At 39.1% G+C, this 72,089-nt stretch overlaps 1 protein-coding gene and 2 non-coding genes across 3 annotated transcripts; 2 read left to right on the top strand and 1 right to left on the bottom strand.

Moving 5' to 3' along the window:
* Window positions 1-7,286: 7,286 nt before the first annotated feature.
* On the bottom strand, window positions 7,287-9,268 carry LOC126925665 (general odorant-binding protein 56d-like). The gene is made up of 5 exons (XM_050741463.1): window positions 9,118-9,268; window positions 8,497-8,572; window positions 8,332-8,423; window positions 7,606-7,714; window positions 7,287-7,485 (listed from the first exon to the last, which is right to left on the bottom strand). Exons 1-5 carry the CDS (start codon window positions 9,163-9,165, stop codon window positions 7,400-7,402), a joined length of 411 nt encoding a protein of 136 aa, XP_050597420.1. The 5' UTR covers window positions 9,166-9,268; the 3' UTR covers window positions 7,287-7,399.
* Window positions 9,269-33,435: 24,167 nt separating this feature from the next.
* LOC126925966 (U2 spliceosomal RNA) lies at window positions 33,436-33,627 on the top strand. Its single transcript, XR_007714201.1, has one exon. It is a non-coding gene; the product is annotated as a U2 spliceosomal RNA (small nuclear RNA).
* A 33,932-nt stretch (window positions 33,628-67,559) lies between these two features.
* LOC126925962 (U2 spliceosomal RNA) lies at window positions 67,560-67,751 on the top strand. The gene has a single exon (XR_007714197.1). It is a non-coding gene; the product is annotated as a U2 spliceosomal RNA (small nuclear RNA).
* Window positions 67,752-72,089: the final 4,338 nt, after the last annotated feature.

Here is a 72,089-nt window from a genome sequence, read left to right on the forward strand (position 1 = left end):
GTACAATCACCACTTCAGCAATATATTTTCTTCCTGACACTCCATTTCTAAAGAAGACTTTGATAATCCTTGAGCATCCTTGATGCTCTGGGCAATAGATTCATAGCTGGAGGAGACTATAATGCCAAATATACCCAATGGGGCAGCGGACTTATCACAGTAAGAGGCAAAAACCTCTTTGTTACGACCGTTCGCGGAGAGACGCGGTGGCTAGGAAAACGAGTCAGCGAGAGGCGTAACTTCTCGCTACGATTCTGTTAATCGACGCCGCGAAATAATCGTTCCCTTGTTTCGGTTGAGATAACAGAGGTGGTTCAACTGAATGTAACACTGTATTAACAGGTTAATATAAAATAATATAATTAACGATAATGTGGCGAATGTATTACAGAAAATTGACTCAATACTTTACGATATCTCTCGATGTAATCAGTTTGAATTTGCTCGTCAGACCTCTCGATATGTAACGTTCGACTCGTCAGAGGGTACTGCTCGTCTTTCGATGATTCTTTGTCTCATTTTGAAGACGACCCCCACTATGCTCGGGTCACGCCACCGTTCGCGCCTATGATCACGTATGTTCGTTCTTGTGTGGAAAACGTAACGGACAAAATTCGACGTTTCGAGAGCTCGCTGCTTGGCGACAACTATGCGCTCGTCGATACATTGTATATGATCCGGCGGTCAGATAAGACGATCTGCCTGCGACACTGTAGGGCCGCGAGCGACGGTTAGAAAATACAGCCAGTGGTAAGCCTCGTGGCGTAACATACTCCCCCCGTTGAGAGGGTACCGATCAAGTGATATGGTGTGATGTTGTGAGGATCTCGTGTCAGACTTCGTTGCTGTTGATTATTTCGGAGTCATCTGGAATCATTCTGCTCGGTAGTAGTACCATCCGCTTGATGCTCCGATCCAGGGTGCTCGTTGCCGTTCGAACGGTAGCCGACCGTATGATGCCGTCTGCGCCGGGTTGGACCTTGATGATTCTGCCCAATGGCCATTGCATTGGGGGAACGTTGTCTTCTCTGAGAATGACGATGGTGCCTTCTCGTATATCGTGACTGCTCTTGCTCCATTTGTTTCGGATGTTCAGCTCGTTCAGGTACTCTCAATGCCAGCGGCACCAGAAATGTTGTTTGACCTTTCGAATGTGTTGCCAGCTGGAGAGACGATTGGGTGGAGTGTCCCTGAAATCTCGTTCTCAAAAACTTGTTAATGCATCTCCGATGAGGAAGTGACCGGGAGTAAGGAGAAGAAGATCATTTAGGTCAGATGATATTGGAGTCAGAGGACGGGAGTTGAGGACAGACTCGATTTCAATGATCAGTGTGTTCAAGTTTTCGAATGTTAAGAGCTCGTTACCTGCGACACGTCTGAGATGTCGTTTGAAGGACTTCACTGCAGCCTCCCACAACCCGCCGAAGTGAGGTGAGTTGGGAGGAATGAAGCGCCATTCGATCCGTCGGTCGGCTAAAAAGGACTGAACCTTTACCTTATGATCGTCGGACTGCAGGAGGTTTCGGAGCTCATTGTTCTCTTCGTAATTCGAGAGGCGGTAGGATTGATTTTGACGGAATATAGGATCGAATCGTCAAAGGAATTCCAAACAACACCCAGAGTTTTGAAGGTTTGCGATTCGCCTAGTAGCAGCTTATCGTTTATGTCCTGCTCGGAAAGTCCTCGTAGCAGTTCCCGGTCGTTCGATGCCCATTTTCGAATGTTTAAGCCGGCTAGTTTAAGCAATTTTGTGAGCTCCGTTCTCAGTGATCGTGCCTCGTCCTTCGTATCAACTCCTGTGAGAACATCGTCGACGTAGAAGTCTCGCTGTAAGACCATCGCCGCTCGTGGGTATCGACGTCCCTCATCGTCTGCCAGTTGTTTGAGGCACCGAATGGCTAGATAAGGGGCCGCTGACAGCCCGAATGTCACTGTGTTAAGTTGATAGATGTCAACTTCTCCATCAGAGTTGCGCCACAAAATTCGTTGGAATTTCCGATCCTCTGGACGCACAGGAAATTGTCGATACATCTTTTCGACATCGCCTGTAATGACGTATTGATGAGAACGAAATCTTAAAAGAATGAAAAATAAGTCGTCTTGTAGTTTCGGTCCCGTATGAAGTACGTCGTTTAATGAAACTCCGGTGGTGGTTGGTGCAGATCCGTCAAACACAACTCGTAGTTTTGTAGTTTGGCTGGATTCTTTGATCACGCCTTGATGTGGCAGAAGATATCCGTCGTCCGTGCAGTGGTCCGTGGTAATCTTCGTCATGTGTCCTAATCCCAAGTATTCTTGTATTACAGCGTGATAGTCGGCTTCGAATCGTTTGTCTCGTTGGAATCGACGGCAGAGGGATTTGAGTCGCTTCATTGCCATGGCCTTCGAGGATCCAAGCGAAGGAGTTGTTTCGTTGAATGGGAGAGCGACAACGTATCGCCCGTCGTTGGTGCGTTGAACGTGATTTCGAAAGTGCTCCTTGCACTGTCGTTCCGCTTCCGAAATGTGTGCATTGAGCGGTCCTTCGTTGATTTCCCAAAAACGGGCGAGGTCCGCCTGTAAAGCCGTCGTGGACGCGTGAAATGCGTATGCTAATGATTGCGAGGTTGGGCTCCCCCCGATGACCCATCCGAATCGCGTTTTTTGCAGACGCAAGTCGGGCCCGTTTGCTTGACTGATATCAAGTTGGCCGACACAGAGTGATGCTAGTGTTGGTCCGGCGCTCAACAATATTTCGATCGGAGCAGGTCTATGGAATCTTGGATCGGCTAGTTGGAGATTCCTAGGTATCTGTATCGTTGAGCGATCTACGGGTTGATTTGGGACCCAAGACGAGATAGTCGGTATGATTAGAAACGTCAAGGTGCGTTCGTATGTGCCGTCAATGGAGGTGATCGTGACCGTGATGTAGCGTTTCGAGGTCATCGATAACGTGTTGAGTGTTCCGATTGGGACCGAACATTTCCGTTGGTTGAGTTTTAATGAATTAGCGAGCTTTTCGGTGATAAAGTTCATGCTAGAGCCGGTGTCTAGCAGAGCTCTACAACAGAATGGTTGAATTACATTGTTCAAGATGTTGACCTGCGCCGTGACTAACAAATCGTGCTGCAATGGTTCAGAAGGAAGCGAGGTCAATGAGTCCGTTTTCTGTGGTTCGGTCCCTAGCAAAGTCGTCTGATGACGTCATTGTTTTCCTTGTCGTTTAGGACTGGACGTTATAGTTGATCCCGACGCTGCCGTTCGCGATAACCGAGATTCGCGTTTCGGAGATGTTCGCGGAGACGTTCGGGGAGACGTTCGGGGAGACGTGGATGCGCGTCTCGAACGATGTGACGAACGCGGGGTCGGTGAACTAGGCGAAGATCGACCGTTGGATGATCGGTCGCTCGACGATCGACCGCTCGATGTTCGGCTGACACGTGTTCGTGATTTGCTATGACCATGGTCTTGATGCAGATACGTGTGGTGTCGCTGTCTACAGATGCGACATGACCCGGCGGAGCGTTGAGTAAGAGCGTGTCCCCTGCCTAAACAATTGGTACAGAGCGACGCCCTTTTGGCGATTTCCAGGCGTTCTTTGGGCGACTTCGCTTTGAAGACATCACAATTCCATAATTCGTGTTGTCCTTGGTAGTTCGGACACACCAACGTATTATGTGTAGTTGTGAATGCGTAACTTCGTGGCGCGTTCGGTCGCTGACGGTTGTGTTGATCGGACGCCCTTTTTATCACGGTTGATGCTGAACTCGTTCTATCGCGGTTCGTCCGTGTTTTCAGAAAATCTACCAAGTGCGTATATGACGGCATTTTCTTGTCCGGTAATGTGCGTTGCTATTTGCGAATGATGGCTGAGGGTAGCTTCGACGTGAATAGTTTTATAAGGACGACGTTTGAAGTGACTGGTTCAGTGAGTTTTTCTAACGCTTGGAGGTTTACCTTGACCGTCTCGAGAAAATCATCTATAGCTTCGGGTGTCTCTTTAGTTATTTTCGGATAGTCGAAAATCAAGTCCCAGTGATGCATGCAGATTTGACGGTGGCAGTCGAATTTTTCTTTAAGAACGTCAATGGCGATTGCATAATTTGATTCGGTGATGGCTAACGATTGTATACTTCGCGCAGCCCATCCAGTCAAGGCTGATCGGAGATGATAGAATTTTTATGTTAATTGTTCATTTTGATCTATCGTTGACGAGAAGGAATCGTAAAATAACTGCCAATCCTCGAGAATGCCATCAAATATAGGTATCCGAATCTCCGGTAGTTTAAGCGAAGCAGACTCGCGACCGGCGGCTAATTCGCCGTTTGTCGATTGTGACGGCGTAGTTCGTCGTATATTGTTTAATTGATTAGTTACTCGGAGTTCTAATTTTTCGTACTCGTCTGCTATTTCAAAGCCGCGCGCGGTCTCTTCCTCATCTATAATTATAATCTCGTTTTGAATGGCACGGAGTTCCATCTCATAGGTTTCCAGACGATTTTTAATTTGGATTAACTCGCTCTCTTGCGGACAGACTGATTGTTCGATTTCGTCCAGTTTTTTTGATGAGCGTGTAAAATGGCCGGCACAGTAGCCCCGGCGTCGACGCAAGGCGGCAAGTTCGTTTCCGGTTGCCATTATTTGTTATATAATTGAGAGTCAAATCGTTAGAACTTACTTCTGTTGACGATTGTCCACTTGCGGCAGGAGGCTGCGTGGTTGCGTTTCAACCACCCAATTATACCTCTTCAAAGGTGACGGCCCTTGACGTTACTGACCTCGCTGAGGTGGTAACGCTTCCGCTGCTGGTTGTGTTGGATTCACGTGGCACTGTATGGTAGTGGGTGTCACTGGCGTCCACTTTTCACTTGACACGTGATACGGCTTGGAAGACCGAATGATTCGACCGGTTACGTGTCCACACTTTTCTCATCCCTAAACCAGGAAATCCAATATATGAAACTAGCTCCTATCGCCCAATTAGTCTTCTACCTACTTTGTCAAAACTATTCGAAAAGATGCTAACGATTCGACTCCTTCCACTCCTAGAGGATTTGAAAACACTGCCAGATCATCAATTCGGAAGCAACATTTTAGGATAGAGCAAATTCATCGTCTAACTCATAAAATCTGCCAAGATTTGGAAAAGAAAAAATATTGCTCTGCGTATTCCTGGACATTCAGCGGCGTTCGACAAAGTGTGCCATGAAGGACTTTTGTTCAAATTAAAGAAAATCCTACCACACACCTGCTACTCCATCCTAAAGTCCTACCTAAACAATAGACAATTCATGGTTAAATACTTAGACGCCATAACCGCAACATTTCCAATAGAAGCTGACATACCCCAAGGCAGCGTTCTCGGACCCCTGCTGTTCTCCATCTACACTGCCGATTTACCAATTTCAACAGAGGTAACTATGGCAACATTTGTTGACGACACAGCGCTATTAGCTTCCCACGCAGACCCGATAATTGCTTCATCCACTCTCTAACGGTGTCTCGACTCTGTGGAAAAGTGGTTTCATAAATGGGGCTTCAGAATTAATGAAAACAAATCCACACATGTAACCTTCACGCTGCGAAAACAAACCTGCCCTCAGGTCACCATTAGCAATATAACAATTCCCAACAAGGACACAGTCAATCTCTAGGCATGACTCTGGACAGGAAATTAACATGGAAACAACACATCATAGACAAATCGTAGCAACTCAAGGATAAACTTAAAAAATTTTATTGGCTCACTGGCCGACGCTCCAACCTAAGCACGAAGAACAAAATTGCGCTCTATAAGACCGTAATAAAACCTGTTTGGACCAACGGAATCCAACTATGGGGAACAGCAAGTAATTCCAACATTGAAATACTTCAACGCTTCCAATCGAAAACACTAAGATCCCTAATAAATGCGCCCTGTATGTCACCAACGAAGCAATACATCGCCACCTCAAGATACTCACAGTCAAAGATGAAATATACAAGTCCAGAAGCAGATATAACACAAGAGTCAACAACCACCACAACCCATTAGTCGCCCAACTACTGGACACGACGGACCAGATCCGCTGACTAAAAAGAATATACCCTCTAGATTAAATCCTTAGTTTCTACTAGAACCAACAATATAAAACTATTACAATCCATGTCATTGTATCACGCCAAATTAAGTTACTGAAAATTCTCAACGAGAATTGATTGTAAATATTCTAATAAATAAAAAAAAAACTACACTAGGAAAGTCAATTTCTTCTTCTACAACACAAGAAGAGTCTACTCAACTGTTTCTCCGAGATTAGTTCAGTCAATACTCCGGCATCAAGTTGAAAACTGCCAAGTCATCAACATATCTACTCGTACTTGATCTCACCTACAGATCAGTCAACGTATCTCTATCGGGTCTTTATTCGTTAAACAATCGTCTACTATTTATTATCTATTTATATCTATTATATCTATTATATCCATTTAAATCACACGTAACGGTGTAAGTATTCATTGAAATAAGTTGTTGGAAATATAAATATTATAACACGTTAATCGCAGTGTTATACCACATCAGTCACCCTTATTATCCCAAAAGAAATAAGGGGATCGATCTGTTCGTGGTGTCGATTATTATAATCGTAACGGGAATTTACAACTCCCGTTGACGCGCTTCCTCGCGATCGTGTCTCCCCGCGACTGATCGAAAATACAGTAAGATAATACTTGTGTAATCTAACCGAAAGTAATGTCACTTTGATATTAAAATCTTGAAATTATATTAGAAATATAATCATAGGAAGTTTTATTTGCAACGAGTGAGAAATGTAATATATAATACAAGGGAATAGGAAAGAATAGTCTAATTTCCATGTTATTCAAATAAATACTTATTCATTTCGTTAAAAATATGTGTGTTAGAATTACAATTTACAATTTTCAAATACAAATATTTCAAAACATATAAGCATATAAATAGTATAATCTAACAACCATAAATGTAATATAAGATGGATTTTATATCTTATAGAACTTTGTGGCATGATTTATTGTGTTTATCGTGAAAAACAGGAAAGCTATACTTTTACCTATATTTCAATAAGATATCAACATTTAAATTATGGATCTAAATTTTAATTTCTGTTTTTCATTCCATTGTAACCATTTGCATAATTAGCAGAACGATTTATATTCTAACATAAATTTCGAAACAGAGATAAATAATTACATAAGACATAATAGTTGGAGACACGTGAGCAAAATGGAAAAACAACTTGCTGTTCTGAGTGAATAGATGAACAAAGGTTCAAGACCTCAAGTAATAACGTTAAAATATTATAATTTATTAATAAAAATCTACAAATATTTTGTGTTTTTTAAAATACGAAATGTGTTGAATTATGAATTAAATCATTTTCTTTCAACAGCTTAATTTTTAGTTACTTTCAAGTACGTTGAAGCTCTTGTTCTCTAAGAAACACTTCATCAAGTTACCAGCCTTCTTGCACTTGTTGAGACCAGCTGTAATGACAAAAAATAAGAATCATTAAATAATCCTATTCATATCGTAAATGCTTTACTAAAAGTTTTATTTAATATTTAAGATAGAGTCAACATTTTTAACAACGATGTCCTACTCACTGATGTGTTTGCAGTTAGAGACCACATTATCAACTTTATCCGCGGGCGATCCACCAGCTACCATCTTTTCCTTGGCAACGTCTTCCTTGATGTCTCCATCCTCGTCCATCTGTGCAACAGAAATAAAAATATTTTTCTTTTATTTTCTTCTATATATAAAGTGTCATACGAAAAGAATTTAGGATTTCAGATTATAACTCATAGAAAGGAATAAGAGACATTTAATCAATATAAAAGTCTTGAAATTGATTTCAAATTTTTCCATGTATTCACTTCCTTTCCATGCATTTATAATCTTTTTTAATTAAGGTGAAACAGTTTAAATCGAATTTTTCATGATAGCACGAGAAAATCTAATATTATTTCTTTCCATGAAAACATCTAAAAATTTGTCTCTATTCACCAGGTGATAAACAATGTAATCAACTTACGACGACAAATAATTTATATAAACTGTATATCTCGTGTAATACGAAAGGTGGAAAAATTACTAGGGACGGTATTTTTTTTTATGAACGAAAAAGCGATGAACTATTATATCTATCTGTCAGGCCAGAGATACGCTCTTGATATTTTTCTGCTCTTCACCGGAACGGTTGATTTTTAAATCTATGTTAGTAGCTGTTATAAGTCTCAGTCTTTTTGTTTTATGTAATTTGATTCAAAGAATATAAATATAGATACAAATATTTTTTATAAGTCTATTTACACAATTTTGTTACTTACGATTCCGATCTTCCTCAGCATACAGAAGGAGAAACAAGCAAGTTTTTCATCGTCCTGAGCAACATTGCCTTTCTTGGCATTTTCTACCACCTCTGAAAATCGAATAATATTGATTAAAGTTCTCTGTTCAATTGTTCGCAATTTGTTTCGTTGTTTGCTACTTACGTGGGTCAACACCACTCTCTGTGGTGCAAGCTGTCCTATATTCCTCCAATTTGGCTTTTTGATCCTCTGTGAGCGCCTGAAAATATTAGTATATATTGTAAAGATTTTGAAATAAATATTTAGCGAAATTTTATTAGTAGTTTAAATGATTAATGTTTTCAGTTTGTAAGTATAAAATACACATATGAATTCTTTCTTTTCTCTTTTTAATATGACAATCAACTTTTTAGAGCTATCAGTTCCTTCAACAAATTCAAAAAGAAGAAATTTTATACTTCAATTATTATATTTCTTTTATTCTTGATGTTAACAAAATTTTGTTTTTGCAATCATTGAGTTCTTTCTTATACATCGCCTTAGTCATATAACAACAAGTTTCGAAATTGTTGTTCAATTCAATTAAAAATCTTCTTAATCATTTTCAGGATGTAAGAGAGATAAGTCGCACGATTAAAATTAATAAAATCATTATACAACGACTACGATAAAGATATCTTTATTCAGAGAATTCAAAACAATAAAATTATATGTAAAAGAAAGAAATTTATTAAAAAGATTAAATAAATTGCAGTTAAAATGATAACAGAAAAGATGAGAAGAGTAAAAGATTTCAAAATTTACCAAAGCACCGACTAGGCAGAAGGCAAAGATGATAGCCGGCGAGCGCATCTTTCTTTAGGAGTTGTTGAGGAGCTCGAGTAAACACGATCTGTACGAGTGTTCACTAAGAACTGAATACGCAATAAATGTTTCTCGAGTTTTTATAGTTATAGCTACAATCATTGACGATGGCACGTCCCATGATTTCTCCCTCCATTGGGTGCTGGCAAATGCTGCTGTATTTCCCGTATGGAAGCTCATCGATATTTCGCCTCCGGTCATCTATCAGAATATAATAAAAGAGAGTACTTGTTAATATCTAAAAAAAGACAAAGATATATCGCGATAATTCGTTCCGTTCTTGAAACATTCAAGAGCAAAAAAGTGGTTATTCTTAGACAGAATGATAACGTGGATAAATAGAGATAGATCGATAAATTCTCGTCTTTTGAAGATTCGTGCATCTAAATTCATAAATATTAATGTTCAATACAGAAAAATCTACTTGAAATATCGTTAAAATTTATAAGTCCGATGGAATGCCAGTATATTATTAGTCTTGCTCAGATTGTATTATAAATTTGTAGTTAGACATAAAATTTTTAAGTGTGAACGTTTAATACTTGATTGATTAATACACTTGATGATACTTGATTAACATCATTTAGTTCGGACAATATATAATTTAGAATAATTTAATTTCTTTATCAATAGTATGTTGATATAAAAAATATATATAATATTCGTATATAAATTACATGTGCTCTTAGCAAAGAATATTATAATATCACACAATATGCTTGGAAAAACAACAAATCACTAAAAATGTTCTATCTCCAAAAGGAAGGTGATTCGGTGAAAAATATGAGTATATATCATTAATCAAAACATTCGCAAAAGCCCGTCTCAAAATCTACAAATCACAATACTTAATGAGCACAATCGACAGATTTCGTATATCAATTTCTTGTACAGCACAGCATCTTTGTGAATGACATTGCCGGATCTACCTGACACGAGATTTTTATTCTCTATCCGAAGTGAAGGTTACGCTGGAGTTCATAATGATCCTACGTATGAGGATTTGTTATATAATATTTAAATTTGTTAAATAATATTTAATAACACTTATATAAAATTTAAATAGACGAATGATCAAGATATTGGTGGTACATGAATTTTCATACTTCTCATTACAGTTAATCACATACATCACATTTTCATACAATGTGAGTCAATGATTTTATAAATTGAAACAAATGGAAAGGCAAGGTTAAGGTGTTAATAGAGAATATTTCACATTAATTCAATTCTAATTACGCTGACATGTAATTATATTGGGAATTGGATAGCTCTTGTTGCTATGCGACATTAAACTCGTAACTGATAAGGACGAAAGGAACTATGCACTGAATAACACCAAAAAGAATTTTTCTGTTTTGTTTTAGGATAATATTATATTATTTTTATGCAGGAGGACTCAAGCTGGAGAACGATAAGGCGAGTTCGACGCAATTTCTCGAGGGTCAGCTGCTGCACAGGAGAAATGATAAATGTAATGATACAGTATAAACTATTTCGTTCTCTCCAATTGGAAAATACAGAAATTACATTTACCATTCACGTCGAGATAACGAGACGAATTATAAACTTGCAATTACGTACGATAATAATGAAACATATACATATATAGCTGTGCTATAATTATAACTCCTCGATAATTTAATGGCCATTTATGAATTCCAGGTGGCATAATCTGGCTATGCTGCTATATTTTTAATACTTTTAATGCCTTATGACTGAGTAAGCACCGAGAAAACAGCGAATAATTAACGACCATACAGAATGTCATGGACATGCGTTTTAAATAGTTTCTTAAATCAGTTGCACTAAACTACAAACGACAAAATTCCAAATACGAATTTTACATTTATTACAATAATCTTAGAATTATTAGAAAATTATTATTATAAGAAGGTGATGAGAACCTTCAATTAAAAAATTGATACGAGGGAACTATATCGATAGTCTTATATAAAACGCTGTTCTATGAAGCAGGATGTCATCTCTATTTCTTCATCGAATCGATTAAAATAACGAAGAAGTGACTAAAAGGATAAAATGAGGAAAATAAATAATTATTGCGTGAAATAAAAACTAATAATAAATTTACATTTAAAGATTATGATAAAAAACTATTTCTTTCAGAATTTGTTTCTATAAGAATAACATGTTGCCTATAATTATGATAATGCCTATTGCAAGCTACGAATATTGGTACATATTTATTACAATTTAGAGAATTCAAATTTTTAATTGCGAAAGATTTTTATTTTATTAAAAAATTATGTATACATCAATTGTCGTTTTCTATATACAAAACATATTGATATTTAGTTTAGTTTTTTCTGGTAAAGTTTCCAATGAATAAAGTATTTTATCTAATGACACGAGCAAGGTTATCGCACGTGTGATTTATATATATTTTTTGATGTGAAGTCAATATAGATCAAAGTTTAATGTTTTTATCTTAATTATCATCGTTATTACTTTCCAACTTTCTATTGTTTTATGAATAATTTTTGTTCTTCATCTAATAGAATCTCCCTAATAGAATCTCTTTCGCCTCAACGAAAAATTAGTACCATAATTAATTTGTGATTTAATTACGAGATTAAGATTTTTATTTCGTCAAAGATTTTTTCCAGAATGTTCTGTTGCATTGTTCATAAAATAAATTTACGGGATATGAAAATGGAATTACTTTCAATAATAAAAGACAATACTGCCATCAATATTGAAGTTTTTAACTATTTGATGCATTAGGACGTCTATGCCCATACATGCACTAACACATTAAAAAAAGTTTAATCATTGCGTTACAGAATAATACATTAATCATGTGTAGTATGAAAGTATAATTGTAATACAATGTTTCCTAAGTGCTTTATAAAACATGAGAGATAAAACTAAGAAATTATTGCTTCGGTACGTAACCATTTCTTCTGTATACAAATGACTGATAAAAACTTTATCATCACTAATATTCATTCTTTTATATTTCACAGTACAAATGTATATTATCGAAAGTTGGCGAATATTAATTAACTTATTAACTTTTTAAACGAACGAAATATTATTATAGATTGAAATTTTTATAGAAAATCATCTTTAGTCAAAACTGGTTACTGACGGCATTGATGTATTAAGTATTAAGATAGGATACGCTTTCCATTTGAAAGCGTGCCACTTCGAATATATAAATAAAATTATATATTTAATACCAAATATATAAAATTATATAAATAAAATTTATGTGTATATATATTCTTTGAGATATGATTTTTGTGTCTAAGAAATAGCATGTGTTATTATGTTTTGATACTGTGTGTAGGAAAATTTCGTTAACATATGAACACCAACATATGTGTGTATAATTAGTATATATATGTCGGAGATGAAAGAACACCGAAACCCCTCCTTGGATTCGCGGGAATACCGTAATTTTGTAACTTAGCATAAACAAATGTTGCTCCGATTGTTCGAGATTTATGATCATGAGCTTGGGCTCGAAGCGACAATCAGTCGCCGAACGTAGCCGCGGTCAAAGGGATGAACGTTTTTATCTAACAAAGGCACAGAGTAACTCTATACCTCTCCTTAAAAGAAATAGCCGTAGCGACACGCGGCAGTAAATATTTCAAAGGTTTCTGTCCCGTGGCTCATCACACGCAGATTCTATCCTCCGGGTAAGATGATCTCCAGATGTCAATATACCTCCGCAGTATATGGTTAGCTAACGTGAGGACCCGCAATAAATCTTAAGATTTAGTCAAGCAAAGTCCTTCATATAGACAAGCAGTCTTTGTTGCAACTACGGGAAGATAGGAGAAACCTATCTTCCACGAACGATGCCCCCCATCAACAACCTCCCCTTAAGGGCGGCCAGCATCTCTTTCAAAACGTCGATATGGAGATCGACCAATTAGCAACAGCGTTAATTTTCCTCACCTTTGGAACGAAAGCTTTTTTTGACGAATCCGAGGATCTCATATCCTTAGACCCACCCATTATAGTTTTCCTCGACGACATCGTCGAGACGGAGAGTCATTCTTTCGTGCGATCTCATTGACGAGTGACAGTACTATCTTACAACCAGTGAATACCTCACGTCTAGTTAACAAAGAGTTAGACTTGAACTGTGCGAGAACATACGTTTATCATCCCGCGAATTTGTTTTGAACCTAAGTTCATTATCACTAGTGCTACGAGTGCCTAATCTTGTTAATAAGCCTGTGCTAATAAACTCTTCATTGTATCACGACAATGGCTAATTCTAATGAAAATTCATTAAACGCCCCTCTCCTTAATCCTGACTTCAACCCGACATATATATATATATATATGTCGGATTTCGTTAGAAATTTTAGGCGTGAAATAATTAATAAGTATAACAAAAGCTATTGACAATGTTCCTGGGCTCAATAACGAATCCACGGTCAACGGGTAAACTCTTTGTACAATGGAATACATTTTGTAGCACGCAAACACGACAACTCAGACGCTGGGTTACTTTCAGACTCACTCCAAGTCAATGACAGAAAACTCTCCAAGGAGATTGCAAAATAAAAGACAGATACAGTTACATATGTCAAATACATATCAATTGGGAATATCAACAAATTCCCAAGCGCCGTAACTAGGCAGTTCCACGTAAACCAGCATTGCTCCTGATCAAGACTTGATTGTTTATACAGCGAATCTTTCAACACTAGTACCTCCTCTGTAAGACATTTCGTTCATCCCGTGACCGTGGCTACGTTCGGCGACCAGTTATGTCACCTCGAGCCCAAGTATTGGGGAATCTTCCAAAAGAAAGGCCCGATGTCCCTACATCTCCGACATATATATGTCGGAGATGAAAGAACACCGGAACCTTCCCTTCGGAACTTTGGGAAGACCCCTAGTACTGTAATTTAGATTTCACCATAGCCGAATTAAGAAACTGTTGTCATTCGATTCGACTGTACTTATTTGAGATTTATGATAGTGAGCTCGGGCTCCAGGCGACAACCAGTCGCCGAACGTAGTCGCGGTCAAGGGATGAACGTTTTGTCTAACAAAGGCATGAAGTAACTCTATAGCTCTCCTTAAAAGAAATACTTAGGACGGGGCACGACGGTAAGCATTTCAACGATTTCTGTCCCGTGACTCGCCACACGCAGACTCTATTCTTTGAGTAAGATGATTACCAGATGTCGACGCGTCTCCACAGTACATGTTCAGCTAGCCCGAGGACCCGCTATAAATCTTAAGATTTGTTTAACTAAAGTCCTTCAAACCGACAAACAGTCCTCGTTCCAACTACAAGAAAATAGGAGAAATCTATTTTTCTCACAAACGACGCTTCCTCTTCTCGAACTCTCTCTTAAGGGCGGCTAGCACCCTTCCCTAACCACCAACATGGAAATTGACCAATTAACAGTAACGCCAATTTCCCTCACTTTCCGAACGAAGGCTTTTCTCCACAAATCCGATGATTTCGTGCCCTTAGGCACACCCATCATAGTTTTCCTCGACAGCGTTACCGTGATGGAGAACCACTCTCCCGTACGATCTCAAAGACGATTCAAGTAACTCTCAGATACGTAGTGATTGCCCCATGCATTAACATTGAGTACAACTTAGACGCTGAAGAAAAGTAGAGTTCATCATCCCCTTGACCGCGGATTCGTTAGTGAGCCTAGGATCATTGTCATTAGCTTATCGAGTATCTAATTATCGCGATTACTTGTCCAATTCCATCATAGTCATATTTGCTCTAGTAAATATCTCCTCTATTGCATAATGATCACGTCTAGCGCCAATAGGGATTCGTTTCACGCCCTTAACTCTAACTCAAATCTTAACGCCAACCCGACATATATATAGTATATATAGTATATATATTAGTATATATGTATAATTAGTACATATTAAAGCTACTCATAAGCTTATATTTTTCATATTTCTACATTATATATTACAAATATAGAAATTCGTTTGCTTTCTATATTTCCTCCCTTAAATAGTTCCATATAATATTTAATCTTTTGTACCCTTGCTTCCTTGAAACACTAAAATTTATACTGCAAATCAATAATTGTACGTATTTACGTCAATATTAAATTATAAAGCTCAGACCCAAATTTACGTCATATTAATCCTTAAAAGCTATCATCATAGGAAATCAATCCAAAATATATTTTTAATTTTTTTTATTTCAGACTCAATAAAGTTAAATGAATGCAATTAAATGTTTTATTGTTAAAAATAGAAAAATTATTGATTCCGGTTATTAATAACTTTATGATGATATTACGAGACGATAGTATTAAAACAAATTTCGTATGGGATGAAATTTTGTCCATGATAGCCTGAGTTTTAATATACAAGCTATGTCACACTAACTCCGTTACAAGGCGATATCTCTGCTCCTTTTAATGATTAATGCAATTGACGCAAAAATGTCAAGGAAAAATTGTTTGATTTGAAATGGTCAATATTATGGTAAACAAAAAGTTTTTCTCATGGTTATGTTTTTCAAGATTTCAAATTATCGATAGTTTTTTAAATGGGATCATATACTATTTAATACACTAATCGCTACAGCTCTAGATTCTCTATAAAAAAATTGTTAAATTGCTTATATCGAAAAACTATTAAAAAGTACAAATGTTTTAACTTTTATTTTGTAAAACTTATCGTATGAAGGAAGAGGAAAGACATAAGGCATTACTTTTGTATTTGTTTTTCTTGTCTTTGTGGTCGAAATATGCAAAATACATGCAGAAGAATTTATTTGTTGTAATGTAAACTATATATAACTATATGTTGCAACTGATTATTTTTAAATTATCGGTTATAAAATTGTGCTTCTTATCGATTAAACTTAATATGTTTTTTTTGTAATAACACTATATTACAAAATTACATTATTTTTTTATAATACAACTTAAAATTTATGCATGATTTGAAAAAAATAAAATATTTATATGAGTTATAAAATGTTTATGCGTGTGTTAATGTTGAAAAAAATGACGTCCACGATCACCCGGTGTATTTTCTATACAGGTTAATTCATAAATACCTGCTAATACTAATATGTAGATACACATTAATAAGTAAAAGATGTCATATGAAGAAATTGTTGGAAGTACTCTCGTCATTTCCTTTTTGCAATAAAAATATTCCTTCACAGAACTTTCACAAACCAATCGTGAGGGTCACCATGAGATGGATCTATAAGGTTTTTCTTTGTGGGATCATTTAAAATATATTGTGTGTTCAACGTGAGTAAACAATGTATAAGACCTGTGAGAAAAAATATGAAATAAACTTGAACCTATTCGAAGAATATCTTATACATTCGAGCAAGTACTAAGCTCAATGTTATACCGGCATATTCAGGCACGAGGCGAACTCATCAAACATTTTCTTTAAACATGTATAACTCGAAAAGTATAATATTTGAGTCATGTACATATTTGTAAGACGTTTTCTCATCTACCAAATATGCACATATGCAAATTTTATGGACATAAGCGAAACATATGCGATATACAAAATATGCAAAATAAAAATTATACTTTTAAAATCTCCTGCAGACAGAAAAATTTCTGTCCATATCACATAACCGTACCTATAAATTCTATAAAAATATATATTTACATAATAATCCACTGTTAAGTTATAAGAAAACATGACATAGACTATTTTGTTCGAAAACATTTGATTTCGATTAAGACATTTTTCCTATTTGTGATTACGTAATTATCTATCTCATTGTCTAATTTTTTTTGTGTTCAGTTAAATCATTCCAATTAATGTTTCGATTGACACCACACGAGTATTAGTAGGAGGTCAACACACTCGTCCATCAATTTAAGTAGAGTATCCGTTTCACGTGGATTCATTTTACACGAATGAAAATCGCAAAAATAAAATCAGTCAGCATAAAAGAAAAAATATTGCAACTGTGGGAGATGGTATATATGTTGGCCGTGATAGTAGTAGTTGCCGGTTGTAGATGTCGCTGCTGCTGGGATACTGCTAATTATTCTACTTTGATGCGTGGAAGAAAAACAGGATCACGGGCGCCGGGAATCGAACCCGGGTCCCGAACGTTCGAGAAACCTAGAGCGCTACTGTGTTTTTTTTTATTTTTGTTTATTAATTCCAGGTTTTTTACATATTTTTTTACATGATTTTTTTTCCAGAATAAACGCTGAATTCTAATTGTAGGGTGGTACAGGCAAATGTACCGATACGCGACGGTACGACATAGCCATGCATTATTACATTTTTTTTTTTCTTAAGATTATTATTGTGCCTTAAATTTAAGCCGCTGTTGCTCTGTGCTTATGTGCGATGTTTTAGTTTATGTCCTGAAAGCCTGGACGCAAAAACAGGACAGTTCGCTAGCCTATTAGGGGGGGGGGATGGGAGGGGATGGACTGGGAGGGGATGGACTGGGAGGGGAGGGGAGGGGTGGTCTATGGGATTAGTATAATATTTGTTTATCTATTTACATATTTACATATTTACACTTTTATTCGGTGAGCGTTGCCGTTCTGTGGCTCTTTATCTTGTTGTTTTTGTTATGCGTTCCATATCCACCAATATTTTTTTGTGTTTTTTCTGTGTTTGTCTTCTGTATCCTTTTGGGGGAGGGCCATGTTGTATCTCCATCTAGTGTCTGCAGTACGGCCTTCTAGGTTTTCCTTGTATTGTATTGTATTGTATAGATTTCATTCCTATTTTCCTTTGCATATGGTAAGTTATAGGGATGTTGTTTTGGTCTTGGAGGTAGTTTCTTTCGTCTAGGTATAGAAAGGCTTCGGGGGGGGATGTAGCCTGTTAACAGAGTGTTTTTGAAGTATGCGTCGTTTGGGTATAAGCAGCCGAAGATTAGGCTGTTTTCTTTGATCTGTGCGGCTTGCGCGAAGTGGTTTCTTGTTAGTTTTAGGATGTGACAGTCGATGCGGTGGATGTTGGCTAAGTCGTATATTTTTTTGTTTTTTACGTATTTTCTGTATCCGCTGTGTTCTGATCTGTAAATGCTCAGGCAAGCTCTGATGCATTTTCTTTCGAATATGCGAATTTTTTCCATTAATGAAGCTGGTATGTTGTACCATATTGGACAGCCGTAGGTTATAACAGGTCTTATTAGCGTTTAGTAGCACATGATTTTTACTTTGCTATTGAGATGTCTGGAGTAAAACAGTCTTTTTGTATTGCAGAATGCTTTGCTGGCTTTGGAGAGTTGGATTTCGATGTATTGCTTGTAGTTTAGTTTTTCATCTGTATTTACTCCTAGGTATTTTAAGCAATTTTTGTGTGGTATGAGGTCCTCTTCGTTTGCTTTTTCTTTTAGGTGGAATTCTTTACAGTATTCCCTTTCTATTGGACCGATTTTACTTGTCTTGGGCCTAAATAGTATGGTTTCACTTTTACTTCCATTGATTTTTAGTTTCCATGTGTAGTAATAATCGCTGATTTTATTAAAGAGTTCTTGCAGTTCTGTTCTTATCGTTTTGGTTTTGCGGCCTGTTACGTAGATGATTAGGTCATCCGCGAAGCGTTTATGTGTGGATGTGTTGAGGTTAAAGAGGTTTAGTAAGTCGTTATTGTAGATGCTGAAGAGTAGCGGGGAATTTACTGTTCCTTGTTGCAGGCCGTTCTCTATGGAGAATTCTTTGCTTGATGTGTACGAGCCGTCGGTCATTAAGAATGTTTTGTTTGTTATCATTGTTGAAGTGGTCACCACTTCTAGGAAAACTCCACATCTGGTCTTTTTAGCTTTCTCAAGCGCTGAAGCCATCGGCAGCACATAGACAAAAGAATAGCAGGGAGGCAGACCATAAACTGTAGACAGGCGACGTTGGCTTCGGGGTTTTCAGTCATAAAGTAACACTGCTAGCGTGCGGATCTGGACCAGCTCAAATTATATTCCTGTATTTCATTATTAAGTCAAATATATACTTTGTATCTTACACTTTATCCACGCGTTTTTCTCTCTTTATGTACCGAATAACCTCAACAATCATGTCCCAGACTATTTTAATTAGGTATTCAGGGAAGTTCTTTTTAATCATTTTATAAATGAGCCCTGGGATCCAGACTGTGTCGAAGGCTTTTTCGAGGTCTATTAGGCAGGCGGCTACTCGTTGATTTGCGTTAAATGCCCAGCAGATATCCGACGTAAGTTTGTTTATTGCGTGGATTGTGGAGTGTTTGTGGTGGAAGCCGAATTGATTTTCCGGGATTACCTTATTTTTTGAGCAGAAGGCTGCTAGGGGATTGTTTATGATCATTTCGTATACTTTGCTTATGTTGGGTAGGAGGCTTATAGGTCGTAGGTTTGCAGGTGATGAACCGTCTTTATTTTTTTTGTAATGGCTATGAGTTTGACTTTTTTCCATTCTTTGGGGAAGTTCGTGTTGTTTAGTGCGTTATTAAACAGTACTGTGTAGTACCATTTTATTTTGTTTGGTAAGCGTTTGAGCGAGATATTTGGGATGCCATCGAAGCCGGCGGATTTTTTGTTGTTTAGCGTGGAGAAGATTGTACTTAGTTGATTGAAGTTTGTAAAGTAGTTTATTTCTGGGTCAGGCTGTTTGGGGTCGTCCGATGTGTTTTCGTTTGAGAATGTGCAGACTGTTTTGTTTAGCGCTATGTCTTGTTCTATTTTATTTTTTAGTTTGTTTGTTTCGGCGATGATAATTCTGTTTAATTGTTCTCGGCCCATGTGTACGTTTTGTGTGTGAGTTTTGGCAAAGTGGGTGCCGATAATGTCTAGTTTTTCCGTTGTTTTTGATATTATGAAGTTGCCCTTTGTCTTTGTTGGTGTTGTGTATCTCGATGCCTGCTTCTTGGACGAGGGAGGCTTTTTCTGGTTGCAGTTTGAGGGGCGGAATGGAATTTTGTTCCTTTGGTCTGAAAATTTGATTTATATGCGGGAACATGCTAGCAGAGTCTTTTTTGGAGATATTTTTTATTTTGTTTGTCCAGTACTGATTTATAGAGTTTGCGAATTCTTGTTTTAGTTGTGATTTTATTTCGTGTAGCAGGTACTTTAGGAATTCTATGTCTTCTCTTTTGTCGTAAGAGTAGTTGTGTCTTAGGTTGTTTAATTTAGATAGTATGTAGCTTTTATCTCGTTGTAGTTTTTTTATTTTATAGTTTACATATGGCTCGCAGGAGTCTTTTTTTTAACGTCGGTACGGATTCTTGTAGGTCGATTTGTATATGTTTTTCTATTTCGTCTATGAACGAGTCGATTTGTCTACTTCACTACTGTGTCCATTGTTTAGTTAGTGTCGAGTAGCGGTATTTGTTGTCGAGTGCCGCTACACAACTAAAAACTAGTCCATATAAGTTTCACAAATACATATGACGACTTGACCGTGAACCTTCGAGCAGGACGGGCCTCTCAGCCCAAAAGGAATACCAGGCGTAGGTCCTAGCAGTGAGCGCGTCAATCCATACAGTATACAGTTAGAGAAAAAAAATGTGTAAAACAGTGTAAAAACAGTGCTAGTATTACCCCCACTACAAACAAAATAAAAATTGAAAAGGAAGAGAATGAAATTGAAATCAAGGAGGCGGAACCTGTCATAAGCCCAACAAAACAAGGAGTTAAAAGGAAGATTAAAAAGCAAAAGACAACCAAAGACAGTAGCAGCAGCATAAGACCTGCCGCACAAAAGCCGCGGAAATTCAACCCGCCACCAAACCTGGTAAGCAGGAATAAAAAGTATAACAGCCAAGAAAGTATAAACGAAGAAGAAAACGATACACAAGAAGCGTACTGCGAAAAAAACGAAAACATGAAGCAAAAACGAAGCCCCCAGTCAACGGCAATACCAACAAAAAATAGATTTGAAGTCCTACAAGCATAAGAACCCAACTTGCAAAACCAATAGTAACGAAAATAACGGAAACTCAAAACACGATTGTTGAAAGCATAAAAAAAACAAATGAAATATTAAGAAAAAAAGCAAACAGACAACCTACGTCCCTGGCCACATTACCAGAAACCAGAAACCAGAAACAAGAGCAAAGACGTACGGACAATCACCTCCCCCGCCGCACCAATGAAAAAAGCAACATCACAAGCGCAGCCCATACAAACAGACAAACACAAAAGCCCATCACCACCGACAACGCCACTGAAAGGACAGACACATAAGGGCCTACCCACCAGCCAGCCCGCTGAAGACCACGCGGACGCCCCCGCATCGGCAAAAGGAGCCAGGCGCCCCCCCCCCAATCAACATAACCCTTCAGAACCCGAAAGACACGATCGCCCTCATGGAAAATTCTCTCAAAATCAAGAATTTCCACATCAAAAGAATCTATACATGTAAGCACGTTCTATACCTACAGAGCTTAAAAGACTACTTCAAAGCAAAAGAAATACTGACCGCAGCCAACACAACATATTACACGTATACACCTAAATCGCAAAAACCCCACACTTACTTACTAAATTGGCTAGGTAATAGCTTCACAGAAACAGAAATACTGGAAGACCTAAAAGCCGTAAAAATAGAAGAAGGTCAATTTACAAAAGTGTCACGATTCACGACAAGAAAACCAAGGGAGAACAATATATTGCTCCCAATCTACATAATTCAAGTATCCCCTGATAGCAATAGTGGGAAACTGATAAAAATAAACCGGCTGAACTACCTCAAACTATCGTGGGAAAAAATAAAAAAGAACGACATTACTCAATGCTACAAATGTCACCGAATAGGCCACACAGCGCAAAACTGTAACCTAAATTACCGCTGTGTAAAACGCAATGAGTGGCACGGACCAGGCGAGTGTAAGATAAAAAAAGAAGACGCAGTATGCAAAGAAAAAATCTACTGCGTAAATTGCAAAAACTTCGGGCATCCCGCATTATACAAAGGATGCCCAAAACTCGCTGAACTACGTAAAAAGCTCAACGAAAAAATCATCAAAGCAAAAACAACAAAAACCGAACGGATCGCCCAAATAAGCCGTAAATACGTCCCCGAGCTAAAGTTCGCGGACGTAGTAAAACAAGGAACAAGCGTAAGCCAGGCAATCGAGAAACCTCCACAATTAACAAATATAGCTCCGCGCGTAAATCAAAACCCCAACCCAACGGTAAACATACCCCAACTAAGCATAATAAACGTCATTGAAGACTTCAAAAAAATCATACTAAAAGCACTAAACAATCAACAAACACAACTAAATGAGATGAAAAAAAGCATTAAAAACGCATGAAGAAAGAATCGACTCCAACTTCAGCATCATCGAAAATATAGACGACGAATAGTCAAAACCCACTCATCCACCAATTACAGCAAAAAGAAAATCAGATAAAAGTTAAACATCTGATAATAATTTCAATTAATACCAATTCTCTAATTTCAAACCAAAAAAGATACATCATGACCTCACTCATTCCTTCCCAAATAGACTAACGATCTGTCCTGTTTTTGCGACCAGGCTTTTGTCACGTAAAATAAAAAGCAGGAGGCTCGAACGCAAAGAAAAAATTAAGATAACAAAAAAAACGAGAGAATTTATTTCTGAATTTACACTGACTGCGATTTTGTTCTGAGCTCTAGCCGTGACTTTCCAAGACTGCAGCTCTTACAATTTGACTTTCGGTAACATCTGTTTCTTCTTTGTTTGTCATCCCTTAATATCCCCACTACCCTGTAGGCGTACGTGACCGTTGTCACACTTCTAGGACGTTCGGTGGAAGGACCGTTAGGATACAGATGACTCATTAGGCACTTCGGCGATATACATTGTCGCCAAGGCCGCCACATCTCTATCTCCATCATCGGTCCATCGGATTTGAAGTATGCCGGTCGTGACATACCCCCCAGTTTAGATTGATCTTGGTCCTCTAAGATCGTAGTAGAATTGGTTGGATTTGTTTATAAATCGTAATTCCTATCCTGTGAATTTAAGACAACTAACCAAGGGTATTGTTACTAGTGCTAGGGTCAGCATTATCCTGGAAAAAGTACGTTTTCAATCGGTTACCATGTATCTTTTTCTTAATATTGTCGATAGATATAATGTAGTAAGGAGTTTTCACATCATTGATTCTATAGGGTCCTAACCATTCAATGTCCAACTTATCTCTTTTATGGTCATTGTGAATTAAAACAAAGTCTCCTTTCCTAAACACGGTCTGAGTTTTAACAATCTTTCTTTCTTGGTCTCGCTTGTAGCGTTGCTTATTTTGAATAAGTGTTTTGTGAGCTGTTTCCCAATATTTATTTAACTGTTTTTGCCAAAGTGAGTACATATCGTCATAGGTAAATGTGGGGAATTTGGATATTGCGGAAGGTAGGTTCGCTTTTCGCCCAAAAGTCAATTCGAAGGGGGAGAATCCTGTTCCTTCGTGTTTTGCAGTGTTGTATCCTAAACAAATGAAATTAAGTACTTCGTCCCATTCTTTGTCATTGTCGTGTAACGCAGTACGAATTAAATCTTTAACCGAGGCATGTGTTCTTTCGAGGGATCCGTTACTCTGTGGGTGAAATGAAGTTGTTTTGACGTGTTTAATTTTAAAGGCCTCTTCAAATTTCGTCATTAAATCGCTAACAAAATTTTGTCCTTGATCTGTCAGAATCGTCTTTGGTGCCGAAAATATGTAAATATAGTGCTCAATGAGCGCGTTAATTATAGATTCAGTTCGTTGCGTTTTAAGGGGAACAAGGATCAGATATTTCGTAAGTTCGTCGTGAATTGAAAGTATATATTGATTTCCGCGTTTGGTTTTCGTCATCGGTCCTATGATGTCCATAGCGATTTTGTCGTTAGGGTGAAGTGGTGTGTCTGAGATCTGTGGGGACTCTTTGGGTCTGATACGTGTTAGTTTCTCCTTTTGACATGTGTCGCATGTCTTCACGAAGTTTTCTACTCTTTCAAAAAGGCCGGGGATTTTGAACTTATCCTTAATCCGTTGATACGTTTTCTGTATCCCTAAATGTCCTACGGTGTCGTTATGGTTTTCCTTTATTGCTTGTAGTATTTCGCTTTCGTCTAGTTTTAAGATGGGGTTGGGCGCATAAGTAATTTCCTTGTATGTGTCGTTGAAATATATTAGCATGAGTTTAATCTGTGTTTTCTCTAATTCAGTGAAATCGTTATTTCCTATGCCGATTTTTGTTGTATTTTTAAGAATTTTGTAAAGTTTTCTGATCCAAAGTGTCTCGTCGTATTCTCCTAAATCGTTTCGAGTTAATTGGTAAAATGTTTGATCATTCGGTTTAATTTCTAAGAGTTTCGGGTTTTCGTTGTTGTTTTTCCATTCGTTGAATGAATTAGTGTGGTCAATTAATAGGTCGAGATTAACTATTTCGTTGCGAGTTACCGCGTGAACCCTAGATAAGGCGTCTGCAGCTGTATTATCCTTACCCTTTGTGTATTCGATTTCATAGTTGTATTCTTCGAGTCTAAGTCTCCAACGAATCAGTCGACTAGAGGGGTCTTTGCAATTGTGTAGCCACTTAAGGGCTTGGTGGTCGGTTCGAATAATGAAGCGTCGTCCTAACAAGTATTGCCTAAGTCTTTTCACGGCCCATACGATGGCCAAGAGTTCCTTTTCTGTCGTGGTATAGTTTCGTTCGGGTGGGTTTAGTGTCCTTGAAATGTAACAGCAAGGATGACCGTCTTGTGACAGTATTGCTCCTAGTCCTTCGTTACTTGCGTCGGTGGTTAGGGTAAAGGTTTTGTTAAAGTCCGGATAAGCTAGTATTGGGGAATTACAAAGTTTGTCCTTTAAAGTATCAAAGCTAGTCTGGTGTTTGTCAGTCCAATGGAATGGTGTGTCCTTTTTTGTTAAGTCTGTAAGGCTTTTCGCGATTTTAGAAAAATTCCGAATAAATTTGCGGTAATAACCTGCTAAACCTAAGAATGATTTAACGTCCGTGGCATTGCGGGGTAATCGAAAGTTTTTTACAGCGTCTAATTTCTTGGAGTTTGGTTTAACTCCTTCGGCTGAAACTACGTGACCTAAGTATTCTAGTTCCGGTTTTACGAATTCGCACTTATCCGGTTGCAATTTAAGTCCTAATTCTCTGAGTCTCTGAAATACTATCGCGAGGTTTTCATTATGTTCTTGAATCGTTTTTCCGAATATCACTATGTTGTCCAAATAAACAAGGCAATATTTTCCTACAAGTCCAGTTAAGGCTCTGTCCATTAATCTTTGAAAAGTAGCGGGTGCGTTTTTAAGACCGAATGGCATTCGATTGAACTGAAAGTGGCCTTGCGGTGTCGAAAAAGCGGTATATTTTTTGGATTTCTCGTTCATTGAAATTTGATGAAATCCTGAGGATAAATCAAGCGCCGAAAAGAATTTCGCGTTTCCTAGTTGTGTCAAAATGTCGTCTATGTCAGGTAAAGGATAAGCGTCTTGTTCCGTGAGTTCATTTAGTTTCCTAAAATCAATGACTATCCTCCATTTCTGTTTTCCTGAGGCGTCTAATTTTTTCGGAACTACCCATACCGGAGAGTTATAAGGGGAATCTGATTCTTCTATAATATTTTTCTTTAACATGTCTCCTATTTGTCGCGAAATTTCGTCTCGATGACATTCCGGTGGTCTATACGATCGTGTGTTAATGATTTTATCTTTGGTTAATGAAATTGTGTGCTGGGTTAAATTAGTACAGGGCAAAAGGTCGGTTTCTAAATTAAAGATGTCAACGTAGTGGAGAATAATCTTTTCTATGGATTCGCGGATTGGCTTTTCAATGTGATCTGTTCTCACTAGGCTTTTTAGTTTTGATACGTTGGAAACATCATGGGAATTTTGAATATTATTAGAAATTTCAATGTTTTGCTCACCAGTGTTGATAAAACATACTTTAGTTGGTTTGCCTTCCAGATAGATTGTTTGAACTCTGTTTTCTCCAGGAGTTAATTGTATTGGTTTCTGAAATAAAATGGTTTTGTCATTTAGTCGGATTCTGTCATTGGATATTGAATAGTTATACTTCTCTAAACATGGTAGCCCAATGATTCCGTCTTCGATGATTGGGAAGTTGTCCGGTACTATGTGAAAGATGTGGTCTTGTCCAAAAATTCGTTTCGTTACGTATTCGTTCGTTTCGTATTTGTCTCGTCCCATAGAAAATTTTTGTCTAGGCCCTATTTGTATCGCGTTGACAGTTTTGTTACGTTTCACTAGGTTTATCCCTGCTCCTGTGTCGACCAGAAATACTCGCTCTGTGGTTCGGGTTGACAAAGGTATTGTGAGTAATCTTCCTGTGGTGATGTTGACTCGTATGTTTCGCGCGGTTCGTCTATACTCTGGTTCGATGTTACTTCTCGTGTTTCGTCCCTTTCTTGGACTGCTTGAATTCTTGCGGGTGGTCGGTCGTATTGGCTCGGTTGTAGAAAATTTTGGCATTTGTTGGCCATGTGTCCCAGCTTTCCGCATTTGAAACACTTCATTTGCGCGCGTTCAGCGGGTGGCCTATTCTCTACTCGATCAAATGTGGTAGGTTTCTGAGCTACTAGTGCGTTAGGCGATCTAGATAGTGTATTAGATCGTCTTACCTGCATTGATTGATTGTTGAGGCGATTACTAGCGGAAGGCAAGCGACTACTTGACCAATTGGCTTGCCGTTCTTCTCGTGAATAGCGTTCTAAGTCGGCTGCTTTCTTTTCAGCTTCTTCAAGATTCACGGGTTCAATGATTAATAATGTTCGGCCTATGTCGCACCTGAGTCCCTTTAGGTACACACGGACAATCTTCTTTGTAGTTTCTTCGATCATTAGCTTGCGTAGAAGTGGTTGTGGGTACTCGTTGGTTACTGCGTACAGTAAACGGTTGAGTATTCTTCTGAACCGAATATTAAAACTCTGCACTGATTCTTCTCGTCCCTGTCTCAACTCTTTTAATTGTTCCCGATATTCTTCCGAAGTCACTTGAGCTGCCACATTGTTCCTCAGTGCGTTGTACAGATCACTGTAGCACTCAATGGGGATGTTGCGGATACTTTGAGCTGCTTTTCCTACTATTTTTTCTACCTTTATTGCTTTTAGCAATAAATCTTGCTCCATGCAACGATCTTTCATACTGCTCACTTCTTTGATAAATTCTTCCACACCTACATCATCGTCTCCGTTGAGCATTGGAATACAACGTATTGCATCCTTAACTCGCAGAGTGGAAAGAGCGGGTGGAAAATAGCCTCTTTCTTCAACCTCGGGTTGTTCGGTGTCGATGTGCGCAGGTGGGATGCCTGGAATCGTTAACCCGGTCGGTTCGCGTGCCCTAACCGTACTCCCGGTGCGATTAATCGCCGTCGATTTACTTTCGTTGCTTTCGGTAATGATGGAACCAGAATCATCGGTCGCAAGGGATCCGAACCCAGTCCGTAGCTCTGCGACGGTTCTCCCAAGACTTCCGAATTCTGTTACCCAGTATCTATTTGTTTCGTCACTTTGCATAGACAAACGTAATATATCCTCTTGTAAACGGGCAATACTCTCTTGCTGTTTTTGAATGCTATCCGATATTGTTCGCAACGTTGGATCCGTTGAGGTAGAAGTTTGAGATTCGTTTGTCTTAGACATCTTCCTGCTTTCGGGCGAAGATGAGTCTTGGCTACTGAAGCTAGATTTTCTTTCACGGTAACGTACGAAGGAATCCAGTTTACCTTCCTTTGTCACTTCACTCGGTTCGTGATAGTTACTTCGTTGTTGCGGATGACCGTAGTCCCAAATAATTCTATCTTCCGTAGATGATGAATGTCTTTTGGTTTCCGAACAAACACTTTTCACTATCCTGGCAGGATCGCCAAAAATGTCACGTAAAATAAAAAGCAGGAGGCTCGAACGAAAAGAAAAAATTAAGATAACAAAAAAAACGAGAGAATTTATTTCTGAATTTACACTGACTGCGATTTTGTTCTGAGCTCCAGCCGTGACTTTCCAAGACTGAAGCTCTTACAATTTGACTTTCGGTAACATCTGTTTCTTCTTTGTTTGTCATCCCTTAATATCCCCACTACCCTGTAGGCGTACGTGACCGTTGTCACACTTCTAGGACGTTCGGTGGAAGGACCGTTAGGATACAGATGACTCATTAGGCACTTCGGCGATATACATTGTTGCCAAGGCCGCCACATCTCTATCTCCATCATCGGTCCATCGGATTTGAAGTATGCCGGTCGTGACACTTTCAGGACAGAAATGGAAATATTTTACATAAGCACAGCGCAACAGCGGCTTAAATTTAAGTTACAAAAGTAATCAAAAAAAAAAAAAAAAAAAAAAAAAAAAAATATTGCATGGCTATGTCGTACCGTCGCGTATCGGTACTTTTACCTGAACCATCCTACAACCAGAATTCAGCGTTTATTCTGAAAAACACAAATATGTAATCTGTAATCTGGTAATAATAAACAAATAAAAAAAACAAATACATATGGCCGCGTAAATTAAGATAGCGCATAAAAACTACCGCGACACATACATCACATACATAAATTAATATATATGTTGAGTTATCATTAGGGTTAGGAGCGTGTAACGAATATTCACTCGAATTAGCCATCGTTGTTATACAATAGAGATAATCCACGGTCAGCGGGGTATCAAATGTGCTTCCTTCCAAAGTTTAAGCCGTACTTGACTTACTTGTCCACAGTACAAGTGTTATGCCACGAGGCTTGCCACAGGCTGTATTTTCTAACCGTCGCTCGCGGCCCTACAATGTCGCAGGCAGATCGTTTTATCTGACCGCCGGATCATATACAATGTATCGACGAGCGCATAGCTGTCGTCAAGCAGCGAGTTCTGGAAACGTCGAATTTTGTCCGTTACGTTTTTCACGCAAGAACAGACATACGTGATCATAGGCGCGAACGGTGGCGTGACCTAAGTAGAGTGGGGGTCGTCTTAAACATGAGACAAAGGAATCATCTAAAGCCAGTCAGTTCCTTGTGACACGTCGAACGTTACACATTGAATCGAATCTAACACATAACGTCTGTCTCAAGCTGCGAAGTGCGATAGATCTCGTTATAAGCAAACCGCTAAACAAACCTTGACTGTTATCTTTTTCGTTTTTAATTGTTGATCTTTGACTGAACTTGTTGTTTCGTTATTTTCATTAAACTTTTATCAACCAACCCAGTATAGTTGTTCATATACACTCAAACCTAACCACCTCTATTCTCGTAATAGAAATAGGGGATCAATCAGTTCGTGGCGTCGATTGTTTAATCGTAACGAGAATTTACGACTCTCGTTGACGCGTTATCTAGCGATCGCGTCTCTCCGCGAATCGTTGAAACAACAAGTATTACTCAACTAACTCTTTATTGAAACGTAGAGAATTCACTGATTGCTGTGTAACTCGCTGATGAGATCGTAGGTTTTTGTTTTATTTTATTTGGTAGACTTTTTGCAGTCCATTCTCATTGAGAATTCGAAGTAAATTATTTTTGTGTGATACTGTAACTTGGATTAAAAAAGTTTATAGTATGTTTGATTCTATTTGAATCTGATGCTTAAATCTAAAGGGTATTGTCTTTTTAGTCCGCAGATCTGATCCATCGTGTGAAGTAATTGGGTAACTAATGGGTTTTGGTGGTTGTTAACTGGGGGTTTGGTGGTTGTATTATATCTGACTAAATCCTTGTTGGGAATTGTTATATTGCTAATGGTGACCTGAGTTTGTTTTCGCAGCGTGAAGATTACATGTGTGGATTTGTTTTCATTAATTCTGAAGCCCCATTTATGAAACCACTTTTCCACAGAGTCGAGACACCGCTGGAGAGTAGATGAAGCAATTATCGGGTCTGCGTGGGAAGCTAATAGCGCTGTGTCGTCAACAAATGTTGCCATAGTTACCTCTGTTGATATTGGTAAATCGGCAGTGTAGATGGAGAACAGCAGGAGTCCGAGAACGCTGCCTTGGGGTATGTCAGCTTCTATTGGAAATGTTGCGGTTATGGCGTCTAAGTATTTAACCATGAATTGTCTATTGGTTAGGTAGGACTTTAGGATGGAGTAGCAGGTGTGTGGTAGGATTTTCTTTATTTTGAGCAAAAGTCCTTCGTGCCACACTTTGTCGAACGCCGCCTTTTATGGGAAGTTCTTTGATTGCTTTATTGCATATTAGGGCATCCCCCGGTGCTTTCCTGGGATTTAGGCGACTTATTAATTCTATAATTTCTACGGAAGTGAAGGATTCAATAGGAGAAGTCATTTGGAAGGGAGAGTGCAGGTATTCAGTAATATTCGCGGCAATTTTGGAGGAATGGGGTTTAAATACGTTAGATAAGTGTTTAGCAAACAGGTTAGCTTTTTCTATAGGGCTACGCGCCTATCCACCTTGTGGACGGCGGATTGGAGAGATTATTTGCGGGGGCGCGTGAGTTTCCTGGAAGCCTTTCGTAGTGAGTAGTTGGAGTCAGCTGTGGGGGACAAATAGGCGAGATATTTTGGAAAACAGTAATTTTTATATTTTTTTATGATTTGGGTTAACTTCCTAGTTGCATTGTTTAGTTTGCGTTTGTCATCCCATGTTCTATGGGTTTGCTATACTCTTCCTAGTCTACGCTTTTCTGCAATTTTTTTAAATATGTACTGGGTATATTCATGGTTGCTGATAGAAGTCTTAGTAGGTGTGGGGGAGCGGATAGCGTTTATTATGCTCGTGTGTAAGCATTAAGTGGCTGTTTCGGTATCTTCATTTATTTTTAGGGAAATTAAGGCTGATGTTGAATGATTAAAGAAGATTAAAGAGCTGCCAATTGGTGAGTTGGTTTGAATAAAGCCACTAGGAGGATTCTCGATAATTGTTGAACTGACTGTTGCTATAACAGGGGATAGTCAGAAGAGAGTTCCGCCGAGGAGTTGATTTGGATATATCTAGGCGAGATATTTTTGGTTATGAAGAAGTCAAGTAAATCTGGAATTTTGTTAGTGTCAGTGGGCCAGTATGTGGGTTCATATGTGGTGAGGTAGTTGAGATTGTTGGTGATTATGCTTTTCAAGAGGTTTTTGCCTCTTACTGTGACAAGTCCGCTGCCCCATTGGATATGTTTGGCATTATAGTCTCCTCCAGCTTTGAATCTATTGCCCAGAGCATCAAAGATGTTATCAAAGTCTTCTTTAGAAATGGAGTGTCAGGAGGAAAATATATTGCTGAAGTGGTGATTGTACCATGGGAATCTTCTATCGCTACATTTGTAGCTTGGAGGTAGTCCTTCTGGAACGATGGAAGCTTATAATGCTTAATGCTGGTTTCGATAATAATTCCGGTACAGCCGTGGGCCTCTCCACTGGGATGTTGGGTGTCGTAGAAGTTATAACCATTTATTTTCAGGTAATTTTTGTCGGTGAAGTGAGTTTCAGTTATGAGTATTACGTCGATTTGCTGTTGTTTTAAGAAGATTTCCAGTTCGTATTTGTGCTGAGCTAGACCGTTGGCATTCCAAAGAGCTATGCGTATTGGTTTTATTTTGCGTCGTGACGTATTAATTTATCCATGATGAGTGTTTATAATGTTAATAAGTTATTAATTTGTTCTGATTGTTCCTCGATTAATCTTTCGAGTCTAGAGAATTTATCCGTGTTTTGTGAACTGGGAACACTATTTCGAAAATGGTCACTATGGATTTGCGGATTGTTTTGATTTTTTTGAACTATCTGTGCATAAGAGGTTGGAGAAGTAGTGAATTTTTGTGGACTAAGTACTTGATTGGTTAGATCCTTAACTCTGGGTTTGGGGTACTTATTTTTATACAAGGTTTTGTACGATGTGCAACCTTTATAGTTCGCAGGATGTTTTCCTTAACAAAAGATGCACTTCGCTTGAGTTTTTGAAGATTTAGTGCATTGATCTGTAGGATGAATACCTGCACATTTAACGCAGCGGCGATTGTTATAAAACCTTTATATTACCGTTAACTTTATAAAAGGTGGTTCAATTTTTACTACAGAATTCATTAAACGATTGATATTATAGGTTTCTTTGTTATTTGACTTTTGCTTTAAATCGATGAAGAATAGGAATAGCGAGTTTTTTGTGATTCTATGTGTTATGTTGCTGATGTTATTTACTTTATGACCAAGTTTAAGGAGTTCGAACTTCAGTTCGTCTAAGTTAGCCGAGTGGTGGATGTTGCGTAGTACCACTCGAAAAGGTCATTCTTGTTTAAATTGCTAGGTGTGGAAGTTTGCGTTCAGGGTTTTTAGTAACTTTATTAGTATTTTATAGGAGTCTGGATTGGCTGGCAGGATTTTAACGTGATTATTTTTAATTTTTAGTATGTAATCCTCTTTGTTAATATCTTTCTCAGTGGACTTTATCATTGTTTGAATGTCAATAACATCATCAATGAAGATTGGTGCGGGAGGAGGATTTTGTGTATGTTAATTTGTTGACGCTTCAACTACGTCCATAGAATCGTCTGTAGATTCTAATATTGCGAATCTGATATAAGTGGTTACACGCCTTGTTAACGATTCGTTCTGGCTAGCGTTTGCTTTTATTTTAATTGTTTCTAGCTTGCATTTTTTTATTTTGTTAGTATCGTTTGAAAGGAGGGATATGTAGTATCGTGAGGAAAAAACCTGGTTAGAAATTAACCAAAACAATGTCGTCTGTCCTTCGGCTGTTAGTTTACATAGGAGAAAAACCTATTGACTAAAGTCACCTAGTCCTTGCGGCACGAAAACAGGACCGGATTAGGAAAAGGACAAAATAACGTTGATCGAGAAGTGAGAACGTTTTATCGAGAGGTCAGGGATAGTCGAGAAGCCGAAGAGTAGAGTTGTAGAGTTGAGAGAGTCAGTGAGTGATAGAGTTATTAGTGATGAGTTATAGAGTTGCGAGAGTGATTTGAGTAGAATAAGATTTTTGCGTTTAGTTCAAGTTGAACATTTATCGTTCTCTGTCCAATTAAGCTCTGTTATTTTTATTTATCTTAAATAAACAGTATTAAGAGAATTTTACAAATCTAAATTATCCTAATCCTATCCTTTTCCGATACTACACTATCAAATGTCCAAATTAGACAAATTGTGAATTTCAATGAATAAATATAAAAAAAAAGATCGACGTTGTTCATAGTGTATAAGGAGACGGAAAATCACGCTTCGCGGACGAAATAGACTGTACGCCGAAAGTCGCTAAAAGTCAGTAGAACGCGATCAGGCTAGAGTATTTGAAGATACCACCGCTAAGTGGTTTCTTCAAGGTGCCGTTTCTCGCTGGAAAATTTAGGAGATAGAGATGTTATATTCGTAGACAAAGTTAAAATTGTTATCGCTTCTCGGCCTTATGGCTAAGATCAAAGTGTAGTATCTGTTCTTATCAGCTTAATATCTGATACACTTCCCATTGGGAAGTCAGAATATTAAACTGATTTTTGGGATCTGATGGAGGATGAGAGCTTCCTCCACCTTTGTCGTGGGTCAATCTAGCTTTGCAGTGCCGCTAGAATTGGCTCGATAATACATTTATAAACATATAACAGACGGCTTTTTTAAATTTATTATTAACATTATTTTGAGATTGATGATAAATAAATACTCTATCACTGTGGCTTTATTGGACCTTAAATATTGCTTAGTATAAGTTGTACTTAATTAAGTGAGTAAGAAGTAAATAATTGCAATCAAGTGTATTAATATTTTGTGCAAATATTTTGTTTTTATGCAAAATATATTTGTTACTTTTTACATGTTACGTGATACATTTTATGATGTATTGTAGTTTTAATATCTTTATTTGCTTCAATATAAAAGAACGATGTACAGTTGAAAACTACTACAGTGTTCAAATAAAAGTACTACGGTATAATGATTTAACCCTTTCTCTGCGAACATCGCCTTTAGACGCTCAGCCACATAATATATTTCTCTGTGCATCGTGCCGTCCTTGCGACCGATCTCCCACTGTTACACCCACTGTTTCTGTGCGCTTCGTAGCGAAAGGATTAATCATACTAAAGATAGTCCCCATTCAGCCACCAATATCTAACATTTAATTTATGAAAATTAGAAAAATCATTGAGTCAGGTTGGACATGGCTTAGGTCAGCCCAATAATGATCACCTAGAGTATAGATATGATTTTACCATAAATAGATCTGTAATGATAATAAATGATAAGTATAAAGGACTCATCCTGGATTGAACCAAAGGAATCCATATAAACGAAAGCTTGACAAGGTAAACATCCAGTCCGTCTTGATAACTCGAAATATTACTCATTCTGAAAACTAAGGTAGGGAATGAGGGAATTAAAGAGAACATTTCTTATGGAGTTCCAGTACTTACGGGCCAATCTCAGCATAAACAAATCTATTTTCAACATTGCTGCAGAATTATAAAGCATAGTTATATATTACTCATATACTTCCTAATCCAAGATGTGAATCTACGGTAAAGGCCCAAGGGGAATACGGCAAAGATCACACGGGGAATGCATAGAAAATAACAAGCCGAATTAAAATCTTATAACAAAGGAGTTCCACTTTTGTATTAGGATTTTTTATATAATAATATACCTTATTAACTAAGAAAGCTCTATTAGATTTTCCTAGTTGCATCTTAATGCGATCACCAATCGCAGCGTTGAACCTGAAGGTAATATTAACTTCTAGGTATTTAAAATAGCTCTTATGGAATATCGACATCTTAGCAATAAAAGTGAGATCATAAAGTTTAAATTTGTGGGAGTACTCAGTGATGTCATAATTGCGTTTATGTCATTTAGGTATGCACGATCTAAATAATACTGTTTCAGACTTGTCAACGTTAGTCCTAAGCTTCCAATTTGCAAAATATATTTGAACTTTGTTAAACAAGTCTTTTAGCCTTTTGTTAATAAGTGTAAATAATTGATAATAATTGTTGATAAAATAAAATTGTTAATAACAAAATTGTTAATAAAAAATTGTTAATAATTGAGGGTTTCTCATGACTAATGTATATAACAAACCCGTCTGCGAATGCGATCGTTTTTATCCGGATAATTATTAAAGTCAAACAAATTCAATACATCATTAAAGTAAGAAGAGAATAGTATAAGTGAACTTTGCATTTTTTTTCTTTACAAGTACTTTACAATCAATTCTCGCATTGAGAATTTTGAGTAAGTTTTTCTGGCGTGGCACAGTGATATGGCTAATTATTTATAATAAGTTAATAAACTTATTAAGGTAAGTATAATTTATAAATAATAATCTCATAAATAAGTAAATATTACTTATTAGAAATATCTAGTTGAATCTAGTGCTTAGATCTAACGGATAGTGTTTTCTTAGTCTGCGGATCTGGTCCGACGTATTAAATAATTTAGTAATTAGGGGGTTTCGATGTTTGTTGACTCTTTTGATATATCTATTATTACATTTTGTTATTTCTTCTTTGACTGTGAGTATCTTGAGGTCACGATGTATTGCTTCGTTGGTAACATACCAGGGTACATTTATTAGGGATCTTAGTGTTTTCGATCGAAAGCGTTGCAGTATTTCAATGTTGGAATTACTTGCTGTTCCCTGTAGTTGGATTCCGTAGGTCCAGACAGGTTTTATTATGGTTTTATAGAGTGTAATTTTGTTCTGCGTGCTTAGGTTGGAACATCGGCCAGTGAGCCAGTAGAATTTTTTAAGTTTATCCTTGAGTTGCTTCGATTTGTCTATGATGTGTTGTTTTCATGTTAATCTCCTGTTGACACGGGAAAGTTGTCTTTTTTCACGTTCCACTAGCAACTTTATCTCGAGGGCGGTTAGCATCCTTCCTCACCCACCATCATAGCAAATACCCAATTCAGAACGAAGCCTATTTCCCCCACTCTTCTAACCAAAATTGGCATCAACAAATCCGATGGTCCCGTGCGCTAGACACACTCATCCTTGGCTTTCCTCCGCCATAGTATCGTCACCGAACTTCACTGATTTTCCATTTTTCAAACAGTCAACATCCTTTTGTCCGGGTTTACACCCTCAGATCAGTCACTTACTTAACTCATACATATGCACCCACGTAACTATCTTCTTTACAAAATTTTGGAATAAACTGTGATTTGTAACTTGTTATATCAGTGTCATATTCAATTTAACTACCTCTATTCTCCTAGTCGAAATCGGGGATCGATCATTTCGTGGCGTCGATTATCTAATCGTAACGGGAATTTACGACTCCCGTCGAAGTGCTCCCTCGCGATTGTCTCTCTCCGCGAGTGGTCGAAACACACTTGAATAATCTAACAGAGTCTGTTACGTCACGTGAAATGGTCCGTGCGACATCCTTCATTACCATTATACAGACCCTTAACATTAGGTTTATACCTATCTCTACGGGACACGTTAAATTGACGGGTAAACGAAAATACGCATTTTTCATTAAAAAATCGATTTATTCAAATTAAGTCTGAAAGGAACAATATTAGGCTTCACGTTTAAATAAATGATTAATAAATAAAAAGTCTTTTTTTAAATTATCACTAAAAAAATAACAATAACATTAATACTAGGTTTACGGGACCCGCCAATTTGACGGATTTTGAACTTCGAAATGAAATATCTCAAAAACCATGGCATTAATTTTAACCATTTTGCATCGTAAATTAATCATTTCATCTAAAGAATTTATGCACAAAATTATTTTTTCCTATGCTATCTAATTTTTGAAATCTGTTTGTAGTATATCTATCTCTACGAGACCCATCAAATTGACGACTTAGCTGATTTCATAAACAATCCGTTTTTCAAAGATAGTATGCAAAAGTTTCAGTTATCGTAGACATTTCCCATTATTTGGGCACAGTATTTTCTTATTTTGAACAATCCTCCTTTTCTACCAATCATGAGTAAATTCAAGAGATATAATAAGATATTGGACAAAATGTCAACATCAATGAAGATTGTTCTGAGGATACCTCCGAAGCAGATCAGTATGACTTAGGACAAAGCGAAGCTGACAGTGAAAGCTTTGAATACATTGAAAGTGGAGAGATAGAAGGAGCGTCAGATAGTGAAGAGGAACACTTCTTGAAAGTGTGTCGTAACAAGAAAAGGGTGCGTATTCTTTTCAGTTCTGACTCCGAGGATGAAAGGACGAGCATTCCAAGCATATCCCAAAATGTAATAGGTGAAATTGAAATTGCAATTGACGGAACATAGTGCATAAAACTGAATGCAGGCGAATCTAGGGATAGAACGCCCGTTCGTATGATATTCAAGGATATCGCAGGACCTACTGGCTATGCTAAGAGAAATATTACGTCGGGTTATGTAACTAGTGCTTTCGAATCGATAATTGACAGACACATAATGAAACACGGAAGTGATTGCACTAAAGCCGAGGCGCATCGAGTTTTGAAAAAGGACTGGACAATCACAGTTGCTGAGTTGCGTAATTTTCTAGGAATTCTATATACCCGGGGCGCATATGAAGCGAGATCATTGAAAGCCTCCGAAAGATTACAAACAGATAAATTTGCGCTGATATCCGAAATATGGAACAGATTTATAAGTAATAGCCAGGCCTGTTACAAGCCATATGAAAATATCTCAATAGATGAACAATTATTTCCAACGAAAGCCTGATGCAGGTTTACGCAATATATACCGAATAAGCCTCATAAATTTGGCATTAAGTTTTGGTTAGCAGTTGACGTCCAAACAAAATATATTTTGAATGGTTTCCCTTATATGGGGAAAGATGAAACTCGATGCTCAAGAGAAAAAAGGACAAGATGACATTGTTTTCCTCAAATTTATATAAATCAGAAAACTGCACACTTACTGTGTATAAAAGTAAACCTGAAATAAAAGTCCCCCTTCTAAGCACCAAACATACAGGTGTACGAATAGAAGATAATTATAAACGTGTTCCAGAAACCATTGCTTTTTACAATAAAACAAACTATGGTGTTGACCAAATGGCACGCAAATGTAGCGTGAAAGCAAGGAGTTTCCGATGGCCCCTTCAAGTCTTCTTCAATATTTTAGATTTGGCAGCGATAAACGCGTGGATACTATGTAAAGAGTGTACTAGATCGAAAATATCCAGAAAGGAATTCATATTTTGTTTAGCCGAAGAATTAACTGAAGAAAACAAGGACAATATTTGCCAAAGATCAGACGCTTCATTTCTGTCACCTTCAACGTCAGAAGTGCGAAAAAGTTGCCAAGTGGATTATTGCAAAAAAATAGAAGTAATAATTATTGTTTATATTGCAAAAAGATCTTATGCGGAAAATGCACAAACAAAATTCAGTGTATTTGCAAAAAATGTGCTCGATAAATATGATTACCCTGTACCGTTAACGTTATTGTTATTTTTTTAGTGATAATTTAAAAAAAAGACTATTTATTAATAATTTATTTAAACGTGAAGCCTAATATTGTTCCTTTCAGACTTAATTTGAATAAATCGATTTTTTAATGAAAAATGCGTATTTTCGTTTACCCGTCAATTTGACGGGTCCCGTAGAGATAGGTATACTACATACAGATTTGAAAAATTAGAAAGCCTAGGAAAAAATAATTTTGTGTATAAATTCTTTAGATGAAATGATTAATTTACGATGCAAAATGGTTAAAACTGGTGTTATGGTTTTTGAGATATTTCATTTCAAAGTTCGAAATCCGTCAAATTGACGGGTCCCGTAAACCTAGTGTTAAAGAGATATTTAGTAAGTCGCTTTTGTAGATACTGAAAAGTAGCGCGGAATTTACTGTTCCTTGTTGCAGACCGTTTTCTATGGAGAATTCTTTGCTTGATGTGTGTGAGCCGTCGGTCATTAAGAATGTTTTGTTTGTTATCATGTCTCAGACTATTTTAATTAAGTATTCTGGAAAGTTTTTTTTAATCATTTTGTATATAAGACCTGGGATCCAGACTGTGTCGAAAGCTTTTTCGGGGTGTATTAAGCAGGCGGCTACTCGTTACTTTACGTTAAGTGCGCAGCAGATGTCCAACGTAAGTTTATTTATTGCGTGGATTGTGGAGTGCTTGTGCCGGAAGCCGAATTGATTTTCCGGTATTACCTTATTTTTTGACCAGAAGGCGGCTAGGAGGTTGTTTATGACTATTTCATATACTTTGCTTACGTTGGAGAGGAGGCTTATAGGTCATGGGTTTGCAGGTGATGAACCGTCTTTATCCTTTTCTGTAATAGCCATGAGTTTGGCCTTTTTCCATTTTCTGGGGAAGTACGTGTTATTTAGGTGCTAACCACTGCGCTGCCGTCGTACGACACTAGTTAGTGTCGAATGGTGATATTTGCTGTCAAGTGCCGCCACAAGTCTGTTGTCCCTATGAAGCGCCTGGTGCTTATGTTCTAATTGTCAGGCTAGGATGTGTGTTTTAGTTAACGTTTTCTATGAAGTGGGAATCTGGTGCTGTCCAATCCTGTAACTATCGTGGACATCCTGCATGTCAGTTCCACCTGTGCAGGCAACCTAAACGGACGTGCGAAACAGTGCTCCAGTGAAAGTACGGCAAGAGGGAAGAGAAAGCGTCAAAGTAAACGCCCATCGACAAAACGGGAATCATGCAGATTCCACCAATAAAAATAACCAACTCAGGAGATACATATTTTATAAATAGAGCTACAGACTCTACATATGTAGAGAAAAAAGACGATAACATGGAAATAACACAAACCGACGAAGAGAACAATGAACCAATACACCACGAAGAAAGCTGGACGGTGGTAACTTCAAGCAAACAACGCAAGGTAACCCCGTTCGAAAGCGTGAGGAAAACCGAAACACTGGAAAAGAAATGGCTTCAGGATATCAAACTGCATAATTCATTCAGCGCACTGCCAGAAGAGGCAGCAACGGACCCAACGGAAAGTCCGACAAACCGCATTCCTAAACCACCACCAATATACATAGATGCGAAAATAATTGACCCCCTCATTGAACTACTAAACAACACTGCAGGGAAAGATAACTATGTTATCAAACAGATAAAAATAGACCAGGTGAAAGTGCAAACCAACACCCCAGAAACATTCAGAAAAGTGACAAGATCACTAAAGGATAAAAATGCAGCGTAGCACACCTACCAGCTCAAATCCGACAAAAGCTACAGAGCAGTAATCAGGGGATTACACCCAAAAACAAATACCGACAAAATAAGCGAAGAACTTGCAAAAATCGTACACCAGGTAAGGTCAATAAACAACATAAACAAGTATGATACCAAACAACCATTACCGCTATTCCTAGTCGAACTAGAACCTAGAAACAATAACAAAGACATATACGATATAGAAAAACTACTAAACACAATAGTAAAAGTGGATCCACCTAGACATAAAAAAGAAATCCCACAATGCATAAGGTGCCAACAATACGGCCATACAAAAAACTATTGCAATAGAACCCCGGCATGCGTTAAATGCGCAAAAAATCATCTTACGTTACACTGCCCATCCACGGGAAAAATAGAGGAGGTTAAATGCTACAACTGCAACGGAAAACACCCAGCCAGTTATAAAGGTTGCGAAGCTAGGAAACAATTACAACGCAAACTGTTCCCACCCCTACGAAGCAGGACAATCACTGACATACAAGCCCAAAAGGACAGCACAAAACCCGAAATAATACCAAACACAGAGCAAGCAACAAACACCAAACCCATCATTACCAACACCATTGGTAGTCTAAGCTACGCTCAAGTAACCAGCCAATCGACACACACAGACAACCAATACCACAGCAATAGTACAATGACACTGCAGAAATCAAAGAACTGCTCAAACAATCCATAAAGAACACCGAAATGCTAACCAGAATGATAAGCGAACAAAACGCAGTACTCAGACAGCAAACCCAACAAATCACAGTCATGCTACAACTACTTACAAACGTGCTAAGCAAAAAATAAAAACGGACACTCTAAAAATAGCAGCCTGGAATTCAAACGGCCTACAACAACGGGCCCTCGAAATCAAAGCATTCATATACAATAACAATATAGACATACTACTTGTCTCAGAAACTCACTTCACTACAAAAAGCTACATGAAAATACCATACTACACCATATATGATACCAAACACCCCTCAGGAAAAACGCACCGAGGGACAACAGTGATAGTCAGAAACGATATCAAACATTATCTACACAGCCAAGATAATAAGGAATATTTACAAGCTACCACCGTTACAGTTCAAACTAGCAGCAACTACTTCCAGTTGTCAGCAGTATATGTGCCTCTGCGACACAAAATAACATCACAAATGTGGGAAGAATACTTCCAGGACTTAAGGGACAAGTACATCGCAGCGGGAGATTACAACTCAAAGCACACGCTATGGGGGTCAAGAAACACTACACCTCGAGGCACAACACTGGAAAAATACATTAGAAATAATAACCTCAATATATTATCCACAGGAACATCGACACATTGACCGACTGACCTGAACAAAAAACCAGATCTTCTGGACTTTGCAGTAACAAGGGGAGTAAACACAAACAAACTAAAAATAACACCCAACCTCGAGCTCAGCTCCGATCATACACCCATAATAATTGAATACAGAAGCAAACCAATACTTTATAGCGAACCAGGAACACTATGCAATAAATCCACCAAATGGCAAACTTTCAAAGAAATAATATAAAGGAAAATAAACTGCAACATCCCGTTGAAAACTCCTGAACACATAGAACAGGCAGTAGCAGCATTGACAGCAACTATCCAGGAAGCAGCAAGGACAACCACTACACCCGAATAAGCCAGCAGACAAACAAAAACAATTCCGCAAGAAATACTCGACAAAATTAGAGAAAAAAGGAAAGCGAAAGCAAAACGGCAAAAAAACAGAACATACCAACAACTACCAATAGCACAGTACTGACATTCGTGGACGACACAGCTATACTAGCCAGGCATACGAACCCAGAAACGGCAGTCAAATTACTACAAGAACATATCACAAAAATAGAAAAGTTTTTTTTTTATTTATTTATTTAAATTCACTATTTGTCCAATTTGGACATTTGGTGGAATTTTTTAGCGGTTACATTAGCATGTTGGTGGCTACCCCCAGCGGGGTACCATCCTCGTGTTTGTTAGGTTATGTCCTTTATAAGGTCTGCTGGGTGCTTCCTTTTTAGTCTTCTGTCCATATTTGTGATTTTGTATGTTTCCGCAGCTAGCCGGTTTATGTGTGTTGCTATTCTTGATTTGTATTTCTCGGAGTATCTGCTGATTTCTTCCTTGACCGTTGGCATTCCCAGGTCCCTTCGTATATCTTCGTTTCTGACGTACCAAGGTCCGTTTACTATTGTTCTGAGGATTTTAGCCTGTATTACCTCTATTTTGTTTATATGGCTCATTGCTGCCGTCCCCCATAGTGGTATTCCGTACGTCCAGATTGGTTTTATGATCGTTTTATATATTTTTACTTTATTTTCTGTGCTTAGTTTGGATTTTCGGCTTGTTAGCCAATACATTTGTCTCCTTGTTTTCTGTATTTTTTCTACTATTGATTTGATGTAGTTTCCAGGTAAGTTTTTGATCTAAGTGGAGTCCTAGGTATTTGACATGCTTTGTTTGCGTTATATGCGTACCGTTCAATAGGACGTTTGGTGGTATTTTTTTCCGTAGCGTGAATGTAATATGGTTGCATTTATTGGGGTTTGCTTTTAATTGTTTTTCTTGTAGCCAATTTTCTATTTTTATGATATGTTCTTGTAGAATTTTGATTGCCGTTTCTGGGTTAGTATGCCTGACTAGTATAGCTGTGTCGTCCGCGAATGTCAATACTGTGCTGTTGGTAGTTCGCCAATTGGTATGTTCGCCGTGTATAATGTGTATAGTATTGGGCCTAGGACGCTTCCTTGTGGTACCCCGGCCTTGATGTCTTTAACTTGAGAATGTGTGTCCTTGATTTTTATTACGAAGGTTCTGCTGCTTAGGTAGGATTTTATTAAGTGGTGTATTTGCTCCGGGAATTGTTTCCTAATTGTTTGTAGTAGACTTTCATGGTTAATTTTATCGAATGCTTTCTCTATGTCTATAAAGAGGGCTGTGCAGTATTCCTTGTTTTCTAGTGCTACTATTATTTCGTTTATAAGCCTGTGCATTTGCTCTATCGTGGAGTGTTTGTTTCTGAAACCAAATTGGTGATCCGGTATTAGTTTTTTTGTCTCTATTATTGGTTTTATGCGGTCGTATATTATCTTTTCCAGTATTTTGGAAAATACTGGGAGCAGTGATATTGGTCTGTAAGATGCAGTTTGGTGCGGGTCTTTGCCTGGTTTATGTAACATTTTGATTTGTGCTAATTTCCATGGTTTGGGGAAGTATTGAATTCTTAGAATTGCATTGAATATTATTGTCATTAGTCTTATTGCTTTTGGCGGAAGGTTTTTCAAGATTTTACCATTGATTAGGTCGATTCCTGGCGCTTTGTTGTTTTTTGTTTTATCAATTATGTTTCTAATTTCTTGTGCCGATGTTTTCGGTATGGTGTATTCCTTGTCGGCTGTGGTAGTAGTGGTTTGTGGATCCTCCTCCGTATGACTTGAGGTTGCTGCTGTTGATAATGTGTGGTGTGAATGTGTTGCAGAGGTGGTTGGAGAATTCTTCAGCTTGTTCTTCGTTGCTTCTTGCCCATGTGTTATCTGCTTTTCTGATTGCCGGGACGGGTATTATTGGCTTCCTTATTTTTTTCGTGGCTTTCCATAGTGAATAGTTGGTGTTCTCGTGTGTGGAGAGTGTCCCTATGAACTTTGCGAATTCGTTATCGTTGTGCTCCTTTATTTTGTTTTTTATTTCCTTTGCAAGTTTGTTTAAGTGTTTTTTGTTTTCTCGGGTTCTGTATTTTTGCCATTTTGCTTATGCTTTTCTTTTTTCTTTGATTTTGTCGAGTATTTCTTGCGGGATTGTTATTGTTTGTCTGCTGGTTGGTTCGGGAGTAGTGGTTGTCCTTGCTGCTTCCTGAATAGTTGCTGTCAATGTTGCTACTGCCTGTTCTATGTGTTCAGGAGTTTTTAACGGGATGTTGCAGTTTATTTTGCTTTCTATTATTTCTTTGAAAGTTTGCCATTTGGTGGTTTTATTGCATACTGTTTCTGGTTTGCTATAGTGAATTGGTTTGTTTCTGTATTCAATTATTATGGGTGTATGATCGGAGCTGAGCTCGAGGTTGGGTGTTATTTTTAGTTTATTTGTGTTTAGTCCCCTTGTAACTGCAAAGTCCAGAAGATCTGGTTTTTTGTTCAGGTCAGTCGGCCAATGTGTCGGTGTTCCTGTGGATAATATATTGAGGTTATTATTTCTAATGTATTTTTCCAGTGTTCTACCTCGAGGTGTAATGTTTCTTGACCCCCAAAGCGTGTGCTTTGAGTTGTAGTCTTCCGCTGCGATGTACTTGTCCCCTAGGTCCTGGAAGTATTCTTCCCACATTTGTGTTGTTATTTCGTGTCGCGGAGGCACATATACTGCTGACAACTGGAAGTAGTTGCTGCTAGTTTGAACTGTAACAGTGGTTGCTTGTAAATATTCTTTGTTAACTTGGCTGTGTAGATAATGTTTGATATCGTTTCTGACTATCACTGCTGTCCCTCCGTGAGCTTTTCCTGAGGGGTGTTTGGTATCATATATGGTGTAGTATGGTATTTTCAAGTAGCTTTTTGTAGTGAAGTGTATTTCTGAGACAGGTAGTATGTCTATATTGTTATTGTATATGAATGTTTTAATTTCGAGGGCCCGTTGTTGCAGACCGTTTGAGTTCCAGGCTGCTATTTTTAGAGTGTCCGTTTTTATTTTTTGCTTAGCACGTTTGTAATTAGTTGTAGCATGACTGTGATTTGTTGAGTTTGCTGTTTTAGTACTGCGTTTTGTTGGCTTATCATTCTGGTTAGCATTTCGGTGTTCTTTATGGATTGTTTGAGCAGTTCTTTGATTTCTGCAGTGTCATTGTTACTATTGCTGTGGTATTGGTTGTGTGTATGTGTTGATTGGCTGATTATTTGAGCATAGCTTAGACCACCAATGGTGTTGGTGCTGATAGGTTTGGTGTTTGTTGCTTGCTCTGTACTTGGAATTATTTCAGGATTTGTGCTGTCCTGTTGGGCTTGTGTGCTAGTGATTGTTCTGCTTCGTAGGGGCGGGAACAGTTTACGTTGTAATTGTTTTCTTACTTCACATCCTTTATAGCTGGCTGGGTGGTTTCCGTTACAGTTGTAGCATTTAACCTCCTCAATTTTTCCCGTGGATGGGCAGTGTGTCGTGAGATGATTTTTTGCGCATTTAACGCATGCCGGGGTTCTATTACAATAGTTTTTGGTGTGTCCGTATTGTTGGCACCTTATGCATTGTGGGATTTCTTTTTTATGTCTGGGTGGCTCCACTTTTACTATTGTGTTTAGTAATTTTTCTATATCGTATATTTCCTTATTGTTGTTTTTAGGTTCTAGTTCAACTAGGAATAGCGGTAATGGTTGTTTGGTATCGTATTTGTTTATGTTATTTATTGACCTTACCTGGTGTCCGATTTTTGCCAGTTCTTCACTTATTTTTCCAGTATTTGTTTTTGGGTGTAGTCCCCTGATTACTGCTTTGTAGCTTTTGTCGGTTTTGGGCTGAAAAGTGTGATATGCGGCATTTTTTTCCTTTAGTGATCTTGTAATTTTTCTGAATGTTTCTGGGGTGTTGGTTTGCACTTTCACCTGATCTATTTTTATCTGTTTGATGATATAGTTGTCTTTCCCTGCGATGTTGTTTAGTAGTTCGATGAGAGGGTCAATTATTTTTGCGTCTACGTATATCGGTGGTAGTTTGGGTGTACGGTTTGTCGGACTTTCCGTTGGGTCCGTTGCTGCCTCTTCTGGCAGTGCGCTGAATGGATTGTGCAGTTTGATATCTTGTAGCCATTGTTTTTTTTCATATGTATCAATTTTCCTCGCGCTTGCGAGCGGGGTTACCTTCCGTTTTTTGCTGGAGGTTGCCAGCGTCCAACTTTTTTCCTGGTGTATTGGTATGTTTTGCTCCCCGTCGGATTGTGTTGTTTCCATAATATCATCATTTTTCTCTACATATGTAGAGTCTGTAGCTTTATTTATGAAAAATGTTTCACCGGAGTTAATTATTTTTATTGGTGGAATCTGCATGATTCCACGTTTTGTCTATTTTTGGCTTTAACTTTGTCCCTATCTCTTCTCTCTTGCCGCACTTTCACTGGAGCACTGTTTCGCACGTCCGTTTAGGTCGCCTGCCCAGGCCGAACTGAAAATAGAAAAGTGGCAACAAGAAAAACAAATAAAAGCAAACCCCAATAAATGCAACCACTTTACATTCACGCTACGCAAAAAGATACCACCAAACATCCTTCTGAACGGCACGCATATAACACAAACAACACAGGTCAAATACCTAGGACTCCACTTAGATGCGCAACTCACATAGAAACTACATACTAAATCAATAATGGAAAAAATACAGAAATCAAGGAGGCAAATGCATTGGCTAACAGGCCGAAAATCCAAATTAAACATAGAAAATAAATTAAAAATATATAAAACGATCATAAAACCAATCTAGACGTACGGAATACCACTATGGGGGACAGCAGCAATGAGCCACATAAACAAAATAGAGATAATACAAGCTAAAATCCTTAGAACAATAGTAAACGGACCTTGGTACGTCAGAAATGATGACATACGGAGGGACCTGGGAATCCGAACGGTCAAGGAAGAAATTAGCAGATACTCAGAAAAATTCAAATCAAGAATAGCAACACACCCAAACCGGCTAGCTGCGGAAACGTTCAAAACCATAAACATGGACAGAAGGCTAAAAAGGAAGCACCCACCAGACCTCATAAAGGATATAACTTTGCAAACGCGATGATGGTACCCCGCTGGGGGTAGCCACCAACATGTTAATATAACTGTTAAAAAATTCTACCAAATGTTCAAATTGGACAAATTGTGAATTTCAATAAATAAGTAAAAAAAACTAGTTTGGATGTCTTCTCATTTTTTCCTTGTATTTTTTGCGTATCTGCCGATTTGGCTGTTGGCATTTTTAAGTGTTTGCGTATATCCTTATTTCTGACATACTATGAGGTTTTGACTATTGTTCTGAGTATCTTTGATTGTAGCGACTCTAATTTATTTATGTGACTCATTCCAAATTGGTTTTATAAATTTTGGTTTCGTAAATTTGTAATTTATGTTCCATGCTGAATTTAGAGATTCGACGAGTCGGCCAGTACATTTCTCTTCTTTTTGTCCGTATTTTGTCTATAGTTGGTTTAATATGTTGCTTCCATGTAAGTTGTATGTCTAAGTGGAGTCCTAGGTATTTAACTTGCCTTGTTTGCGTTATGTGCATGCCATCCAATTGGATATTTGGTGGTTTCCGTTTTCGTAGTGTAAATGTAATATGGTTGCATATACTGGGGTTTGCTTTTATTTCTTTATCTTGTAGCCATTTTTCTATTCTTGTAATATGCTCTTATGGTAATGTAACTGCTGTTTCTGGATTAATGTGCTTGACTAGTACAGCTTTGTCGCCCGCAAATGTCAGCATTTTGCTGTTGGTAGTTGTTAGCATGTCGGCCGTGTATAGTATGTATAGTATTGGTCTTAAGGCGCTTTCACGTGACAGATTGCTCCCATCAGTTCGTTCGTGAGCGCCGAGGCGTGCAGACGTGCCCGGCAAAGTCCACAAAGTAGCAAGTACCATCCAGTTGCTGCTGAGTGCCGAGACGTGCAGACGTGTGTCCAGTGCCCTGTGAAGTTCACAAAACTCCACGTGACGCCCAGCTGACGAAAGCAAATCCAACTAACCTAGCCAGGGGTTAACAGCCTCTCGACTAGTTCTTTCACACTGAACTAACTAGCTCGATGATGGCTCTATCATTTCCAACAGGCTCCCCGGAGCAAAATTATAACACCGCCATATTTCCTCCCCCGTGGCAAGAGGGCAACGCAACTATCCTGGTAAATGACCACCACACGAAAAAACGAAAGCTCGAACCGACCAAGACAAATGTAAACAAGATTCAAACCAAACCATCAGCCAGCCAAGTGACTACCTACAATAGATTCTCAATTCTGGAGTCCACGGAAGACTCCATGATTACAACCGAAGAGGTAAATAATCTCCATACTCAAAGAATTCCCCCTCCCCCACCGATATTCATTAACGACGTAATCGACATACAGTCAATGATTAAAACTATCGAAAAAGACATCAGCAAAGAAGACTACAAGCTAAAGATTAACAACAACCAAGTGAAAATACTGCCGTCCCACCCAGACGCCTATAGAAAGTTTACCAAGCTATTAAAAACGTTAAACGCCAAATTCCACACATACCAGCTCAAACAAGAAAGACCATTTCGAGTGGTGCTGCGCAATATCCATCACTCAGTCGATCTAGACGAACTAAAATGCGAACTGTCAAATCACGGCCACGAAGTAACTAACATCAGTAACATTAGGCATAGAATCACAAAAAACCCACTATCCTTATTTTTTATAGACCTAAAACAAAAAACAAACAATAAAGAAATCTACAATATCAATCGGCTGATGAACTCCATAGTTAAGTTCGAGCCACCTCTTGTAAAGAAAGAAATAATACAATGCAAGAGGTGTCAAAGGTACGGCCACACGCAGAAGTACTGCAATCACAACTTCCGGTGCGTAAAATGTGCAGGTAACCACCCCACTGACCAATGCACTAAATCCCCGGAAACCCCCGACAAGTGTATCCACTGTCAAGGAGAGCATCCTGCGAACTACAAAGGATGCTCAGCCTACAAATCGCTACATAATATAAAGTATCCAAAACTGAGACCCAAGGACATAAACATACATGAACCTAAACCCCAAAAAGTCACCACACCAACAGTATCCTATGCGCAGGCAACGCAAGGAAACGTGTACAACTCGAAAACACACAGTGTACACACAGAAAATAGAATTCCCACCCCACCAAGCACTGACAACTTTACCAGACTCGAAAAACTTATCGAGAAGCAAACTGAGCAAATTAACAACTTGCTGTCACTACTCACACGCTTCATGGACAAATTCATAAGCACAGAAGCAAAATAAAACCAATGCGAATAGCTCTGTGGAACGCCAACGGTCTAGCTCAGCACAAAGCCGAACTAGAACTATTCTTAAAACAACAGCAAATCGATGTGATGCTCATATCCGAAACCCACTTCACCGACAAAAACTACCTCAAAATACACGGCTACAACTTCTACCACACCCAACACCCCAGCGGAAAGGCTCACGGCGGCACCGGAATCATAATCAAGTCAAACATCAAACACTACGAACTTCAACCATTCCAGAAAGACTACCTCCAAGTAACAAACGTAGCAATAGAAGACTGTCATGGTACAATCACCACCTCAGCTGTATACTGCCCTCCCAGACACTCCATCGCCAAAGAAGACTTTGACCACTTCCTGGACACCCTGGGCAGCAAATTCATAGCCGGAGGAGACTACAACGCTAAACACACCCAATGGGGCAGCAGACTGGTTACAGTAAGAGGCAAAAACCTCCTCAACAGCATATTAACCAACAACCTCAACTACCTTACCACGTACGAACCCACACACTGGCCCACCGACACAAACAAAATACCCGATCTCCTTGATTTCTTCATAACTAAAAATATCTCGTCAAGACACGTCCAAATCAATTCCTCGGCTGATCTCTCCTCTGATCATTCCCCCGTGATAGTAACAGTCAGTTCAACTATCATCGAGAATACACCTAATGGCTCCATTCATAACCAACACACCAACTGGCAGCTCTTTAGAGAAGTCTTTACCCACACAACTTCAGCCTCAACCTCACTAAAAACCAATGATGAAATCGAAGCAGCCACGGAATACCTAAATGCGAGCATAATAAACGCTATCCGCGTCTCCACACCGGCAAAAACGTCCACCAGCAACCACGAATACCCCCAGTACATACTAAAAAAAATAGCAGAAAAACGTAGACTAAGAAGGATATGGCAGACCCATAGAACACCGGAGGACAAACGCAAACTAAACAACGCAACTAGAAAACTATCCAAAACCATAAAGAACTACAATAATGACCGTTTTCACAAATATCTCGCCAGCCTGTCCCCCACAGCCGACTCAAACTACTCACTATGGAAAGCCTCCAGGAAATTCACGCGCCCCCCACAAATAATACCTCCAATCCGCCGCCCGCAGGGCGGATGGGCGCGTAGCCCTATAGAAAAAGCCAACCTATTTGCCAAACATTTGACTGAAGTATTCAAACCCCATTCCTCTATAGCTGCAGCGGACGTTACCGAATACCTGCACATTCCCTTCCAAATGTCCCCTGCTATTGAACCCTTCACTTCTGCAGAGATCATAGAAGCAATCAGTCGCCTAAACCCCAAGAAAGCAGCAGGTCACGACCTAATAGGAAATAAAGCAATCAAGGAACTTCCCATAAAAGGGATTGCACTCATCGCATCAATCTTTAACGCTATCCTCCGCCTTGAACACTTTCCTAAGGCGTGGAAAATCTCACTAATCACCCTCATCCCCAAACCCGGTAAACCAATATATGAAACCAGCTCCTATCGCCCAATCAGTCTCTTACCTACCCTGTCTAAACTATTCGAGAGGATGCTCACGAATCGCCTCCTTTCACTCCTAGAAGAATTGAAGACCCTCCCAGATCACCAATTCGGCTTCCGAAAACAACACTCAACAGTAGAGCAAATCCACCGCATAACCCACATGATCAGCCAAACCCTTGAAAAGAAAAAATACTGCTCAGCCGTATTCCTAGACATCCAACAGGCATTCGATAAAGTATGGCATGAAGGGCTACTCTACAAGCTTAAAAAAATCCTACCCCACCCATACTACTCCATCTTAAAATCCTACCTAACCAACAGACAATTCATAGTTAAATGTATAGGCGCCACTTCCGCAACATTCCCAATAAAATCCGGCATACCGCAAGGTAGTGTCCTCGGACCCCTACTATTCTCCATCTACACTGCCGACTTACCCATATCAAACGAGGTAACAATAGCAACATTTGCCGACGACACAGCACTATTAGCTACCCACGCAGACCCGGCAATTGCCTCATCCACTCTCCAGCGAAGTCTCGACTCCATGGAAAAGTGGTTCCAAAAATGGGGTTTTAAAATAAACGAAAAAAAATCCTCCCATGTAACCTTCACGCTCCGAAAACAAACCTGCCCCCAGGTCACCATTAACAACACAATAATCCCAAGCAAGGACTCCGTAAGATACCTGGGCATGACCCTGGACAGGAGGCTAACTTGGGAAAAACATATCTCCGAAAAAACAAAGCAACTAAAGGAAAAACTAAGAAAATTCTATTGGCTCACGGGCCGACGCTCCAAACTAAACATACAGAACAAAGTAACCCTCTACAAGGCCGTAATAAAACCTGTCTGGACCTACGGAATCCAACTATGGGGAACAGCAAGTAACTCCAACATTGAAATACTCCAACGCTTCCAATCGAAAACGCTAAGATCCTTATTAAATGCACCCTGGTATGTTACCAACGAAACAATCCACCGAGACCTCAAGATACCTACAGTCAAAGATGAAATACACAAGTCCAGAAGCAGATATAGCACAAGAGTCAGCAACCACCACAACCCACTAGTCACCCAACTACTGGACACGACGGACCAGATCCGCAGACTAAAAAGAAAATACCCACTAGATTAAACCATTAGTCCTACTAGAATCAACAATATAAAACTATTATAATCCATGTCATTGTATCACGCCAAACTAAGTTACTGAAAATTCTCAACGAGAATTGATTGTAAATATTCTAATAAATAAAAAAAAAAAAAAAAAGATTGCTCCCATGGGAATCGCAACGCTGTAGTCTTTCTTCTTGCTGCTCGTTTTAAACTCCCCCAGATACTACGTGAGAGATTGTCAATGTTGTAATCACTTATCTTTTGTTGATGCATCGTCTGCTCGGTTATCTTGTTGACACCGCGTCTTAATCTCGTAGTTTCCCACCGATACTATGTGAGAGAATGTTACGATCTCCCAACGTCCATCGCCTGATTGTCGGATACAGTGTCATGGTAGGGGAGTCGTGGTGGGGAAGTCGCGCGTGCAAGGCAGTGCACGTCAGCGGCCGTCTCATTGTTCCGCCGACTCTCGATTTTACAATATGTATTATTTCGCGCTCTTCAATAATAAAGTCTTTTTCCTGAATATTCGTGCATTTTGTCGTGAACTTTATTTTTTGTTTTCTGGAAAGTGGCGTGAAGTGGATTTACTGATCGTAGTGCGTTGTTTTAACGGGTCTGATTGTTTTATCCTTTCGTTATCAATGATGGCGTGTTGAAATTCTTTAATTGGAACGACCCTACTTAACGCTCTTCGTTGATTTTCCCTGTACTTATTTCCTTCGTTCCCTATTATCTGAAATGTTAATGCTATGAATTTTATTGATTGAGATGCGCATATTCTTGCGCTATTCGTTGGATTATTTGTGTTTGTCGTTTCTTCCATCCTTCTTCAATCAACGCGTTACACGAATTTAGATCAGTATTTCTATGTGATCGCCGCTTTCAGTGTTTTACTCTGATTTTGATTAATTGGTGTGATTTTTTTTCGACAATAACAGGTTTCGTATTCTTTGTAGATTTTTTATACGCGTTCTGGTTTTCTTCAATTACGAATATAGAGGCATCTACATCCTCGATTTCTGATCCAGTTATACAAACATGCATTTTGTGTTTTAAATTTTAATTTTATCTCTTATTCATTCTTCGATTGGTATTAATTTCTCCCTTTCTATTTCCGCGTATGTTATTCTAGCGTAAGAAGAGGAAGAATCGTAGGAGATATAATATGAACCGTTTAAGGAAGCGCGGCCAATGTGCGGGTATGAGGTGTCGAGAACAGAAGCGAAGATCACTCGTGCGTCATTCCGCTTGGTTTGACACCGTGAATCCTTCGTTGCCATCATTGTCTGATGAATCTCCTATCATCGATTCGACGTTATTTGATAAGGATACTACAGGGCTTGCACCATATCCGGCATCTATCGAATTTCTCATTACTGATGAGTGCGCGAAAGTCCGACTGCCCGAGAAATCGACGATATTTTCTAACAAGGTGCTCTGGGATCCGGATACGGCGGTTGATTCTCAGGGTTTCGAAGACAAATGTTGAGAACTTGAGTTTTCAGATGTATTGTGTCACCCGGAAAGTTCATTCCAATTTAAATTTCGATTCGATATATATTTATTGAATTATATAGGTGCCATTTTGTTCCACAACTTTTTTCATCTTTCAGACAACTTGAATATTCTTCCAGAACTTCTCAGAATTTTTGGCGAAAAGCTTTTCGTTATGATATTTGTTGAGGTTATTAGTTGTATAAAGAGAGAAAACGCGTGGATAAAGTGTAAGGTACAAAATATATATATTTAATTTAATAGAGAAGTGTAATAATAAGTAGGAATACAATTTGAGCTGGACCAGATCCGCACGCTAGCAGTGTTACCTTATAACTGAAAAACCCCGAAGCCAACGTCGCCTGTCTACTGTTTATGGTCTGCCTTCCTGCTATTCTTTTGTCTATTTGCTGTCGATGGCTTCAGCGCTTGAGAAAACTAAAAAGACCAGATGTGGAGTTTTCGTAGAAGTGGTGACCACTTCAACAATATTTCATATCGACTAAATTCCTTAAGAATCGGAACGAACTTTCCGGATAAAGCAATATATTTTTAACAAATTTGACTTAGATAAATGAACAAGCGACTCGCGGTCACACATTGATTTTTATATTTGTCTTTGATATATGTTTACAGACAACAGCTGGCAGCAGAGGTTTGTTAGTTTGCTAATTTGCTAGCCTTGCGGAATGCTAGTAGCATAACGCTTTAACCGAGATTAGAAGGTTAGGTTCTTGATCAGTGATATTTTTAAGCCGTACTTAACAGTGATTTATACAAATTATGGATGTTTATACAAATTCGAATTTGTATAAACATCCAAGTCTATCGATTAGTGCCATCACAATAAAAAATAAAGCAAAATCTTATATTAGTATCAAACGATTTGTATTAAATTCTAAATCAATCTGTACTGAAAATCCTAAGAATTGATGGAGAACAGATATTGTCACACTTGCTGGCTGCTGTACATGAATAATTATATATTATAATAATTATAATATATGTAGTATCCAAATGGGTCTTAGAGAGAAAGGACAAGTGATGATGTTTTGATTTAATATATATTATTAAGAGCAACGAAATGATTACAATGCTGTTCTACGTTCTATTCTCGCATGCAGCTTTCTGCTTCCCAATTCAAGCTCTGTCCACTCCGCACACTCCACACGCTCTACACGCTCTCCACACTCTACACGCTCTACACGCTCTACACGCTCTACACGCTCTACACGCTCTCTACACGCTCTGCACCCTCTACCTTTTCCCGTTCTTCGGAACAGGTATCCCGAAACCCCCCGTGGTTAAGGTTACGCAGCCTTTTCACGAAAACTGTCCACTTAAAGGTACATTGATGCTAAACGGTACTTTGTTTACAGTCCGGCCGATACCTTAGGCCTTTTGGCCCCGGTACTACATATATGTCGGAGATGGAGAGACACCGGAGCCTTCCGTCGAAAACTGGGAAAAAACCCCTAATATTGTAGTTTGGATTCCGCCATAGGCGTAGTTAAACAATCACCGTCCTTCAGCCCAATTGTAATTGCCTGCAATCGATGAGAATGAGTTTGGGTTCGAGGTGACAACCAGTCACCGAACGTAGCCGCGGTCAAGGGACGAACACTTTCTAACAAAGTCATGGAAAAGTCTATAGCCCTCCATAAAAAGAAATAGTTGTAACGGCACTCGACAGTAAGCACACTAATGGTTTCTGTCTCATGGCTCGCCATAAGCAGACCCTATTTTATGGGTAGGTCAATTGCCGGTCGTCGAGACATATTCGCAAAACATCTGCAGCCAGCCTAATAACCCGTCATAAACCCGAAACCTTGATTAACGAAAATAGGCAAACAGTCTTTTCCGTGAAGGACACTTCCAAAGACTGATCAACTAACAACAACGGCAATTTCCCTCACTCCGAATGAAAACTTGTCTCCACGAATATAAAAGGCCTGGTGCCGCTAGAGAGCTTCTTCAGAGTTTTCCTAAACCGCGTCACCGAGAGAGCTTCGAGGACGATTTCATCATTTTCGATAGAGTGCTTACTTCGCGTGCTAACTGGGAGTGCCACCTGGGTGTTGCCGACGAGTGAAGGATAAGAGAGTCCCGTTGACCGCGTATTCGTTATCGGACCTCAGACCATTGTCATCCGCATCGCGAGTACCTAACCGCCGCAGTTTATTTGTAAAGTCTCACACCTCCCTACTTGTGTTAATAAACTCTGGATCACACCTCGACAATGGCTACTACTGGCGAAGATTCGTTACCTGCCCACACCTCCAATCCTATCGATTCTCCGACATCAGAAGTGGGATACAAGGACTTGGTAACAACGATGAAGGAGCAAATGGACTTCATGCGTGACGTAATTCGTACACTAACAAAGAAAGATGGGGTGGAACTTGAAAACTTTTCGCTACCACGTTTTAACCCCGGAAGCTTGGGATCCGACCCAGCCGCATGGTGTGCGACTGTTGACGTGCTCATGGAAGAAAAACCTTTGCAAGGCAGTGCGCTACTTGGTGCCTTGAGTGCCGCTTTAGAAAGCTCAGCAGCGCAGTGGCTTACGCAAGTACCTGCCACCCAGATTTCCTCTTGGCCAAAGTTTAAAGACCGTTTCCTTACACGCTTTGGCGGGAAAGAAACAGCTACCACGACGCTATGGAAGGTGAAGAATGGAGCACGACTGGAGGGTGAATCCCTGGTAGATTACTGTAGCCGTTTACGTTCCTTCCTGATGGCGAGATGGGAAAGGTGTACCAAGGACGAGATAGTCAACGCTACCGTGCTCCTTCATGTAGGTTCACAGGACCAGCGCGTCCTACGGATAGCACTCACAAACGATATCAAGACCGAGGACCAGCTCACAGGCGAAATGACAGCGCTCTCCGATTCGGTGAAGAGGCCGGCGTCTTCAGTAAGCAACTCCTCCGCGGGTCCCGAAGCTAAACGGCATAAGTCTTCTGACTCCCAACACAAGTGCTACCGCTGTGGTAGACTCGGACATAAAGCATTTGAGTGCCGCGGGAGGACAAGACTGGAGGCCGAGAAACACAATCGAAAACCAGGGGAAAACCGGGCGGCCACGTCTTCGAAGGTGTCCTGCTACCGGTGTAACGAGGAGGGTCACATCGCGCCCAACTGCCCGACCTTACGTAGAGGAAACCCTGTTACGAGAGAGGAGCGCCAGGTTAACTCTTGCGTGGTAGAGGCCCCGACCGGTAAATTAAGTCACCAGGGTGAGTCGCTCCCATTTTGCTTCGATTCGGGAGCCGAGTGCTCATTAATTAAGGAATCCGCTGCCTCGAAATTCTCTGGCAAAAGAACCACCGATGTAGTGGTAATGCGAGGGATAGGAAATACGTGTGTCAAGAGTACGTCTCAGATTTTGTCCACTGTGTGTATCAACGGTCTTATGTTGGAGATAACTTTCCACGTTCTCCCTGATAAATACTTGAAATACGATATCATGATCGGTCGCGAAATTTTAAGTCAGGGCTTCGACGTGCATATCACGCGCACTAGTCTCGATATTTGCAAAACGAAGATAGTCAATGTCTGTGATAGGACCGTCGAAAAGGAGATCGATCTCAATGGAATAGACACGGAGGTAGTTGGTAGTGATAAAGCCCGATTGATCTCTATTCTAGAAAAGTTTAAAAACTCATTCATTACGGGTTTTCCGCGTACACGCGTAAACACAGGCCAGCTAGAAATAAGGCTAATCGACCCCAACGTCACTGTCCAAAGAAGCCCCTACAGACTTAGCGAAGAAGAGCGTAGGACGGTACGAGAAAAAATCGGTGAACTGGTTAAAGCCAATATCATAAGGCCCAGTAATTCGCCATTCGCAAGCCCGATGTTGCTCGTGAAGAAAAAAGACGGCTCAGATAGACTGTGCGTGGACTTCCGAGCGTTAAATAAGAATACGGTCGCGGATCGGTATCCTCTACCCCTTATCGCAGATCAAATCGCCAGATTACAGAACGCGAAATACTTCATTTGCCTGGATATGGCCAGTGGGTTTCATCAGATTCCTATACACCCCAATTCGGCGGAATACACGGCGTTCGTTACACCCGACGGGCAGTACGAGTACGTAACGATGCCGTTCGGATTGAAAAATGCACCGTCCGTTTTTCAGAGGGCCATTTTCAATGCCCTGGGCGACCTCGCGTATTCCTACGTCGTTGTCTATTTGGATGACGTCCTAATTATTGCCGACTCAATAGATCAAGCCTTAGAGAGGTTGGACATCGTGTTAAGTACCCTTGTAAACGCCGGGTTTTCGTTTAACTTTTCTAAGTGCTCTTTCCTGAAGACGTCGATACTTTATTTGGGGTACGTGATTCATAACGGGGAAGTTCGTCCCAACCCGGGCAAAATACACGCCTTGAGTTCCTTACCTGCGCCAACGACGGTCACCCAGCTCAGACAGTTTATTGGATTAGCCTCCTACTTCCGTAAGTTCGTCCCCAAGTTCTCACAGACGATGAAACCCTTGTACGCGCTCACCTCAGGTAGCAAAAACATAACGTGGTCAGATAGGCACGAGAAAATCAGGCAACAGATAGTTTCCGCCCTGACAGACGCGCCGGTACTGATGATATTCGACCCCAATTACCCCATTGAGCTACACACGGACGCTAGTTCGGAGGGTTACGGGGCAATCTTGATGCATAAAATCGAAGGTAAGAATAGAGTGATCGAGTACTATAGTAAAAGAACTACCCCTACGGAATCTAGATATCATTCCTACGAGCTAGAGACGCTGGCAGTCGTCAACGCCGTCAAGCATTTCCGCCACTATCTACATGGACGGGAATTTCTTGTCGTTACCGATTGCAACTCGTTGAAAGCATCAAGTAGTAAGGCACATTTGAATGACAGGGTCCACAGATGGTGGGCTTACTTACAGACGTTCACCTTCGACATTATGTATCGGGAGGGCAAGAGGATGGCCCACGTTGACTTCTTTTCACGAAACCCCGTAGATGCGGATCACAGTAAGATTGATAGAATCGCGGAGAAAGAGATCAATTTGGCCGAAATATCGGAAGATTGGCTACTAGCCGAACAACGTCGCGACCCCCAAATTTCCAGAATTGTCGAAAAGCTGCAAAATGATGAGCTCGCGGAAGACATCGCAAACACTTACGAATTACGGTCCGGTACACTCTACCGTAAAATTCAAAGGAGAGGCAGGACTCTCAGTTTACCTATCGTTCCAAGAGGGTTTAGATGGTCCGTTATTAACCATGTGCATCAGTCAATTATGCACTTAGGTTGGGATAAAACGCTCGAGAAACTGTACGAGTATTACTGGTTCGAAGGAATGGCGAAGTACGTTCGCAAGTTCGTAGAGAACTGCCATGCTTGTAGAGTTTCGAAGGCTAGTTCAGGTAAGATACAAGCCGAACTACATCCTATACCTAAGACCAGCATACCTTGGCATACGGTCCACATGGACATAACGGGCAAGTTAAGCGGCAAAAGTGACTCGAAAGAATATGTCGTTGTCTTGATAGATGCCTTTACTAAATTTGTATACCTGCATCATACCCGTCAAATAGATTCCCTTAACACTATTAAAGCGCTCAAGTCCGCTATATTTTTGTTCGGCAGTCCCTGCCGGATAATAGCGGATCAGGGTAGGTGTTTTACGGGCAAACTATTTCAGGATTTTTGCCATAGTAAACGCATTAAACTTCACTTGATAGCAACCGGTGCTAGTAGGGCCAATGGACAGGTAGAGCGTGTAATGAGCACGTTGAAAAATATGTTCACAACGGTAGAGACGACCGGACGGTCTTGGCAAGACGCGATTGGAGAGATACAATTGGCCTTGAATTGCACCACTAACCGCGTGACTAAAGCAAGTCCATTAGAACTACTAATCGGTAGGACAGCAAGACCGTACGACTTACTGCTACCCGACAATGTCGAGGAAAGGGAAATAGATATCTCCAACGTAAGACAACAGGCGATAAGAGAAATGACAACGAATGCTATGTACGATAAAGATAGGTTTGACAAAACTAAAGCTAAAGTGGTTAGGTTCAACCTTGGCGATTTCGTGTTACGAAAAAGTGAAGAAAGGAACCAAACTAAGTTAGACCCAAAGTTTAGAGGCCCATTGGTAATAGCAGAGGTTCTGGAAGGAGACAGATACATCCTAAAAACGTTGGATGGAAAACGGTCGTATAAGTACAGCCACGACCGATTGAGGAAAATGCCGGATAGTCGTATTCCTGCTGAGTTGGATGTCTGTAGTGATGACAATAATAGCGACCACGACGATATGAGTACCTCGATCTCGGGAGATCCTTAGCACAAAGACCGTAGCACCTTACGGAGTATGTTATGAAGTTCGGTAAATGGGCAAGTGATGTGTTCACTCGCACCATGAGTTATAGAGTTATGAAGCTTGGTAAAGGGGGCAAGTGATGTGTTCACTCGCACCATGAGTTATAGAGTTATGAAGCTTGGTAAAGGGGGCAAGTGATGTGTTCACTCGCACCATGAGTTATAGAGTTATGAAGCTTGGTAAAGGGGGCAAGTGATGTGTTCACTCGCACCATGAGTTATAGAGTTATGAAGCTTGGTAAGAGGGCAAGTGATGTGTTCACTCGCACCATGAGTTATAGAGTTATGAAGCTTGGTAAAGGGGCAAGTGATGTGTTCACTCGCACCATGAGTTATAGAGTTATGAAGCTCGGTAAAGGGGCAAGTGGTGCGTTCACGCGCACCATGAGCTATAGTGTTACGAAGTTTGGTGTGGTCGTGCGATCTAGAAAAACGAGATCCATTGGGGTGCGAAATCGAGACTGGTCCAACATGCCGTTACGATCCGACTGAGAACCCGCAGGATGCAACTATCATCTCGAATATTAAATTTTCTTCCAAATTTCTTATTATCAAACCTACGAACAGAACTCTGTTGTTACCCTGGACCCTTGGCTTATTTGGATAGTTAATCACATTGTAAATAACCTTTAATTGTATCGAATTTAACGTTAGAAATTCAATATTTTAGTTACACCCGAGGACGTGTGATAGTCAGAATGGCCGTGTCGGAGATGGAGAGACACCGGAGCCTTCCGTCGAAAACTGGGAAAAAACCCCTAATATTGTAGTTTGGATTCCGCCATAGCCGTAGTTAAACAATCACCGTCCTTCAGCCCAATTGTAATTGCCTGCAATCGATGAGAATGAGTTTGGGTTCGAGGTGACAACCAGTCACCGAACGTAGCCGCGGTCAAGGGACGAACACTTTCTAACAAAGTCATGGAAAAGTCTATAGCCCTCCATAAAAAGAAATAGTTGTAACGGCACTCGACAGTAAGCACACTAATGGTTTCTGTCTCATGGCTCGCCATAAGCAGACCCTATTTTATGGGTAGGTCAATTGCCGGTCGTCGAGACATATTCGCAAAACATCTGCAGCCAGCCTAATAACCCGTCATAAACCCGAAACCTTGATTAACGAAAATAGGCAAACAGTCTTTTCCGTGAAGGACACTTCCAAAGACTGATCAACTAACAACAACGGCAATTTCCCTCACTCCGAATGAAAACTTGTCTCCACGAATATAAAAGGCCTGGTGCCGCTAGAGAGCTTCTTCAGAGTTTTCCTAAACCGCGTCACCGAGAGAGCTTCGAGGACGATTTCATCATTTTCGATAGAGTGCTTACTTCGCGTGCTAACTGGGAGTGCCACCTGGGTGTTGCCGACGAGTGAAGGATAAGAGAGTCCCGTTGACCGCGTATTCGTTATCGGACCTCAGACCATTGTCATCCGCATCGCGAGTACCTAACCGCCGCAGTTTATTTGTAAAGTCTCACACCTCCCTACTTGTGTTAATAAACTCTGGATCACACCTCGACAATGGCTACTACTGGCGAAGATTCGTTACCTGCCCACACCTCCAATCCTATCGATTCTCCGACATATATAATATATAATTATTATTATAATAACCTTATTAGCACGAAATGTGGTAATGAAATTAGCTCAAGTGAAGATGAGTTTGATCTTTCGCTCTTAAACGACGAAATTACATCTATACATAGAGTACTTGACGATAGTGAGAAGGAAAGCAGTGATGAAGCATTTGAGAAGTAAACATACATAAAATATTAAAATATAATAATTTTATATGTTAATTTGTATGTGAAATCATTTTATGTTAGCTGTAAGAAATACACTAAATATGCAGCAAATTGTCTCGAATTGACAGTCCCCAGCGAAAAAGGCCTGGAACGCAAAGCGTTAAGAATTTTAAAATATATAAAAATAATGTAGTATCGTGAAAAAAAGGCCAGATTAGAGATCGATCGAATCATAAAAACAGTGTCGTCTGTCCTTCAGTTGTTAGTTTACATCGGAAAAAAGCCTATGTGACTAAGGTCACCTAGTTCTTGCGGAGCGTGAGCATGGTGAGATTAAGGAAAGGAAAAAGGAACGTTAGAGGAGGGGGACGGTTCGGGTTCAAAGAGCGTCGACTGAGAGATCAAAGAGTGTGAATCGAGAAGTGAGAGTTTTTTTTTTTTTATTTATTAGAATATTTACAATCAATTCTCGTTGAGAATTTTCAGTAACTTAATTTGGCGTGATACAATGACATGGATTATAATAGTTTTATATTGTTGGTTCTAGTAGAAACTAGGGATTTAATCTAGAGGGTATTTTCTTTTTAGTCTGCGGATCTGGTCCGTCGTGTCCAGTAGTTGGGTGACTAACGGGTTGTGCTGGTTGTTGACTCTTGTGCTATATCTGCTTCTGGACTTGTGTATTTCATCTTTGACTGTAGGTATCTTGAGGTCACGGTGGATTGTTTCGTTGGTAACATACCAGGGTGCATTTAATAGGGATCTTAGCGTTTTCGATTGGAAGCGTTGGAGTATTTCAATGTTGGAATTACTTGCTGTTCCCCATAGTTGGATTCCGTAGGTCCAGACAGGCTTTATTACGGCCTTGTAGAGGGTTATTTTGTTCTATATGTTTAGTTTGGAGCGTCGGCCCGTGAGCTAATAGAATTTTCTTAGTTTTTCCTTTAGTTGCTTTGTTTTTTCTGAGATATGTTTTTTCCAAGTTAGCCTCCTGTCCAGGGTCATGCCCAGGTATCTTACGGAGTCCTTGCTTGGGATTATTGTGTTGTTAATGGTGACTTGGGGCAGGTTTGTTTTCGGAGCGTGAAGGTTACATGTGAGGATTTTTTTTCGTTTATTTTGAAGCACCATTTTTTGAACCACTTTTCCATGGAGTCGAGACTTCGCTGGAGAGTGGATGAGGCAATTGCCGGGTCTGCGTGGGTAGCTAATAGTGCTGTGTCGTCGACAAATGTTGCTATTGTTACCTCGTTTGATATAGGTAAGTCGGCGGTGTAGATGGAGAACAGTAGGTGTCCGAGAACACTACCTTGGGGTATAACGGATTCTATTGGGAATGTTGCGGAAGTGGCGCCTAGGCATTTAACTATGAATTGTCTGTTGGTTAGGTAGGATTTTAAGATGGAGTACTATGGGTGGAGTAGGATCTTTTTAAGCTTGTAGAGTAGCCCTTCATGCCATACTTTGTCGAATGCCTGTTGGATGTCTAGGAATACCGCTGAGCTGTATTTTTTCTTTTCAAGGGTTTGGCTGATCATGTGGGTTATGCGGTGGATTTGCTCTACTGTTGAGTGTTGTTTTCGGAAGCCGAATTGGTGATCTGGGAGTGTTTTGAATTCTTCTAGGAGTAGAAGGAGATTATTCGTGAGCATCCTCTCGAATAGTTTAGACAGGGTAGGTAAAAGACTGATTGGGCGATAGGAGCTGGTTTCATATATTGGTTTACCGGGTTTAGGGATGAGTGAGATTTTCCACGCCTTAGGAGAGTGTTCAAGGCGGAGGATAGCGTTAAAGATTGATGCGATGAGTGCAATCCCTTTTATGGGAAGCTACTTGATTGCTTTATTTCCTATTAGGTCGTGACCTGCTGCTTTCTTGGGGTTTAGGCGACTGATTGCTTCTATGATCTCTGCAGAAGTGAAGGGTTCAATAGCAGGGGACATTTGGAAGGGAATGTGCAGGTATTCGGTAACGTCCGCTGCAGCTATAGAGGAATGGGGTTTGAATACTTCAGTCAAGTGTTTGGCAAATAGGTTGGCTTTTTCTATAGGGCTACGCGCCCATCCACCCTGCGGACGGCGGATTGGAGGTAATATTTGTGTGGGGCCGCGTGAGTTTCCTGGAAGCCTTCCATAGTGAGTAGTTGGAGTCGGCTGTGGGGGACAAGCTGGCGAGATATTTGTGAAAACGGTCATTATTGTAGTTTTTTACGGTGTTCTGTCGCGTAACACATCTGCACGTCATCCCGCGCGGCTTGCCAACCAACGGTCTACCTGCCGTCCTTCTAACACTCCATAGGTCCAAGGACCCACTATAAAGTTGCAATTCTAGCTGCATTGTTCGCACACATGGTCTAAGCACATCTGTTTGCCAGAAAAGACTTTCTAATTCCAGAAGAGTTTTCGGCCGGTTTTTAGAAAGGTCCTTGGGTTTATTATATGCTCTTAAGAATTACGAAGAAAGCGGAGATATACCTAACGAAAAATCTGAGTTTCCCTGTAAACAATGTCGCCTAGGACCCAAGTTGGTATGAGGTTTCTTCCTCCTCTCTTCCTTCCTAACATTGGTCCCAACCAATCGACATCGCGGATTATTACCCTCACTTTACTAACTAAAAATGTAAGCAACGAATCCGCGTTCTTCGTTCAAAGAGCACACCCATACCAAGCTTTCCTCCGTATTCACATTAGAATAAGCTTCAGAGTTTTCCATCGTCTCTCACGGTGACTAGAGTTCCTGCATTCCCTATAACTCTCACCGTTCCTATATCTCTCAAAGTTTCCTACCACAGTCAAAGATCTAACACCTAACTTCTAACATTAAGTCTCACACCGTGCTACTTTCATATCTATATTATTGCAGCGTGATAAGTTCTTAAGTGTTTATATATACTCAATCGTGTATACTAAGTGTTGGAAATATATATTTTAACTCTGTGAGCCACAGTGTTATCATACCTGAATCACCCCTATTATCTTAATCGAAATACGGGGATCGAACTATTCGTGGTGTCGATCATTCTAATCGTAACGGGAATTTACGACTCCCGTTGACGCGTATTCTAACGACCGCGTCTCCCCACGATAGCTCGAAAATACATACGGTTTTGGATAGTTTTCTAATTGCGTTGTGTAGTTTGCGTTTGTCCTCCGGTGTTCTATGGGTCTGCCATATTCTTCTTAGTCTACGTTTTTCTGCTATTTTTTTTTAATATGTACTGAGGATATTCGTGTTTATTGATGGACGTTTTTGCCGGTGTGGAGAAGCGGATAGCGTTTATTATGCTCGTGTTTAGGTATTCCCTGGCTGCTTCGATTTCTTCTTTGGTTTTTAGTGAAGTTGAGGCTGAAGTTGTGTGGGTAAAAACTTCTCTAAAGAGCTGCCAGTTGGTGTGTTGGTTATGATTGGAGCCATTAGGTGTATTCTCGATGATAGTTGAACTGACTGTTACTATCACGGGGGAATGGTCGGAGGAGAGATCAGCCGAGGAGTTGATTTGGACGTGTCTTGACGAGATATTTTTAGTTATGAGGAAATCAAGGAGATCGGGTATTTTGTTTGTGTCGGTGGGCCAGTGTGTGGGTTCGTATGTGGTAAGGTAGTTGAGGTTGTTGGTTATTATGCTGTTGAGGAGGTTTTTGCCTCTTACTGTAACCAGTCTGCTGCCCCATTGGGTGTGTTTGACGTTGTAGTCTCCTCCAGCTATGAATCTATTGCCCAGGGTGTCCAGGAAGTTGTCAATGTCTTCTTTGGCGATGGAGTGTCTGGGAGGGCAGGATACAGCTGAAGTGGTGATTGTACCATGACAGTCTTCTATTGCTATGTTTGTTGCTTGGAGGTAGTCTTTCTGGAATGGTGGAAGTTCGTAGTGCTTAATGCTTGGTTTGATTATGATTCCGGTGCTGCCGTAGGCCTTTCCGCTGGGGTGTTGGGTGTGGTAGACACCACAACACTCAGCTGACGTCACAAAAACTCGTAACGAGACCAACCGTGAAACCTATGAATATTTTTAGATCGTACATTAAAAGAAGCATATCGTATAAAGACGAGAAACGATAGACAGAGTGTGGCAAGGAAACAGGAGGAGCGACGGTAAATAATTTACCAAATTGTTCCAATTATTCACCCGATGGTAGTCGTAATTAATTAGACGAACCAGTGCAACTATTTTGCAAGGAAAAACGATCTCAACCGGCAATATTTTGGCCAATCAATATACACCAGATGTTAGTTTCGGCCTTTTTCATACGTTCTCACTTCCACTGTTCCTCTTCTGCGCTTTTTTTTAATTTTATCTTCCTTTTCTTTCTCTTTCTATTTCGCGAGTAAAAGACTTTTTAATCCGATATATCGATAATGTTATGTATCCACTAGTTAAGAAGACTGTTACAAAATTATAGTCATAAAGTTTGGGAAAATTCTTTTGGATTTACATCAAATAAAATCTGCATGACTGAAATTTGTTTTGCTATTATTTCAACTAGACTTCTGTATATCGTGTTTTTTTCTAACTTTTAACACAGAAAATTTTGTTTCCCCCAAAATTGCGTTTTCCCTAAAAATAAATTGTCTCGGTTCCTAATTGGCGTGAACAAAAATTTAGGAGGCTGCTACTAACACAGCAGGAGTGAATTCATTCTAATCACGGGAGGAACTAAGACTTTATTCCGAGATTATACATGTTTATGTTTACTTCATACGAACGTTAGTGTTATTCGAAATAATTGACAATAGCCGAGAGCAGCTAGTTTTCCATTATTCTCGGCATTCCAGTGGCGATAACTGTGCGAAATGCATCGTATCGTATCAAATCGTATGTTATCCAACTCTACAATTTTCTTATCTATATAGCACCAATATAATAGTATCGTGTTTAGTGCCATTTTAATTAGGAAAATCTCATCAATGTGTTAATGAAATTTTCATTAACAAAAGATTTCAAGTAAAAAAATTTCGTCGCTGCGTTAGTGTTTTACTTCACGAAACAACGGTGAAATGTGCGGCTCCATTGTATCTCTTTCAAGATCCAGATAAGATCATATTGAAGATTTAACATAAAACATAAAAAGTAACATAAAAAGATTACGATTTTTAGAACATTCGCGGTGCGTGTATGATTTTGTTCTGCGCTCTTGAGAACCAGTGTGTGTACGAAATTTCCATAAACGTCACTAATATAAACTTCTGCTTCTTAATTATTTATAGAGATAGATGATTAGAGGAAATATTAATTCTCTCTGCCTGAAAATTCCATATAGCGTTTTTTAAGCAGGTTTAACGCTTAGTAGGATTTGTTTACGTAGGATTGTTTGTGTGGTCAAGTGTTCGAGTTTTGCTCTATACGACTTGTACGAGGTAAGGTGCCATACATACATGTTTCTTCTTTTCGTTCGTATAACAAGATACTCGCGCAAGCAGATATCTAGGCCGATTTTTTAATAGCATTATTAAGTGCACTGTGTAATATGTAGAAGTCAAAAATATTTAAATAAATATTTAATGTCTTTAAATAAGATACTTACATAAAACATTAATATATCTGATTCAAATTATTTATTTACTACTTTCTTTAACTACTAAAAATTTATATTAATTACACTTGTGTATTCTGCTGATTGTGTATTTCTACGATAAGAGTTTCGCAGTTTCTGAAACGCGATTGTGCGACTGAGACTTAAATGATTTATCTATAATTAATTTTATTACAGAGCTAATATTTTACGAAATTAGACACAAAAGAGGAAAAAGGAGCAAAGGCACGCTTTGTTATCAAAGTTTGCGATCAAAATATAGGATGAGATTTAAACGAATATTAAAATCAATTTTACCCTCTACAAACTTGAGCTTCAGGATACTCTTGTAATTTTGCTATCACAAAAAGATCGACGTTATTCATAGTGTATAAGAAGACGGAAAATCACGCTTCGCGGACGAAATAGACTGTACGCCGAAAGTCGCTAAAAGTCAGTAGAACGCGATCAGGCTAGAGTATTTGAAGATACCACCGCTAGGTGGTTTTTTCAAGGTGCCGTTTCTCGCTGGAAAATTTAGGAGATAGAGATGTTATATTCGTAGACAAAGTTAAAATTGTTATCGCTTCTCGGCCTTATGGCTAAGATCAAAGTGTAGTATCTGTTCTTATCAGCTTAATATCTGATACACTTCCCATTGGGAAGTCAGAATATTAAACTGATTTTTGGGATCTGATGGAGGATGAGAGCTTACTCCACCTTTGTCGTGGGTCAATCTAGCCTTGCAGTGCCGCTAGAATTGGCTCGATAATACATTTATAAACATATAACAGACGGCTTTTTAAAATTTATTATTAACATTATTTTGAGATTGGTGATAAATAAATACTGTATCACTATGGCTTTATTGGACCTAAATATTGCTTAGTATAAGTTGTACTTAATTAAGTAAGAAATAAATAATTGCAATCAAGTGTATTAATATTTTGTGCAAATATTTTGTTTTTATGCAAAATATATTTGTTACTTTTTACATGTTACGTGATACATTTTATGATGTATTTGTAGTTTTAATATTTTTATTTGCTTCAATATAGAAGAACGATGTACAGTTGAAAACTACTACAGAGTTCAAATAAAAGTACTATGGTATAATGATTAACCCTTTCGCTGCGAACATCAGTTCGAACAGAGTGTAGTAATGGGCATTCGATTCTCAGTTTCGAAACAAGTGTTTTTAAACGATGGATTTTAAGACTGTCAAAATTCAAATCACTTATAATAGAATTCGATATCTTAAAAAAACTTGAAAGTAAATCTTGATCCTGCTGTATCCTCAAAATGGCAATCGACAAATTTTTTGCACTATTTCATTTTTATTTGCTTTATAAAATAAATCGCGCAGAACCGTAGTCGTAGAGCCTCTATTGCGTCATAAACATCATTTACACTGCAAAACTATTAGATTATTACGAAAAATAAGTGCATGTGTGTAGTATGTGACAGCAAAAATTATTTAACATACTAACAATAAATTATCTTTAAACATAGACTGTAATACAAATGAGAAAATGATATAGCAAGTATTTGTTTAGTATGAATAGACGGCGATATTATTTCTTTCGTTTTGTTACTGTTGATCAGTCTTGAAGAGTTCAATCTAAAATATAGGCGTGCCTTCACCGAATGACAAATAAGTAATGATTTCATATATAATCGATACTAATCCTCAAACCGAGTGTCGAATATCCTGCAATCAAATTTCCAAGGCAATTGAGACTCAAGAGACTTTAAACATTCAAGACTTATTAAGATTTGAGATTGATCAAGATTTTCAAGAGATTGTCGTCATATATACAGATTCGAAATGATTAAATCAATATCAGTGGGCTGCACAATGATTCTCAAACGACACATGGGTGGCAGTTTACCTTATATGATATAAGCCGTACAGATGAAGACTGTGACATTCGGCGAGGTAAACGATTCTGCGCGACGTTTTGTAAGAAAATTCGTAAATAAAACATTAAACCTGCTTACGCATGGAAATCCATAACAGCATATCGAAAATCGTCCTATGGAATTCCTGAGTACAGAGGATTAATGCAACCCCCAATGCTTTGTCTCCATAAGTAATTAATAAAATTAATAAACAAAAGTAAATATGAACAATGTTTATACACGCACTGAAATTGTTCCCTTTGCGACGAAATCTTTTAATTTGAAATTTTTCGTTAATAAAAATTCCACTAACGCATTGGTGAGTTTTTACTGATTAAAACCGGGCCACACATATTATTATATTGATGTGTTGTAAGAAAGTCGTAAGGCAACAAAATCGTGTAGTTGGATTACACATGATACTTTGTTAAATACGTATCTTACAAATTACGATGTATAAGAAAAGCTCGAACGTCTGGAACGGACGCCGGGTCTTCGTCACCCTCGATTGTGGAAAGAGTAAGTGATAACACTTGAAGGTGCCTTAAATTAAGTCCTTCACAGTACATACGCGTTCATGAATACCCTCAGCGACATGTGGCATGAGCGAGTGGCACGGGATCGTCCAGTGTCGGGTGCTTCAGGAGGATTAACGTATCCAACGATCATCAATGGAGACCGTTAGAAGGAGAAGGAACGACAGGTGACAGTCGAGAAGGGAGGAAAAGAGCGGCTACCAACAACCAGCGGAAAGTACTACCGATGCAGAGAAGTAAGACACCTCTCGAGGCGGTGCCGCATGCTCGAAAAGAAGAGTGATATTAGTAAACAGGCAAATATTCCTGATCGTATGTGTTAGAAAATGGATGTATTTACATCTGTATTGTACGGGCGAGGAATGAAAGAGAGGAAGACAACAGGAAAACGCCATGAGATGAGCGCATCGCGTATGTATCGAATGAATGAATGTGCGGTGTTCGTTAATACTCCAAGTTATTATGTTACATATAAAATAGTTACTCTGTTATATGTAAATTTTGTATCTAATAAAAAATATATATTATTACTTTAACAGTGTGGAATCTGCGCGAGATTTGTACGAAATTAGCATACATGTCAACGGAAAGCGAGTAGATAGTCCATATATCTCGGGTATTTGGTATTGCAACGAAAGTTATCGCGGATGCACTGCTTCGAATTTTCGTGGGATAAACGGTGATGGCAAACAAGGTAGCTCGCGCGACGATCACGATTAAAAAACAGAGCTGACGTAGATCTCTTTTTTTTATTTATTTAAATTTTACAATTTGTCCAATAGGACATTTGGTAAAATATTATAGCTTAGAGAATAAAAATATAGCATGTGGATGGTTACCCCCAGCGAGGTTCCATCTTCCAGATTGTTTATTGTATTTCTATTGTGAGATCTGCGGGATGCTTCTTCAGTCTTCTTTCTATAATGGTTTTATTCGTTTCAGCAACCAGCTGGTTTGGGTGTATTACAAGTCTTTCTTTCTACTTTTTTGCATATCTGGCGATTTCCTCTTTGACTGTTGGAATTTTCAAGTCTTTACGTAAGTCTTCATTTCTGACGTACCATGGAGCGTTAACTATTGTCCTTAAAATTTTTGCTTGCTCTGTTTCTATTTTATTTATGTGACTCATTGCTGTCGTCCCCCATAGTGGGACTCGGTATGTCCAGATTGGTTTGATTATTGTTTTGTATATATTTAGTTTATTCATTATGCTTAATTTAGATTTTCTATTGATTAAATAGTACATCTGCTTCCTTTTTCCACGTATTCTGTTTATTATTGATCTTATGTGATGCTTCCATGTAAGGTGTGTGTCTAAATGTATTCCTAGATACTTGACTTGCTTTGTTTGTGTTATGTGGGCGCCGTTCAGTTGGATATCTGGTGTTTTTCCTTTTCTAAGAGTAAATGTTATGTGGTTGCACTTATTGGTGTTTACTTTTATTTGTTTGTTTTGCAGCCACTATTCTATTTTTGTAATGTGTTCTTGTAATAGTGCGGCAGCCGTTTCTGGATTTGCGTGCCTCACTAGTATGGCCGTATCGTCCACGAACGTTAGTATTTTGCTGTTGACAGTTGTTGGTATGCCTGCCGTGTATAGTGTGTATAGTATTGGTCCTAGGACGCTTTCTTGCGGTACTCCTGCCTTGATATCCTTAATTTCTGAATATGCATCATTTATTTTTACTACAAAGGTTCTATTGTTTCAGTAAGATTTGAGTAGTTTGTAGATTTGTTCTGGAAATTGCTTTTTGATTGTTTGAAGAAATTTTTCATGGTTAACTTTGTCGAATGCGTTTTCGATGTCTATAAACAGTGCCGTGCAATATTGTTGTGTTTCCAGCGTTGACGAGTCTGTGCATTTGTTCTATTGTGAAGTGTTTATTCCTGAATTCAAATTGATGATCCGGTATTAGTTTTTCTTTTTCTATTGTTGGTCTAGTAATTTGGAAAACGCAGGTAGTAATGATATTGACCTGTAGGATGCAGTTAGATGTGGGTTTTTGTTTGGTTTGGGTAACATTATGATCTGCGCTATTTTCCATAGTGCAGGAAGGTACTGTATTCTTAGAATTGCGCTGAATATTATCGTTGTTAGTCTTATTGCCTTTGGGGAAAGGTTTTTTAAGATTTTTCCATTGACCAGGTCAAATCCTGGTGCTTTACTTGTCTTTGTTGCCTTAATTAAGTTTGTAACTTCTTGCGCTGTTGTGCTGAGTATGGTGCAGCGTTTGTCAGTTGTGTTGCTGGCATTTTCCACTTCTTCATTTGTTTACCATCTTGGGATGTTGTTATTAATTTCGTACGGTGAAAATGTGTTTTGTAGGTGCTTCGAAAATTCTTCTGCCTGCTTTTCGTTGCATCTGGCCCATGTATTGTCCATTTTTCTGATTGCTGGGATTGATTTTATTGTTTTCTTAACTTTGTTAGTGACTTTCCATAGGGAGTAGTTGGTATTCTCATGCGCGGATAGTGATTCAATGAATATTAAGAACTCGTTATTATGATGTTCCCTCATTTTATTCTTTAATTCCTTTGTAAGTTTGTTTAGGTTTTTCTTGTTTTCTCGTGTTCTCTGTTTTTGCCATTTTGCTTTCGCTTTTCTTTTCTCCCTGATTTTATCTAGGATGTCCTGTGGAATGATTTTTGATTGCCTGCTATTTGATTCATAGGT

This window comes from Bombus affinis, chromosome 16 (assembly GCF_024516045.1).
Source record: "Bombus affinis isolate iyBomAffi1 chromosome 16, iyBomAffi1.2, whole genome shotgun sequence".
NCBI lineage: Eukaryota > Metazoa > Arthropoda > Insecta > Hymenoptera > Apidae > Bombus > Bombus affinis.

Coding starts and splice junctions, on each gene's coding strand:
- LOC126925665 (XM_050741463.1), bottom strand. CDS start 9,165: ATGCGCTCGCCGGCTATCATCTTTGCCTTCTGCCTAGTCGGTGCTTTG. Junction 8,424..8,496: donor AGAGAGTGGTGTTGACCCAC/GTAAGTAGCAAA, acceptor TTCGATTTTCAG/AGGTGGTAGAAAATGCCAAG. Junction 7,715..8,331: donor TGCTGAGGAAGATCGGAATC/GTAAGTAACAAA, acceptor TCTGTTGCACAG/ATGGACGAGGATGGAGACAT.